Raw genomic sequence first — 61,543 nt, 5'->3', positions numbered from 1 at the left:
CCTTCCTTCCTTCCTTCCTTCCTTCCTTCCTTCCTTCCTTCCTTCCTTCCTTCCTTCCTCCCTTCCCTCCTTATTTCCAGAAAAGGAAGTACACTTTTTTTTTCTTGGACCATAACTATGATTTCATCAATAGAGAGCTTCTGACTGAGAAAAGTCCCTGGAGCAGGGCAGATGGGCACCTGCTATACCACTTAAAATCTGTGAGAATTCCCTTAGGCATTGAGAAATGACTCAGCTGGGGTCATTTGGCCAAGATGTCAGAGGCAGCATTCGAACCCAGATCTTCTTGACTCCAAGGCTAGTTTTCAATTTCCTATAGCATGCTACCCCTCAAGGAAGAGTATTTGCAAAATACTTTGTCAGTCCCAATTTTTGTTTCAGAGAATATGGTTTCCCCTGCATCTTTCTCAAGCCACACAGACCATTAAGATAAACATTTTTATAAGAGCAAAAGCTCACAGGGAACATCAAGGGCAGCCTTGAGGGGTAAACAAGTCATGCAAGGGCAGTGAGCAGTCGTGGCAGGAAGGAAGGGTAGAGGGCATGGGGTGTTGGGAATTTTGCATAGTAGGTGTTTTCCAGGGGGGTCCTCCCCCACCATGTGCCCCCCACCAGTGGCTCCCAGGTGTCCTGTAAAGAGGCCCCAGCTAGGCAACCTGTGGAGCTGTATTTTTAATGTGGGGTGGGGAAGAGTATTCATTAGGCAATTCAAGGGCTTTGAGGGAGTGAGTCCTCAGGGACCTCCCCTGTCATCAGAATGTGGAGAGCCAGCTGTTCATGCTCCCAAGAGCTATCAGAGCAGCAGGTGTTCTGGGAAAAGGAGCAGGTGGGGGCCTGAGAAGGAGAGCTGGTCTGCTTCAAGCCATTGACGTTCTTCCTCAGAGGAAAATCAAGGACAGCAACAGAAAACTTATTGTTCACCTATTGGAGAGGTAGGGAGGAGGACAGGGAGAATTGTGAGGTTGGGGGTCACTTCCCAGAGGCCAAGAACCAGCTGCCAAGTTGGGGATGTTGACTCTAGAGAACCTACAGAGGGCCATCCACCTCCAGTAAACCTGCCCAGGCCTGAGGCCTCTGACAGCTGACTTCTGCTCATACATAGCAAATGCAGTTGTAAAGAGTGAAGTCTGTTCTGGGACCAGCCTCAGAACCTGCTCTTCTTGAAATTCCAGGGAGGTCCCTTTTACAGATCCATTAAGAAGAACTGATTTTATTCTGCATTCCCCCTCCCCTCAAATTCACTCATTCCTTCAATACATAAAAGTCCTAAGTCTGGGGAAGAGGTGGGGACCCCAGTCAGAAAACTCCCAGCAGTCCCTGGAGGGAACTGGGGGGGGGGGAATAGTGAGGGTGGAACAGCCCAACATTTCCCTGGGCAACTTTTGTTTAGCATTTTTTTCATCACAGAGCAAACCTCTCTTTATGAGCAGTGAGTGGCACAGAGCCACAGGACCTGGCCCATCAGGCTTGGAGAGGTTTCCAGAGGAAAGGATAGGAAGTCAAGGCAGTTGCTCAATTTTGAGAATCATTTCCTGGCTAAGCTCCTTTGCCTCAGGCCTCTGACAGCTGTGCTACAGGCTGGCCTGGGGATTCCTGATGAGGAGGAAAAGCAAATTACTTTGGAATTCAGTGCAAGAAACCCAGCTCTGCCGGTTCTCAGGCAAGCCAGCTCCAGGGGGCACTGTGGTGCAATGTAGTGAATTAATTATTTCTGCATTTTTTTTTTTTTAGCCAATGGCACCGGTTGAGTGGCTTTAGATCCATGTTGTTTTGTGATTTTTTAATGTAGTAGTTTCTAATAGTGGAGCATTGGAGCTTTTTCAACAATAGAGGACTGTGATATTCTCCTGTCTTGTTTTCTGATCCTGGACCTCAGTCTCAGGCTTGCCTCTCTTCAGTCCTCCCTTCTGTTTTTCAAATCTTCAATCCCTTTCTTGATCCACTGGCTCCTTCTCTAGCACCTACAAACATGTCCAATTGTCACCATCTTCAAAAAAACCCTGACTTGACCTTTCCACCCCTTCACACTCTTGCCTTATACCTGTCTTTCATGTTCACATTCCTACAGAAAGCTGTCTTCTCTCCACTTCCTTCCACTCTATCCACTTCCCAACTCCATTTTGGTCTAAATTCTAACTTCAGAATTGGATTGTAGCTTATTTCTCCACAAAGTGACCTATGAGCTCTTAATTGTTGAAATCCAATGGCCTTTTCTGACACAGAGTGAATCTGCACTAGATTGAATTCTCAGCCCTCTCATGGAGGCAAGATGTATCTTAAATACAGAAAGAGTGTGGGAGGACTTAGGGGTGGTCTAGGGGAGGATTTGGGGGAGGGTCTTGAGGAGGAGTCTTAGGAGGATCTTGATGGAACTGAAGTCAGACTCCAGGAATGGCATTAAGGGTGGGAAACAGCTGAAGGCTACCTGGAGATGAGAGACAATGGAGGGCTAGGCTAGTTTAAGGGAAACAGATTTGGGTGTAGATATTTTGATAGGATCAAGGGTGGGAAGTAGATGGACAATGGAGGGCTAGGCTAGGTTAAGAATAACAAATTTGGGGGTCTAGCTTTAATGAAAGGCTTATGGCCTCAGGCAAATGCCTCATCAAATGGGAAGATTCCATCAGAGTTCAAGGGGTTTCCCAGAGCCTGTACCCCATCATTCTGCAGGATGATCATTCATGTTATCCTCCTTTTATGGAGAGGAGGCACCCTAAAGATACTGGGAGAATGTGTCCTAAAGATGCTGGATTTTCTCCCTTTCCCTTCTTCCCTTTTCTTTCCTTTTTCCTCTCCCTTCTCCTGTCCCCCCTTCCCCTCCTGTCCCCAGTCTTCTCCTCTCCATCTCATCCACTGCCTCAATTATCCTTTATATACAAATGACCCAGAAATCTCCATATCCAACCCTTATCTCTCAGCTGAGTTTTAGTCCAGCCTCTTTGCCTGCTAAACATCATCTTGGAATCTCAAACTCATCTGGTCCAAAACCTAACTAATGATCTTTTCCCTGAAACCTACCCCTCTTCCTAACACTTCCCATTTCTTTCTGTTGAAGGTTCAAATCCTCCGTCATGTTTTCACTTCTCATAGTCAGTCAGCTGCCAAGTCTTTATTGATCCTGTCTCTGTAATAACTTCTTTCACCTTTGCCCTCTTTGATCTTGCTTGGACTATTGGAATGGTCTCTCTGCCTCTTGTCTTTCCCTTCTACAAATGGTTCTCTCTATATATAATTCTCAAAATAAAATATAAACTTTTTTTTTTTGAGCAATCAGGGTTAAGTAACTTGCTCAAGGTTACACAGCCAGGTGTTTCTGGGTGGGTGCTAAGTGTCTGAGCCCGGGATTCGATCTCCAGGTCTTCTCTACACTGGAGCCGGTGCTCTTACTCGCTGTGCTACCTGGCCACCCTAAAATATAAACTTTTTCCACGTGGTTTTTAAATCGCATTACAACCTGAAACTAGCCCATCTTTCAAGACTGATTACCCACAATGCCCCCCCCCCCACACTATGTGAGGCAGCTAGGGGTCATAATGTCATAGGCACTGGCTGGAAGTCAGGAGGACCTGAGTTCAAATGCAGCCTCCAACATTGACACTGGGCTAGTCACTGAATTTCTGTTTGCTTCAGTTTTTTCTTGTGTAAAATAGTGATAATAACTGCACTTACCTGGCAGGGTTTTTATGAGGATTAAATGAGATAATATCTGTAAAGCACTCAGTGCAGTATCTGGCACATAGTAGGAGCTTTACAAATACTTGTTTCTTCCTTTCTGGCCTGACTGATTGACTCACAGATAACATTCCACATCCCACCTTTGTACTTTTGTGCAGCAGTCCCCCATGCCTGGAACACCTGCCCTTCTTCACCCCCACCTCTTGGAATCCATGGCTCCCTTGTGGTTAAGTCCAGGGCGACTTCCTGCATGCAACCTGTGCTGATCCCCCCTATTATTTGTGCTTCCTCTGTGCACTTTGTGTATATTCTGTATTTACTAATCTGTGTATACCTTGTACCCCCTCAATAGGTGAGGAACTGTTTTATTCTGTTTATGTATCTCTAGGACTTGCCTAGCACAATGTTGGCGATGGTAGGGAAAGGGACTGGAACAATCATTTATACATAGCCTATTATGTTCTAGAGTTGAGCACCTTGCTGGGGGTCATGTAGCTAAGAAGTGTCTGAGGCCACATTTGAACTGCCTCAGTCTGACCGAGGTCTGGGAAAGACCTTAGCTTAAAAAGGCCAAGATCCCCTATCACATCCTGGGCCATCTCCAGTCATCCTGATCCATATCTGGCCACTGGACCCAGATGACTCTGGAGGAGAAAGTGAGGCTGGTGACTTTGCACAGCCCTCCCTCACTTAAATCCAATTCATTGGCATCACCTTCCTGATGTTCCGGCCCTCTTCAAGAATGAAAGACAAACAATATATGCCAGGCATTATGCTAAGCATTTTTATAAATATTGTCTCATTTAATTCTCACAAACAGCTTGGCAGGTAGATGCTATTATTATTCCCATTTTACAGTTGAGGATACTAAGTCAAAGTGGTTAAGTGACTTGCCCAGGGCCACATGGCTAGTCAATACCTAAGGCTGGATTTGTACTCAGATTTTCCTGACTCAGGATCCAGTGCTCTCTCCACTGTTCTACCTGGTTCCTAGGTATTGAATTGAATTGAGGTAAATGAAATGCCAAGTCCATAGAACAGCAAACAAGTCAGTTTTGCTGGAAGGTTGAATTCATGAAGGGGAGTAATGTGAAACGTCTTCAAAAGGACACTGGCGCTAGAATGTGAAGGACTTTAAGTGCCTAGGTGAGAAGTTCCTATTTTATTCCAGAGACAATAAAGTAGGGAGCCATTGATATTTCTGGATCAAGGGAGAGACATGGTCAAACTGTACTTTTCCTAAGTTGTTTTTCAGTTGTGTCTAACTTTCTGTGACCCCATTTGGAGTTTTCTTGGCAGAGATGCCAAACTTTTCTAGTTCATTTTACAGATGAGAACACTGAGGCAAACAGAGTTAAGTGATCTGCCCAGGGTCACAGAAATTATACTTTAGGAAGCTTATTTTGGTAACCTTATGGAAGATGGATGGGAGAGAGGGGAGAATGGAGCTGGGAGTGCTGAGAGAAAGAATGAAAGAAGACAACCCATGCCATAGCAGTGAAGGTAATCCAACCCTAAACTTGGGTGGTGTGTGAATGGAGAGAGAGGGGCAGGTGCAAGAGCTGTGAAGATTCCTAAAAGAGGGAGATGCTATTTAGTGCTAACATTCTAGATAGGAATTCCAAAGAAGACCACACACTTGGGATCTCACATGGCCCTTGGTAAAGTGGTTGCACCAGTCCTGAGTCCTGATTAGAAACATTTTTATTTCTTTCCTTTGAAAAAAGAAAAAAACATGGTTTGGGAAATTCCTAGTTTTGGTGAAACTTCAGAGAACCAGAGGGAAGATTATAATTTTCTTGATAAACCAACATTCCTGAGTTATTTTTTTTTTTACCATTAATCAGATGAAGCATCTTAGACTAGTTATTTAGCCTAAGCTCCCTCGCCTGTAAAATAGAGACATTACTACCATTGTCATATATAGTTATACAGTATTGTTACATATTATATAACCATATACTATAGATCCATTGTTATCATAATCAATAAATGAATGAAGGAGAAAGTATTTATCATGTGCAAAGCACTGGGCTAAGGTTGGCCAACTGAAAAGCAAGACAGCCCCTGCTCTCAAAGAGCTCACATTCTGAGGGAAATTAATATTATACTATTGTATTAATAACTAATCATTAATTTGTGATCCACCCTTTTCCCCTTATTTCTATTCTGGCCGGAAAGATCAGCCTCTGAAGGGCACAACTGAGTGATGAGATTACTCCTAACCCCTAGGGTACATGCTCCACCCAACTGAGAAACCTAATTTCTGTTTAGACTATAAACAGGATCCAGTCTAGGGGAGCCTTTGTTTAGGGGAGGGGCCCCCAGTCCTTGATTACTCCATTAGCATTTAGGAAAATCAAACTCTTTTTTAAAAAATTTATTTAAAAAAAATTTTTTTTGAAAACCCAACTCTTGAAGGAGAAAACTAGCCAGAGAGGTCTAGATGGAAATGATTTCTCCTTCGAAAATGCCTTGAGGTTGCTGAGTCTCCAGATCAAGCCTTGAAGACTTTTAGCCCACCTCCTCATTAAATGTCCACCAATCAGGTCTTGAGTTTCACTTGTCTGGGGAGAGTTCCTTTCAGAAGGGATTTAAGGTATGGTCTTTGGTTACAAGAGAAGCCACTGAGCATCAATTTATTGATTACAGGCAAGCCTAAGTAATAAATTATTAATTACCTGGAAACTGTCTCTTGGGAGTTTTCATTCTTCATATTCTAATAAGGGGAGACAATACTTATGGCTTACAAGTAAGCTGAAAGTAACTACAAGTTACAAGTAAGATAGAGAGACCCAGTGGTCCTTAGAAGACCATGGAAAATGATGGTGATGTAACTTTCTTAGTATTATTTCCACTGACAAAATCATATCCATCCTGATGTTCAAGCACTTGACAGTGCCAAGGACTTTCTTTTCATGGTCTTTAGTAGCTGTGGCTGCTAAGGAGGTGGGGACAGTGGTACCTGTAGCTGTTGGCAGGTCAGATCTCCACAATGGAGATTCCTTGAATGATGACTGTTAGGGAGACAGGATAGAAGTAGGTCTGGTTGTCTTGGTGGGGGATTAGGGCTGGGCAGAACAATGCTATTAGTGTCTAAGGGGAGATGGTGGTCAAGTTGATGGTGATAGTTTGACTTGCCCAGAAACATGCTACCTCCTGTCTCTTCCTCATTGCCCAGTTTTAGCAAGGCTGGCTTCCTACTCCATCAGTGGCAGTTAGTAGAAAGTAGTTGGGGTAGTTAATCCCTTCTTTTTAAAAATCATATAATAGTATTTTATTTTCCCCCCAATTATACAGAAAGATTTGATATAGGTTATATATGTGCAGTCATGAAAAAACATATTTCCATATTAGTCATAGTTATGAAAGAAGAAACAGACCAAAAGGAAAACACACATACACACAAAAATAAAGTGAAAAAAATATATACTTCTATTTGTATTCAGAATCTATCAGTTCTTTATCTGGATGTGGATGGCATTTTCTTTTTTCCTTTTTTTGTTTTTTTTTTAGTTTTTAATTTGTAATATTCTTTCTATTTATTTATATTCTCACTTAATAGCATTTTATTTTTTTTTTCCAGTTGGATATAAAGATAGTTTTCAATATTCACTTTTAAGATTTCGAGTTCCAATTCTTTTCTCTCTCCCTCTTCTCCCTGCTCCCCAAGTTGGCAAGCAATTTGATATAGGCTATACATGTACAATCATATTAAACATATTTCCACATTATTCATGTTGTGAAAGAAGAATCAGAACAAAAGGGAAAAACCATAAGAAAGAAACAAAACAAAACAGAAACTTTGCTTTGATCTGCATTCAGACTCCATAGTTCTTTCTCTGAATGTGGATAGCATTTTCTATCATGAGTCTTTTGGAATTGTCTTAGATAATTGTTTTGCTGAGAAGAGTTAAGTCTATTAAAGTTGATCATCACACAATGTTGCTGCTATTGTGTACAATGTTCTCCTGGTGCTCACTTCACTCAGCATCAGTTTGTATAAGTCTTTCCAGATTTTTCTAAAATCTGCCTGCTCCCCATTACTTATAGCATAATAGTATTCTGTCACATTCATATACCATAACTTGTTCAGTCATTCCCCAGTCGATACGCATCCCCTCAATTTCCAGTTCCTTGCCACCATGAAAAGAGTTGCTATAAACTGGCTACTTCTCCACCAGGGTTGGTCCCCTAGATGATGACTATTAAAATCTCAACAAAAAAAATTTGTTTGTGGAATCAGAGGAATGCTTATTATGCTATCTTGTTGAGTAACTTTTCCCTCACTTGGAAGTATCTGCAATAAAGGCAAATGTTTTCTTTTTAAAAATCTTTGAAGAAATGAATGCCTGATTGAATTTTTGATGCCCAGATCTCTTCACCCTTCAATGGCCAGAGTTCCATGGTAGGTTTTGTTTTGGGACTGGCGCCACATGTACTGGTTTCCTATGCTACTGACCTGTAAAGATCAATTTTTACCCTTGGAATAAGTGGCACAAAACACTTTCTCAAACAATAAGGAAAGAGTGGATCCTCTGGGAGGCAGCTTCTGGGGAGGCTGCCTGGCCTAGATCTAGGCTAGGGAGGGATGAATCCACTTGGTATGTCCCCTTCTTGGGGGAAGAAGGGCATATATCAACTCATAGCTTCCTAACTTAACTAATTAGTCTTGTTAAGGAAGTGCTCAGCTGTTTGAACAATGGCACAGACTTCAAGTGGGTCAGGACACACACATACTGTTGAGCTACCAATTAGTAAAAGCACTTCGTTATCAATATTCCTGTTAGTAGGACTCAGGGCTGGAGAATTCCTTGCTCTAGAGTTTTGGCTAAACCTAGATGGAAAATGATTAAGGAGAAGAAACCCTGATAGGCAATCTGCCCACCCCCAGGGAATGCCTTTCTCTGAACTGGGAACTTGGGAGAGGGGCCAACTAGGGATCTCTTTCTCCTATTGGAACACTATTGAAATACTAGCCTCCATAAGGGCGGCCAGGTGGCTTAGCAAGTAAGAGCACCGGCTCCAGTGTCAGGATGACCTGGATCAAATCCGGGCTCAGATACTCAGCACCATACCCAGAAATATCTGGCCGTGTAACCTTGAGCAAGTTATTTAACCCTGATTGCTTTAAAAAAAATTGAAATACTAGCCTCCTGCCCCTCATTTTACAGATGAGGAAAGTGAGGTACTTGATGATAGTTAGTCTTTTCTAGTTCTCTAACTATGGAAAGTCTTATTCTCTTAAATAGATTATGAGCACCTGTAGGGCCAGGGTCATATTTTGTCCTTTCTTGCTTTCTGTAACCTTCAACAGGATGCTGTACCCACAAATCCACTCAACCAACCTTTTCAAAGTTCCTCTTAGTTATTGAATTAGGAGCTATTAGCAGATTGCTATAAGGATAAAACCAGGGGGTACAAATATTAAAGGGTTGAATATTTAAGAGTGCCTCTGTTGTGGTCAACTCTGTATCAGGGTCTGGTTCTCAGCCTTGTGGGATCTGAACAGTTTTCTCTTTTACTCACCTTTCACCCCAAGGGTAAACAGGCCTTAGGGAACTGGTTCACACTAAAGACAATTCTCAGAGACTGATTTGCAGGCCAGAAAGTCAGTTTATGTTTGGGTTTATCAATCTGTTGTCCTCTAACTCCAATCAGCATCCCTGTCCAAAACATATCTCCCTGATCGTGATGTCCCTATATGTCTTGCTACTCTTATCCTATTGGCTCCCTCAGGGGAGGTACTCTCTGGATTTTTTTTTTTTTGCATTTGTATCTCAAGCACTTAGCACAGTTCCCATACATAGTAATTACTTAGCAAATGCTTTTTCACCCATTTATTGCAAATTATTGCAGTGACCTTTGAGGGCAGAGACCTAGTCTTAAGCCTGTCTATATCACCAGCTCTTGGCACAGTGTTCTGTGCAAAGAAGGTATTTAATAACACTTAATTTCTCTCATTTATTAAATGAACTGGTTGGACTAGATTCAGGATTCTTGACCAGGGGGTCCATAGACCACAAAGTGTCTATGGATAGATTTAGGGGGTCTGTGAACTAGACTTGGGGGAAAAAAATAACATCTTTCTTTTATAAGCTCTACCTGGAAAGTTAGCATTTCCCTTAGCTATGAATGTAGGCCACAAACCACAGTATTATCAGTATCTATGACTTTGTCATCAATACAAATTACAGATATTTCCATAACACATTACAACTGTTGCAGAGATCTGAAAATTTCATTTATGTTCATCATTACTTTGAAATTACTGTAGTTATTAGACTTGTTATACATATTATTATATCATGAATATTTTTAATTTGAAAACTATATTTCAATAGAATTGATTTTCTTCATAAGCTTATGCATTTCATTTTATGCATTGAAAAACATTATTCTGAGAAGGAACCCACAGGTTTCACCAGACATTGAAAGGAGTCCATGACACAAAAGAGATTGTTTGCCCTGGACTAGATAATCCCTAAGGTTCCTTTTTTTAAATCTCTAACTTAAAAAAAATTTTGTTGGTGGTGATTATTACTTGGGGCACTAGAAGATGAAGATGAGGAGGATGATACCTTTCCAGCAGATAACGGTACTGAATATTCGTTACTGGAAACGTCTACCGGCCTAGCATCAAGGTGTCTGGGGAACTGAATTAATAGTTGGTGACCAAGGAAGCAGAGGTCTGGGAAAATAGTGCATTGCTTCAGATATTTCATTCAAACTCTGATCATACCTTCCTAGTAACCACTCACTTATGTCCTCCTGGACAGTGCTAGAGGCATGGACTATTATCTACTTCCTATATTAGTGATTACAGGGCAAGGGAGCCATAATGGTGGAGTATGGATCTCCATTTCTAGAGGTAGAGTGGCTGTAATGGAAGGAACATTTAATCTGGTTTCAGAAGACTTGGGTTGGAAAGCTGGTTTTGTCATTTAAAAAAAAATGTGATTAAGTTTTTTCCTTTTCATTTGATAAATTCCTGTGGCAGGGGCCGCCTCTGCATTTTGGTATTTTCCCCCACAGAACCTAGCATTGGGTTCTGTATTCCAATTACATGTAGTTGAAAAACAATAAACTGAGTCCTAGAGAAATGTTCAAGGTCACACATGTAGCAACAGGCCTATTCTGATTTAATTTACACCTGAAAAAGCTTCACTCATCTTTATACCTCATTGTTACAGTTTAGGTCCCTTTTACTTTGCTGAAGTCAAAAATAGACAAATTTCTTTTTCTTCTCTCTTCTTTTTTCCTATTTTAGCTAATGCCTTTAATAAAATTCTCAGTCATTTCCTTTGATTTCCAGCATTGATACCACCTTATAACAAAGGAAAAACAATTAGCAAAAGTGATCAATAAACAACCATATCTGAAAGAATATGCAAAGCTACATCCATAATCCCCTTCTCTACCAAGAGGCAGAAAGTGTACTTCATCCTCTCACTTTTGGACCCAAGATTTTTCACTTTAATTAATCTGAGCTTGGTCACCTTTTACTATTGTTTTCATTTATATTATTGTAGTCATGTGTATATTAAGTCTCTTGGTTCTGCTTTCTTCGTGCTACATTTAAATCTTTCCATGTATCTCTGAATTCCTTATATTCATTGTTTCTTATTGGTGCAATAATATTCTATTACATTCCTTTTCTGTAGTCCAGAGCTATGATTTCATAGGTAGAGGGAAGCACCCAGTGAGGAAATCCTTTCTACCAATTCAGATCTCGCTAGGACACTGAGAAGTGATATATCTAGGGTCATGCAGCCAGCATGAGGCAGACTTTCTGACTGAAACCAGCTTTCTCTCCACCATATACTCTGCTCCCTCTGAATTGTACTTTATTCAGTCACTCCTTGCATAACTGAAGCACCTACTTTGTTGCCTTTTTTTTTTTGCTACCCCAAAGAATGCTGCTTGAATTGTATTGTTATGGCACTTGACCTCCCTGGAAGTGGTTTCCCTTTTTGTTTTAAGTAATAAATTTATTTTCATTTGACCTTCTTGTTCCAGATGCTCCCAAGAGCCCCAGCATTCATGTGCAATTTTCTTGGTTGCTTGGAAAGACCTCTAAGGTTATTTGAAAAGATGAGTATTCTTAATGTGGGGAGAATGAATGAAACCTGCTATTAAGGATAAGTTTTAAAACCCTGCTTTCATGTTCTTGGCAGAGGTGGGAATTATGCTATCCTTCCGTGATTGAATTTCTTCTTGGGTTTCAAAGTACTTTGTAGCAGGACAACTGACCTGAGATGAGACATGCTGCTGGGCCCCGTGGGGAATGAATATTTATGGAGGTGTCTCCCCTGGAACTTTCAGAAGACCTTTAGGCCAGGACAGTTTGAGCTATGGTTCTTAAAATACTGCTTGGGGACTATTCATTCTCTGTAAAGGTCCCCCAGGTAGTCTGTGGTTTGGCCTCATAGTACGAATAAATGAAAAAGGATTTAGGAAGGGCTTATTATGTGTTAAGCACTGTGCTAAGCACATGGGATACAGACAGAAAAAGTGAGGTAGTCTCTGCTTCTCTAGGAGGTCACTGTCCAAGGGGGTGAGAGGGCGATAACACATGAAAAAGAGATTAGCCGCAACGCCTATGGCAAAGCTGGGTAGGCCTAAGAGTACCACTAGAGGGTGAACGGCAAGGCCAGGGATCCTGAGGCTGGATTTGGATTTAGGTTTTACTGACTCCAGGCCCAGCAGTCTATCCACTGGGCTGTCTAACTGCCCCAATTTCACAGAAAAGTGTGAGAGCTGGTATTTGAATCTAGGACTCCTGACTGAAGTCCAGAGCTCCAAAAAGAGGTTAGGAGAGAGTAATGCAAGGAAGGGGAAGCAGAAATCGGGGCATTAAAGACAAAGGGTACTTGTGAACCCTGGAGGAAAGTTTGAAAGCCACACAGAGCTATTGAACTGATGTCTGGAACAGCTTAGAAGGGAGTGTAGGGGTTGGGGAGGCAGAGCTAGGCCAGACTCCAACCACCCACTGATGCGCTCTGCCTTTGGATGAAAAGCAAAGAATCCCAGAGCTATAAGGGGATTGAGGCATCAGAGAGGCAGAGCCAAGGGCTGTTTGGAAGATACCCCTGAAGCTGCTCTTCTCATCCTTGCTCAAAAGATTCACAGGAATGGTTAACACTAAAAACAGACTCCTTGACTAAATACTGCGTGTGTGTGTGTGTGTGTGTGTGTGTATGTATAAATCTCTGGTTTTGGGGGAAGTCAGGCTGGGATTGGGAGGCTGAAAGGAAGACTCCTTGATTTTTTTTGGATGGGAGAAGGCAGGGCAATTGGGGTTAAGTGACTTGCCCAAGGTCACACAGCTAGTAAGTGTCAAGTATCTGAGGTAGGATTTAAACTCAGGTCCTCCTGACTCCAGGGCTGGTTCTGTATTCACTGTGCCACCTAGTTGCCTCTGATTTTTTTTTGGGGGGGGTGGTTCCTTTGTGTTGTGGAACACTGCATTTATTGTCATCTCCTTGTGGAATCTGGTGGGGAAGGGATGGCTTATTCTGGTGAGGTGGGACTTCATTCCCACCTTGCTGATGGGATCATTTAATTGTGCTCCAGTTCTCTAGACAGGTGACAATGCACGTGTTTTTTAGCCTTCAGAGATCAGGGGCTGTCTACTACCCATGCTGGTCCTTTGGGGAAACTGAGTCCTGGATTTTGAGGGGGAGCAAAGGGGTTTATAGGGAAGGGAGTCAGCAAGTACTCAAAGCTGGACCAGATGTTCACCTCTGGAGTTGTCTTCTCTGTTCTTCCATAGAAATAGAGCTGATTTATTCTGGGCCATTAAATGAATCACCTACTAGTCGGACAAGCTGGTCCCAAAGCTGTGTCCCTGATACACTTGTGCAGAGCACATCTCACTTTCAAGTTCTTATTGATGTAAATAAACAGAGATGATCATGAAGTAGGGTAGATAGAGATAATTAAGACCCTAGTCATTATTTTCATTTTATCCTTATTCTCTTTTCTGGTTCAGGAGGAACCTTTTAAAATGAAGTTATTTAATTAGTCCCACATTTGCCCAGGAAAAATATGTTCCAGAGATATAGAAACTTGGAGGGGAAAGGGCAGTTCAGAGAGAAGAGGCAACTTAGATGCTTTAACATTACTTTCAGAAAATGCTGTCTGTAGCATAGATGGCTTTGTTGTGGTGGTTCAGTCATTTTCAGTTGTGTTCATTGTTGACTCCATTTGGGGTTTTCTTGGCAAACCTACTGGAGTAATTTGTCATTTCCTTCTCCAGTTCATTTTACAGATGAGGTACTGAGGCAAACAGGGGTAAGTAACTTGCCCAAGGTCACACAGCTAGTAAGTGTCTGAGGTCAGATTTCAATTGGGGTCCTCCTGAATCCAGTCAGGCGCTCTATCCACTGTGCCACCTAGCTGCCCTATGGATAAGCTAGCCATTTAAATAAGATGGTAGCATGGGCAAACTGGTTAACTTTCTAACTCCTTCAGAGTCAGATTTTCAGGGTGATTTTAGATTGTTATAAATTCCAGGAATGTCAAATAAAACTCCATTCAAAAAGAAGAAGCACAAAACCATATTCTAAGCCAAAATTAAAATCATTTTTCAATCATTCGGTTTGGTATTACCTTTGCCACCTATAGGCTCTGTCTGCAGGGACAATTGGCTGCTGATTGATTGTAGATATTTGGTGATTCCATGTTTTTGGATGGGGAAGCATGAAGGGGGGCCTTCTTCCTAAATAGACTTGCAGGATATAGAATTTACAAATGACTTTGAAAGCCTTGGCAGGCCCAGACAGGAGAAAAGTAAAGACGGGGGGTTATTAGGAGGACAAAGACATAGTGCCAGTCACTATGTCTTGACACAATCAATCAAAGAGTATTTATTAAGCCCCTACTATGTGCTAAGTGTTGGGGATACAAGGAAAGGCAAAAGACTTCCCTTTGTCTCATGGACCCCACATCTAACGTGGGAGACAATAACATGCAAATAAATTGTCAACAGGAGAGATGGGAAATAATCAGCAGCGGAAAAGGCACTAGGATTAAGGGGATCAGGAAAGACTTCCTGTAGAAGGTAGGATTTCAGTGAGGACTTGAAAGAAACCCGGGAAGCCAGGGCAGAGATGAGGAGGGAGAGCATTGCAGGCACGGGATGACTGAAGACTGACACTGTGCCAACTTTGGCTTATTTTTACTTACACCCTGCATCTTCTTCCTCTGGCCCACACCTGGATCTCAGATTCCCATTCCCATATGCCCATCTCTGGGTGAACAATAATAACATCTAGCCTTTATAGAATGCTTTAAAGTTTGCAAAGCACTTTACATTTGATCCTCACATTTTACAGATGAGGAAATTGAGTCTGAAAAGTTGAATGACTTGCCTAGGATCCCACAGCTGTTAAGTGTCTAAGGCAAGACTTCAACTCTCGGTCTTCTTGACTCTAAATCTCACACTCCAATCACTTTACAACTCTGGCCCTGCCCTTGTGTCTGGGTGATGGTCTAAGCATGCCTCACCCTGTGGATCAGCTTGGATTCCCCCAGTTCTGGCTTTCACTGACAAATGGAGGAAGAGAACACTTATTAAGCACCTACTATGTGTAAAGCACAGGTTAAGCACTGTGGGTACAAATACAAAAGTCAGACAGTTTACTCTCAAGGAGTTCACACTCTAATGAGGGAGAGAACACATAAGGAAGATTTCAGCTGCAAGTCAGATGGAAGGATCCCATGGGCCTTACAGTACAGTGACAAAACAGAAGGTAATACCTCTTTTTAAATGTCATTTATTAATTTCTTTTTTTGGGGGGGGGGAGTGGGGAAGACAGGGTAACTGGAGCTAAGTGACTTGCCCAAGGTCACAGGGCTAGTAGGCGTTAAGTGTCTGAGGCAGATTTGAACTCAGGTACTCCTGACTCCAGGGCAGTTGCTCTATTCACTGCGCCACCTAGCAGCCCCCATTTATCAATTTCTGATGTTGGACCTCTTAGCACTGGGCTGTAACTGTTGGCACATAGTAAGTGCTATATAAATATTCTTTTATTTTTATTGCCTGAGTATCTGGGTTTCTTGTTTCCCTATGATCTTCTAGCAGGGTACTGCTCTTTGGGAATTATTTGTGACTATGATTTGCTTTCCAGGTGGGTGATGCTGGATAGAAGGGAGCCAGAATGTTTTGGGGCCCCAGGTGCTATGAGATAACAATTTATGAGGTTTCCACAGGAGATCTGAGAACCCAGAGGGAAGGGCCACACCTTCTTTGTCTGCTGGAGGGCTGCTCCACTCCCTGTTGGCAAAGGGCGAGGAACAAAGGGAAAAAAGAAGCATAGTGTGGCTCTGGCCATTGTGAAACTGTGGGTAATAGAATGAGGAAAAAAATCCCTGGATGATTCAGATGGATGGGGTAACTCCAGTAGCATTCATATCCTCTTGGTCACACAAAACCTTTTGGTTTTAAAGGTTTACTTAAGAAATGGAACCTTTTCAAAAGAGATTCCCTACTGTGTGGGAATTGGGACCAGGAATCTTACATTTGTATTGATATATGTCCTCTTATCAACACTAGAAGGTATATATGTAAATTTTATATTTACAAAAAAAAAAAAAAAGGAAAAAAGCAGTTTACATATCACCAACCCTGGGAGGTAAGGTAGTATAGTTATTATTATTCCCACTTTATAGATGAAGAAAACTGCATGAATAAAAAAGCATTTAATAAGTTTTTTCTATGTGTCAAACTAAGCTATGCTAAGCTGTTGTGTTTGTCCTTTGTTTTCCAAGAGAACCCATGGATTCAGGGAAATGACATGACTCGCAGTTGACTTTGAATTGAGTGAGGGAGGGCTGTGCACTGGACTTACAAATAGAAAAGTGATATGCTTTATCATCTCAAAGAGTTTACATTCTAATTGGGGAGACTTTACACACACACACACAATCCCCAATTAGATTAGAGATTATATATGTATGTGTATGTATGTACATATATACTCTATCTAATTATTATTATTATTTTTGGCTTTTTGGAGGGGAGAAAGCAGGGCAATTGGGATTAAGTGACTTGCCCAAGGTCACACAGCTAGTTTTGTGTTAAGTGTCTGAGGATGAATTTGAACTCAAGTCTCCTGACTCCAGGGCTGCTGCTCTATTCACTGTGCCACCTAGCCACCCCAATATAATCTCTCTAATTAGAATGTAATATATGTTATGTATATATAAACATAATGGGTATATGTGAGAGTTCAACTGTAAGGCAAAACCTGGTGATCCTCTCTCTTATCAGAAAGATTACATAATGGAAATGCAAATTTAAAGATCTTCCCTGCCCCTAGGCCCTTAGATAGGCTTAAGAGACTCTGAGAACCTTCCTTGATTTGAAAATATACTCTGCCCCCTAATAGGCTGAATGTGGTCACATGGAGCCTGTGGCAGGAGGCTTGGTTTTCAGGAATGCCCACACCTTGATGCTGTGTGATTGGGCAGTGGGTCAAGAGAGTGGTTACATTCTCTGACCCAGGAGAAGGCTATATAATCCTTGATGTGAGGCTTTGCTTTGGGGCTCACTTTGAGAAGTGTTGTGTGACTTGACCAGATGAGACTCTGGGCAGCTGTTGAGAGCCCCCTGGCTTTGAAAACCCAGATGTTGATGCTTCCCTCTCTGGCAGCTGTGATTTGGTATGGATGTAATGGTTGGACAGTTTGGAAGCCTGTCTGCTTGATCTGTTTCTCTGTCTTGCAACTTCTGTCTGTATACTCTGAAGTTTGGGGTGCTGACCTTTTTCCCCTGAACTAGGTAAACGATATATGTTTGGTTGATTAAAGTAAGCTTGTTAACCCATTTTGAGTTGCTTTCCTTTAGAAAAGCAGATCCAAGAATTTGTGTTGGCAGCCACCCTGAGGATGCTGGGGTGCTTCTTGCAACAGATTATAACTGGTGGCCCTCAGCTCCTTGGAGTAGTGTGAGTAGCCATATTAGCCTCAAGCTAATGGACTGAGAGGACCAAAGCCCATGCTTGCTGGGAAGGGACAAGTGATCCTGAGGACTGGAGTAGAGTGGACAATCTGGGCTCTTTAGGAAGAGAGGGAATGAGGATTGACAGCAAGCTGTGGTGGGGGGGATAAAGGGGAAAACAGCATATTGGCAGGGGAAAGGATGATTCTGGTAGGATCTGGGAAGGTGACAGGCTGGGCAGGGAGCAAGGGCCATACTCCAACCCTTTATAACTCTCTAAGACCCTAGACCATAAGCCTAATACCACCCATATTTCCAGTCTCTGATTAGGAAACTAGGACACAGGGCCTGTGCTCTAGGATCTGGACCATAGGCAGCTTGTTGAAAGTTGCCCTGCCACCACTACCCCATTCCACCTCTTCTTCCAGGCATTGTGATCAAACCACTTATTTCCATTGCTACAGTGAAGGACGAGACATGTTAGTGCCTTATGGCTTCACTTGGAATCTTTGTGATGTGGAGTCATAGGCTGACTAAGAAGTTCCCACCTTTCTCATACCCATCCCTATCAGCCGTATCTATCTCTCTCATGTCCCTGTCCCACCCTACCTTGCCCTTCCATTGTACCCTCTGGAATTCACATTCTATTGATAACAAATTGTCTTTATATTAGATCTCTTTCTTTCACATTCCTTCCCTGTAATCATGGAAACTCGGCTCTGTATTCTTGGTCCCTGTCTACATTACCAGTTGTACTTTCTGTCTTGGTGTCTGACACAGTGGGCCAGGAGTGGGAGGAAGCATGCTTCTGGTTCCTCATTTCACTTATGCGCCTCTCTTCCTTTCAAGTTTCACTCCACCCTACCTGATCTTGGAGACTTATCTTTTCTCCCTCCTTTTTCAAAGAGTTCAGTACCTGGCTTATAGTTTTCCTTTCCATTCCAACTGCTGCACTTACAGCTGGGGATTCAATTTATCCCCTCAAATTGCTTCCCAGTTCATCATCATTCATAAGTATTCCATATTTACAATCCATAGTGACAAAATTAATTTATCATAATGTTCTGTGCTTACATTTCATTACTTACCTTGACTATTCTTTATCTTCATTGTAACCTCTATGTGATTTCTCAGCCCATTGCCTTTGTTCTGGCCTCACTTTCTTCCCATTAAAATCTTGACCCTTTAGTTAACTAATACAATTTAGCACTGTCTTCTGCCCTTGAGTTCTTTGTCTCCCTATCCTATCATTGCTCAGCCTTTTTTAAATCCCCGCCCTGAATTACCCTCACCATTAACCTTCCTTGTTCCAACTTTCAGGCTGCAAAAAGTCACACAACTGTATGAGTCTTCATAGCTGTGCTTCTGACTTTCTGGTTCCAGAGTGAGAAGGCCACCATGCCTCAGCCACTACTTCACCCTGGAACTTCCCTTAGCACTTATGGCCTCCTCACCCCAGGACATCAATCAAACCCTGTGGTTTCTCACCCCACAACACCCTACTGCTACCTAGATCCCCTTCTGCCTTTTCCCCATTGCTAAGTTCTTCTTGGGGCCTCCATTTTGGGGAGGAGCTCAGGTCAGTCAACCTTTATTCTCCTCCTGGCTCTGCTCCTGACTTTATGGACTTCAATGTTATGGCCCTATTCTTTACCTGTCCCCCTCCCTGCTTTTTAGTCCGTTTTAGTGTATGATCTTCCCTGCTTATGATCTCTGTAAGCTTCTCAAGGGCAAGGACTCTCTCACTCTCTCTCTCTTTTTGCTTGTATATGTACCTCCAGCACTTAGCGAAATGCCTGGCACAAACTAAGCGCCAAATGTTTGATTGTTGCCTTGCCTTGTCCATGAACTGGTTCCACTACAGATTTATGTTATCCGATCTCTTCTGGGTCCTCATTGCTTAAATTAGTGTTATTTCTCTGAGTTTTCAGGATCCTCCCCCCCCCAAATAAATAGGAGAATGATTGGGTTCTTGCTTATTTTAATTCTCATTTTTTATGTCAAATGCCACTCCAATTAATTAGTTCCATGGTAGAATACTGTGCAGGAGCATTGGGCACCTAGGGGCAGCTGTGGTTCTATCTAGTTCTATCCAGGAACAGTGGATAGAGTTCCAGGCCTGAAGAAAGGAAGACTCATCTTCCTTAGTTCAAATCTGGCCTCAGACATTTACTAGCTATGTGACCCTGGGCAAGTCACATAACCCTATCTACCTTAGTAACCTCATCTGTAAAGTGAGCTAGAGAAGGAAATGTCAAACCACTCAAGTATCTCTGCCAAGAAAACCCTAAATGGGGTCACAAAGAGTCATACATGACTAAAATGACTAACCAAACAACAACAAAAATCAATGTCCACACAAAGGAGAGAAAAGGAGAGGGCCCATGCGTAAAACTTATATATACAAATGAAATTTATTAAACTATATTCTTTATGACCAATTAAAACCTCAGAAGGGCTAGAGATGGGGTGTGTCATAAATATTGAAGTCTATACCCAGAGTAACTTGGGGGGGGAGGGTCTAGAAGGTCTTTATCAATTCAAAAATGGCTTCCCAGTTTTCTCCCTTTTGTTGTTGTTTGGTACTTGAAGAGGACCACGTGACATCATCATGTTGGGACTGAGGTACAGGGTGTTCAACTGCGACTGGAGCTTGTAAGGCTCTGTCAAAGGTTGGGCACAAGCAGTCCGTTTGAACATTTGGATTAGAGATGTCTCTAGATTTGCACATCTCACATTTCCTTTGTACTATTCTGCTTCTTTGCTCATGGAACACAGTAACTTCTTTGATGTGGTCACAGCATACTGGGCAGACCTGTGCCAGCATCTCCCATGTCTAACAATTAATATTAAAATTCTTTAAAGGGACTTTGAGAGTGCCTTGTATAGCTTCTTCTGATGTCCATGTGAGCACTTGCCTTCTGTGAGTTCTCTATGAAAAAATCTTTTAGGTAAATATATGTTTGGCATTTAAACTATGTGGCCCGCCCATCAGAGTTTCACTTTCTTCAGCAGAATCCTTTTTGTACAAGAAAGATCCAACTTGGAATTGTGAACTGATCCAACCATTTTAGAAAGCAATTTGAAACTATGTCCAAAGGGCTATAAAACTGCATACCCTTTGATCCAGCAATACTACGTCTGTATCCCAAAAGATATTAAAAAAAAAAAAGGAAAAAAGACCCATTTGTAAAAAAAAAAAAAATACTGCAGTTCCTTTTGTGGTAGTTAAGTATCAGAAATTGAGGGGATGCCTATCAATTGCGGAATGGTTGAACAATTTGTGGTATATGATTGTAGTAGAATATTATTGCTCTTTAAGAAATGACAAGCAGGATGATTTCAACAAAACCTGGAAAGACATATATGAACTGATACAAAGTGAAGTGAGCAGAACCAGGAGAACATTGTACATAGTAACAACAATATTGTATGATGAAGAATTGTGAATGACTTGGCTATTCTCAGCAATTCGATGATTCAAAACAAACCCAAAGGATCCATTATGAAAAATGCTATCTGCCTCCAGAGAAAGAACTGATGTTGTCTGAATACATACTGAAGCACATTATGTCTCTCTATCTCCTTCCTTCCTTCTTTTTTCTTTCCTTCCTTTCTCTTTCTTTTCCTTTCTTCCTCCCTCCCTCCCTTCCTTCCTTCCTTCCTTCCTTCCTTCCTTCCTTCCTTCCTTCCTTCCTTCCTTCCTTCCTTCCTTCCTTCCTTCCTTCCTTTTTCATTTTCTTGCAGAAAATCACTAATATGGAAAGTTTCTACATGATTCCACGTGTACAACCTATATCATATTGATTACTATCTCAGAGAATGGGGAGGAAAGGGAGAGAGGGATAGAATTTTAAAACTTAAAAAAACAACAACCAACCCCAAAGGCTAAAAATTGTTTTTACATGTAATTGAGGGAAATAAAATATCATTAAAAACCTCAAAAAAGAAAAAAAAGACATAATCTAAGGCTTCATTTCTAAAGAGAAAAAAAGAAAAGAAAAGAAAGATCCCACCTGAGATATGTGTTAACATTATTTCATCAGTTTTCCTTTCTTCTCAGGGGCTCTATGGCAGTGATTGGTGAGGGAAGAAAGGTGTTATCTGTTATCACCAGTGCCACATTTGCATTTAGGGATCTTTCAGTATTGTTATTAGTTGACTATGTGAAGTAGGGAGAAAAGGAATTCGAAAGAGAGTCTGACTCATCCCCATAATAGTCTTTGGGCCTGTTTTCATAGAGATAGGAGTCTGCTTTTCATGCATGGCCTTGGTTGGACTATGGAAAAATTCCCAGAGTGCAGAAGCACATCCCTCATATGGGTAGCCATTGGCTTACAACCTCATGGTAAACAAAGCACAAAGATACCATAGTTGGTTCATGACCTGAATTACTGATTTAACTCAACTTACTAGAGCCAGTCTCCAAACTCATAAATTATGCTATTAGTAACATTCTAGTAACATTCATTAACATTAACACAGGACCTTTTATTCAGTACTTGATGTATTGTCTTACAGATATGAGATGTGCCAGCAGCCCATTGCCAGGGGCTAGAAAAGGCCCTAATATACTTCCTCACCCCTGTTCTTTTGCTGTCTCATTACCCACAGCATCTGTTCTTTTTTTTTCTCAGGCTCATTATACCACCTACCTCCTGACCCCTTAGCAGAGGACCTGTCCTCATAAGTGCACTAAAAATATTAAGGCCATTTATCTGTCATTAGTACCCTCTTCTCCCCAGTTCCATATTTCAGATCACGTCAAGATTATCTCCAGTCCTCTCCTCTTTTGCTCCAGTCTCAGAGGATAAAATGAAGTCTCCCTGGCCAATGCCAACCCCTTACTTTTGGGTTTTGTTCTCATTCTCCTCCCAAAATCTCTGGTAGTTTATTTCTTCTATCTTTCTCCTCCCAAAATTCCAAATTTTTTCTTTTCTCTTTTTTAAAATAAATTTTTATTGATATTTTCTATTTATACATTTCCTAAATTTCTCCCTGTATCCTTCTTTTTTTTCCTTATCCCCACCCTGAGAACTATCCTACATACCAAAGAATATTTTTAAAGGAAAAAAAAAGAAAAAGAGGAAGAATCAAGCAGTTGGTCAAAAATATTTATTAAGTGCCTTTTAAATGACAGACACCATGCTAAGTGCTGGGGATACAAAGAAGGGAAAAAAATAGTCCCTGCCCTCAAGATGCTCACAGTCTATTGGATAAGACGACATGCAAATAAATTTTATATATAATCAGGAGAGGGAAGGCCCCAGAAGAGAAAAAAAATCAGTAAAATCTATTATTACTTCAAAAAAGTCTGAAAATGTATACAGTATTTTATACCTGAAGACCTCCCACCTCTCTGAAGGATTAGTAGGGAGGGATCTTTTTATATCTTTTCTTTAGGGCCATGCTTGTTCTTTGTAATTTTACAATTTTCACTTTTTTTTTTGTCTAGGTATTTGGGATTAAGTGACTTGGCCAGGGTCACACAGCTAGTAAGTGTCAAATGTCTGAGGCTGGATTTGAACTCAGATCCTCCTGACTCCAGGGCCAATGTTCCATCTACTGTACCACCAAGCAGCAGCCCCTAACATTTGCTTTCAATTGCTTTATGTTTTTTTTCTCTTTTTCTTTTTGTAGTCATTGTGTATATTCTTTTTTTTTTTTTTGGCTCTGCTTCACTCTACATCAGTTCATATAAGACTTGCCCTGTTTCCCTATATTCGTTCTATTAGTTGCTTCTTACAGCACAGTAATATTCCATTGCATTCTTGTATCACAGTTTGTTTAGCTATTCCTTAATCAATGGACCTCTATTTTACTTGCAGTTCTTTGCCATCACAAAACTGCTGTTATAAATATTTTGGAGTGTATGGAGGACTTTCTTCTAATCAATTACCTCTTTGGGGTATTCTTTACTTAATTTCCAATTTTTTGTTATTCACTGGCCCCTTCCCTGATGCTTACAAATAAATCCAGATCTCCTCCATTCATTTTTAATTTAAACTTTTAAAAAATAAATACATTAATTTTTTTTTTTAGTTTACAATGTTCAGTTCCACAATTTTTTTAAATTCAATTTTTAATTTATTAATTTGTTTGTTTTCTTTTAGTTTACAGGATTCAATTCCACAATTCCTTGAATTTCACATTTTGTCCCCCTCCTTCCCCTCCCCCCCCATGGCGTCTTATAATCAAGTATAGGATCTGTAAATACTTTCACATTATACAATGGTCAGGTTATAAGGATGGATTGTACCAGCTGGAATGAAAAATGGTAAAGAGGACATAAAATCAAATAAGAGAACAAAAAAGATCACGTATTTTGCTTCCACCTGGATATAAATTTAGTTCTTTCTAGTTCTTTCTCTGGATGCACGTTTTTCTCTCCATCATGCGTCTTTTGGGATTGACTTATATCCCTGCATTGTTGAGAAGAGTCCAGTCTATCAAAGTTGGTCATCACACATACGTTGTGTCTGTAATTGTGTACAAATTCCTCCTGGTTCTACTCATCTCACTCAGCATCAGTTCTTTCAAGCCTCTCCAGGTAAATATGAAGACCGCCTGCTCCCCGTTTCTTATGGCGCAATAATATTCCATAACATGCATATACCACAACTTGTTCAGCCATTCCCCAATTGATGGACACCCCCTTAATTTCCAATTCTTTGCCACAACAAAAAGAGCTGCTATAAACATTTTTGTACATATGGGTCTTTCTCCCATTTCTATGATCTCTTTGGGATATAACCCTAGGAGTGGTATTGCTGGATCAAAGGGTATGAAAGTATTTATAGCCCTTTGGGCATAGTTCCAGATTGCTTTCCAGAAAGGCTGGATCAGTTCACAACTCCACCAACAATGCATTAGTGTTCCCGTTTGCCCACATCCTCTCCAGCATTTGTCATTTTCCTGTTTTCTCATCTTAGCCAATCTAACTGGTGAGATGTGGTACCTCAGAGTAGTTCCACAATTTTTTGAGTTCCAAATTTTCTCCCCCTCTCTCTCCTCCCCTCTCTTCCTCAAAGTGGCATGCAATCCTATATAGATTCTACATATACCTTCACATTCAACATATTTTCACATTAGTCATGTTGTAAAGAAGAATTATAACCAATGGAACGAACCACAAGAAAGAAAAAGCAAAAAAAGAAAAGAGAGAGCAAATAGTTTATTTCAATCTGCATTCAGGTTCTGTAATTCTCTGGATGGGGATAGCTTTTTCCAAGATGAGTCTTTTGGAGTTGTCTTAGAACCTTGTATTGCTGAGAGAAGCCAAGTCTATCAAAGTTAGTCATCACAGATACAATGTATCTGTAATTGTGTACAATGATCTCCTGGTTCTGCTTCCTTCACTCAGCATCAGTTCATATAAGTCTTTCCAGGTTATTCTGAAGTTCATCTGCTCATCATTTCTTATAGCACAATAGTATTCCATTACATTCATATACCACAACTTGTTCAGACATTCCCCGGTTGATGGGCATCTCCTTGATTTCCAGTTCTTTGCCACCACAAAAAGAGCTGCTATGAATATTTTTGTACATATGGGTCCTTTCCCCACTTGTATGATCTCTTTGGGACACAGCCCTAGAAGCGGTATTGCTGGGTCAAAGGGTATGCACATTTTTATAGTCCTTTAGGCATAGTTCCAAATTGCTCTCCAGAATGGTTGTATTAGTTCACAACTCCACTAACAATGTAGTAGTTTACTAATTTCCCCACATCTTCTCTAGCATTTACAATTTTTCTGTTTTGTCATGTTAGCCAATGTGACAGATGAGATGTGGTACCTAAGAGTTGTTTTGATTTGCATTTCTCTAATCAATAGTGACTTAGAACATTTTTTCATATGATTATAGATATCTTTAATTTTTTCCTATGAGAACTGCCTTTGACCATTTATCAATTGGTGAATAACTTGTATTCTTATAAATTTGACTCAGTTCTCTATATGTTTCAGAAATGAGGCCTTTATCAGAGAGATTGATTATAAAAATTCTTTCCCAACTTTCTGCTTCCCTTCTAATCTTGGTTGTATTAGCTTTGTTTGTATAAAAACTTTTCAATTTAATGTAATTAAAATTATCCATTTCACATTTTGTAATGCTCTCTATCTCTTGTTTGGTTATAAATTCTTCCCTTCCCCATAAATCTGACAGGTAAACTATTCCTTGCTCTCCCAGATTGCTTATAGTATCAGCCTTTATGTCTAAATTGTGAACCCATTTTGACTTTATTTTGATATATGGTATGAGATATCGGTCTATGCTCAGTTTCTGTCATACTATTTCCCAGTTTTCCCAGCAGTTTTTGTCAAATAGTGAGTTCTTATCCCAAAAGCTGGAGTCTTTGGGTTTATCAAACAATAGATTACTATAGTCATTGACTACTGTGTCTTGTATGTGTAACCTATTCCATTGATCCACCACTCTATTTCTTAGCCAGTACCAAGTGGTTTTGATGACTGCTGCTTTATAATACAGTTTAAAATCTGGCATGTCTAGGCCACCTTCCCTAGCATTTCTTTTTATTAATTCTCTCGATATTCTAGACCTTTTGTTCTTCCATATGAATTTTGTTAGTATTTTTTCTAGCTCTATAAAATAATTTTTTTGGTTGTTTGGTATGGCACAAAATAGGTAAGTTAATTTAGGTAAAATTGTCATTTTTATTATATTAGCTCGGTCTAACCATGAGCAACTGATGTTTTTCCAGTAATTTAGATCTGACTTTATTTGTGTGAAAAATGTTTTGTAATTGTGTTTATATATTCCCTGGGTTTGCTTTGGCAGGTAGACTCCCAAATATTTTATAATGTCTACAGTAACTTTAAATAGAATTTCTCTTTCTTTTTCTTGCTGTTGGGCTTAGTTAGAAAGATATAGGAATACCGAGGATTTATGTGGGTTTATTTTATATCTTGCAACTTTACTAAAGTTATTTATTATTTCAAGTAGTTTTTTACTTGCTTCTCTAGGATTCTCTAAGTATATCATAATAAATTTAAACTTTTCAATTTTCAGTTCTAAATTATCTCCCTCCTTCCATCCCTTCCCCACCCATTGAGAAGGCAAGAAATAGGATAGCCATTATACATAAGAAATCATTGAAAACATTTCCACATTAGATTACAAAAAAAGTAGAAAAATAAAGAAAAAATTTGTTTCAATCTGCACTCAGAATCCATCAGTTTGATTTCTTCCATCCTTAAAAAAGTCTTTACTTGGCCCTATGTATTGTTCCTTTAAGCTATCTTCAGGGTATTTTACCTTTCCTCTTCACAGCCAGACTTTTAGAAAAAGCTATCTACATTCTCACCTCTGCTTTTTTCATGTCCTATTCCCTTGTCAACCTCTTGCAATATGGTTCCTATCCTCCCCATTTGACTGAAATTGCTCTCTACAGTGACACCAATAATCTCTAAATCTGATGGCCCTTTCTCACTTCAGTATAGTTATCCTTTCTCAGCTTCTCTATAGTGTTTGAAACTAGATTATTCCCTTCTGGGAAATATCTTCTGAGTCTTCATTATACTTCTCTATGCTCCAGCTTAATTGATATATTTGCTTTTTCCTGTATTCCCACCCTCACGCTTTTGAACTGACTTCCCCATGTCTGAAAAACTCTTCCTCCTTCTTCTGTGTCTTGGAACTCCTAGCTTCTGTCAATGCTCAGTTCAGTTGCTGCATCTTTCAAGAGGTCTTTCCTGATTCCTCTGTTTGGCTTTTCTTCCTCTCCTTTTCTTCTCTCTCTATGAAGTTACTTGGTATGCATTATAAATATAGCTTTTATTTATTTATTTTTTAATCTATGGGCATGCATTCCTTCCCTCTCCCCAGTGGAATATAGAGTCTGTTTCACTTTTTTCTTTGTATCTCCAATGCTCAATCATTCTTGGCACATAGTGGACATTTAATAATTATTGGTTTAATACATTTTAACAAGGAGCAGCTAGGTGGCATTGAAGATAGAATGTTTGGCCTGGAGTCAGGAAGACTCATCTTCCTGGGTTCAAATCTGACCTTGGGCACTTACTAGTTATGTGATCCAGGGCAAGTCACTCAACCCTGTTTGCCTTAGTTTCTTCATCTGTAAAATGGGCTGGAGAAAGAAATGGCAAACCACTCTAGTATCTCTGCCAAAAAATCCAAATGGGGTCACGAAGAGTTGGATATGACTGAACAACTAAACATTATGACAAAGAGTAGCACATATTCTGAGACTACTTCCCCAATTCACATTTGAACTGGTGGACTTGGGTCTCCAAAGAATGATTGCTCTTACTCTCAGGGTCTTAGGGGTAACCTGGGAACCTCAGTTTCCAGTCCTGCCGCTCACAAACCCCAGTCAATATGCTTCTAATTGTTTTTTAACCAATAGCTTTGATTCACTTTCAGCCAAGATATTTATCAAGACTGTATAGTAAGAATAGTTGGTACTAGCGATGGTGGTACATACTTATAATCCCTGATACTAGAGGAGGCTGAGGATGGCGGTTCCCTTCAGTTCAGTGGTTCTGACCTATCGTAGTAGGGCTAAAAGACAATTCAGTGTCCTTACAAAGTCTGGCACTAATAGGGTGAGCTTCTGGGACTGGGAGTTGCCAGAATGCCTAATAAGAAATGAATTGGTCCAGAGCTTCCATGGGTGAAAAAGGAAGACATGGAATCAAAAACAAAACAAACAAAAAATAGTTGGTAGCATAAAACATTTCCCACATATCTGAGGCACATATTTCCCTCGCACAAATGAGGTCCCTAGAGAGAGTAGACCAACTTAGAGTACAGTGGTAGTGAAACACATCTGTAAGAGAACACATGTGGCCAAACTTCTGGCTACTAGAGGTCCTTTCTTGGATCCACAGCTGGTATCCTCTGGTACAAGGGGTCCTGTTCCTTGAAGTTGCTTCCTCTCTTGGGTGGTTTTCTTTCTGTATCTCTGTTGGTCTTCAGGGCGTCTCTTTGTCCTCTCTGGATTCATTATGTCCTACTGGGAGGCCCTCCCCACACCAGGTGATTCTCAGGGGCTTGTCTCAAACTTGAATCTTCCATATTGGAGCTTTGCCATCACTAGACCTTTTCTTTTTTTTTTTTTTAACAGAGGCCCAGTTGGATTCTTTCATCCAATCACAAGATTTCTTCTGTGACAGCCATTTTGCCTTCATCCAGTTATGAAAGCACTATAGTCCTTTCAAATTGGTTAAGAGCTTGTTTATACCTGCTTTATATTTTTGATTGAAAAATTATTCAATCCATGGTTCAGGGTTCTCTATGATTAATTAGGGTAGTGGTGGTGGTGGGCATGGTGGTAGAGGTGGTGGGCGTGGTGGGGTGTGTGTGTGTGTGTGTGTGTGTGTGTGTAATATAAACTTTCCCTTGCAAAAATAAAATCAAATTAACCAATGAATAATAATCAAAATTACATTTGTTCTGTGTCTTCCCTAACCCATAAAATTGATTTAAAGTGTTTATATGATACAATGGTGCCCATATAGCCCCTCCTCTGTCTTAATTATTATTTTTCTTTTGGGCCTAGGATGATGATGGCTTGGGGAGAGAGATTGACAAAGAGGTTCCTGATGATTCTGGTGCTTAGGTGAGACCAACTGTATCTCCTTTACTACCCAGAGTCATGGGGAACAATGCAGGAAGTGCAGGAAGCTGTGAGATAAGAGAGGGGATACTGGATCTATACAGTGTAGGACTGGTTATTTACTTATCTATCATTGCCTGAAATGATGACTTTTTTGACCTTGATGCAGGCGTTTGTTTTGATTGTTACTGACCTTTAATACAGATGACTGTTAGGGAAACTGAGCATGCTCATATAGGTCCCTACAAGTAGCCGCTGCCATTGAATTCTACCTGAGGTGAACTGGAAAGGCAGGGACAGCCCCTGCTGCTGACCTGAATGCATGGTGAACAAGAATGTTAGAGGCCTGCAGAGGTGACCATATCTTAGCGCTGGAGTGGAAGGAGGACTGAAATTGGAGGCTGACAGCTGTTGAAGATCCATCCCATTAGGTAATGAGCAAAGAAAGAAAGACTGGTTTCTCCCACTCCTCTTTCCTTGCTTTTCCGTATTGTAGCCATTGATCTAGAGCTGGGGTTCCAGATGCAAACACACAACTTTTCCATTATTCCTTTCCCAAGAGCAGGGGGTACATGTGGCTCTGGAATTTTCTTGACCATACGTGAAGGGAGAAGAGAGAGAAGTGTGAGGAGCTGTGGGAGATGGCTGAAGGTAGATAGTTCCTCATAGGAGTGCTTAACTTAATTCCTTTTATTTTTGATGATAAATAAACTATATACCCAACTGGGTCAGCCATGTGGCAGGAAGACCTGCCACCAAAGGGATACACCTCACCCCTATGTGGTTCCCCTTCTCCCTTCTCTAGGCTAGCATCCAGAACCATCTGTGATGCTTGACAGCTCACAAAACTTGGATGAGATGGGAGTCAACAATTCTATTTCTTGCAGTGAGATGGAGAAGCACTAAGCCTTGTCATCTGCCCTGCCACTGCTTTCTAAAGCTCCCCAAGTGTTATTTTCAGGCCCCCAGAACTCATCTAATCTACTGATGTAACCTAAAACTATTGGGCCTTTTCATTTTACCTTGCTTCTGATCCCTTAGAATTTCTGGACCTTGTACCTCAACTTTCTTTTATGTGTTGCCTCCCCCAATTAGACTATGATCTCCTTATCTCCTAAACTGTTTTACTTTCCTATTTGTAACCTTAGAACTTTAAGCACAGTGCTTGGCACATGGTAAGCAATCAATAAATGCTTTCTTTCACTGATTCATTCATTCATTCATTCAGTATCTTAGTCCTGCAAAATGTGAAAGGCAATTACACAGATACGAGTGGGTTCTCTAGAGCTGCCACAGGTCATAGATTTAATACTTTTTAATAATATAATAATTAACATTCTGAACAATGTTTCACTGAGCCTTCTAGATCAGAAGTGTCAAATACGTGACCTGGGGGCTGAACGCTGCCAGGAATACTGAGTAGGGCCAGAACCATATTTAAATGTAATTGGGAAATATTTAACAAAAACAAGTACAATAAAACATAGATAACATCATATTTTAAAACTAAGTTGATATATAGCACACAGAGACCCTTGTGTATGGCTTATTTGAGTCTGATACTGATAGTGGTGGTGAGGTGTTCAGGGAGTCTGAATTGTTTAGCTCAGGCTGCTGTGGCAGGAGATTTTTCCTAGTCCTTCCCATCCCTCCATTGCTAATGCCTTCTATTTCAGATTGCCATATACATTCTACATATATAGATATGTGTATATACATGTAAATCTATTTATATGTTGTCTTCCCTATTAGAATGTGAGTTCCTTGAGGTCAGAGAACCTATTTTTGCCGTTCTTTGTATCTCCAGTGCTTAACAAAGTGCTTGGTACATAGTAAGTCCTCAATAAATGCTTGTTGAGTGAATGAGAGACTGCAGAGTAGGTTAATCTGTGGGAGTAGTGTTGAAGGCATCTGCAGGTTGGGTGCCCTCTTGTGGCTATATGGGACACTGAAGCCTTTTAGAAGGTCTCTCCCACATGCCAGGGGAATGGATACTGTGCTGCTGGTTCAAGGAGTACAATGCCTAACATGTGACTCAGATTTTACTCTCTTGCTGGATAATTAATCTAATAACACACTGCCTTTTTGTAGTCATAGGGATGGAGGCACATATGCCAATTTGCACTGCTGATCTCTGGTGGACAGAGGAAATGAGAAGAGGCAGCATGATGTAGTAGAAATTGGTGAAACTGGAATGAGAATTAGTTCTAAACCATGAGTTCAAATCCTAGTTCTACCATTAACAAATCATTTAAGTTCTCTGGGCTTCAGTTTCTTTACCTGAAGAATGAAAGGATTTGACTAGACAGCTCTAGAATCCTTTTCAGTTCTAGATCCTCTGATCCCTACCACCACACCACACTGCCCCACCGCTTCTATTTTTTCTATCCATCAAAGTTGTTGCTGGCTGTAGCACAGGCAAGGCTGAGGCCACAATTCCCTTCCCTTCCCCCAACCCCAATAGCTACAGTCTCTTACCTTTGCAAGAGCTGCTATAGTTCTTGGGTTGTCTGGTTCCCAGGGGTCTTCTGACACCATTGCATTACAATACTCCTGGAGCAATACGGGGAAAAGCTTGCTTTTCTGTTTCTAGAACATAAAAATCAATGCTATAGGAAAAAGGCAGTGAGTGTAGAATGTGGCAAGAGACTGTATTTTTGAGCTTGGAAAGCCTAAGTGGGGAATTTGTATTTAGCAGTGAGAAGATGGTGGGGGAGAGAAGTGGTGCAGGAAGGGGAAAGGATATGTCAAGGGGCACATCTGGAAAATTCTCCAACTTGGAGGGGAGGAGTGAGGGAGAAGTGCCAAGAAAAGTTTCTAAGAGATGCCAGAACTTAGTTCTGTCAAGTTCCGGGCCAAGTTCTGGGCCGGAGAGTCCTGACTATCATCACTGCCAATGTGATTTCTGCACATGCATAGAGAGAAAGGAAAAAACAACCTGAAAACCCCCTCACCCATACCCCAAACCTTCCTCTGGCCTCTGCTGGAGATTGTGTTACATTCTATAGGGAACCAGGAGGTTTAAATGAGTGCTAGGCATTGTTAAGAAAAAATCAGTGGGGGCTATGGGTGAAGACAATGCCATCTATTGACGAAACAGGACATCATGAGTCAGTAAGTCCACAGGGAAAGAAACAGGAGGAAACAATAGGCATTTCAAAGGAGCACTGGAGGCTTAATTGAAAGATCAAGAAAAACATCACTGAAGGATTATATATCTGTGCAATAGAAGGTCTCCCCTCAGCATGTATAGCTTTTTTTTTTTTAGAAACATAGCCATGATAGCAATCTTAGAGAGATTTATTTTAAAAGGTCAATTGTTAAAAACAACCCTTTAAGCAAAAACCTGATGAACTTCAACCTTTCTGGTTTTCTTCCTTCCTTTCTTTTCTCTCATTTTCTTTCTTCCTTCTCCTTCCTTCTTTCCTTCCTTCCTTCCTTCCTTCCTTCCTTCCTTCCTTCCTTCCTCCCTCCCTCTCTCTCTCTCTCCCTCTCTCTCTCTCTCTCTTTCTTTCTTTTTAGAATTATTATGTTCCATTCTGGGCACCACAGTTGAGGAAGGATATTGATTAAAGGGCAGAGTGTGCAGAGGAGGATGACCAAGATGGCAAAGGGATGAGCTGAAGGAACTGGGGATATTTATCTTGGAGGAGAAAAGATTCAGAGAAGATACAATAACTCTACTCAAGTATTTGAAGGGCTGTGATGTGGCCAAGACATTATGTTTACTCTCTCTGTTTCTATGGGGCGGAACCAGGAATAATGGTTGGAAGCCACAAAGAAACAAATATAGTGGACCTCAGAAAAACAAAAACAAACCTCCCCAACAGGCAGGACTGTTTAGAAGTGGGGTGGACTGCCTTGGAAAGTGGTAGGTATCCCCACGTTGGAGGCTTCCAAGCAAAGGTTGTAATAGTAAACATATGAGATCTTGCTGGAATATTTCTTTTAATTCTTAGGGAATGAATACAACATTCTTATTTTATAATTTTGTATGTTGATTTTTAAAATAATTATGGGTAGAACAAACTTTTATATTTTATAATTAGAATTATACAATGTAAATTTTGCTTTAGAACTTTTCTGGGCAAAAGTTAACATAGTTATTATAAGCGCTTTATGAATAAATCTAAAAGAATGTTATGAGTAGTTATATGTTACATTAACCTGAGAGTTCAACTTTTTTTATTCAGAAAGAGATTCATGGAATAAAAAAGTTGGGAATCATTTGTTTGGAAGAAATTGTACTTGATTTCAAATCAAAGAATCTGGATTTAAATCTTATCTCTGCAGTATACTATCTGTGTAACATTGGGAAAGTCACTGACCTCTTTGGGCATTAGTTCCCTTGTCTGAACAATGAGGAGGTTGCACTAGATGACTTCCACTCTTGTGTCCTGCTCTGGGCATGACGATCTTCCATTTGCTCCCAGATGACCTTACTGTGAGGAAAGAAGAGGTCTGTGTATTCCTTTCCTTTCGCCCTATTTGGACCTATTTAGGTAAAAACTGAGGCAAAATGGGTAAGGGTGAGGTGATGGGGGATAAGGAGAAAGAAAGGAGAAAAAAGCACCATTTGTTGAGTCTGGGGAAGGCAGGCCCTATTTCTAGAGACTTTTTGAAGTACATATGGGGTTATTGAAGTTAAGGTTGCCTTTAAAAGCAAATTTTTGAAGTGGAGCTCCATTAAGGAAGAAACCAGCAATTACCTATTTACCGACCTAATCTCTCTGTCTCTGGTTAGAAGGTACATCATCCTTCATCTTGTAAACCAAAGGACAAGAGACACGCCCAAGACATCTACTCCTTTGAAATGAAGATTTGACTCAATTCTCTGTATGTCTTAGAAATGAGGCCTTTATCAGAGGCACTGGTTATAAAAATTCTTTCCCAATTTCCTACTTCCCTCTTAATCTTGGTTATATTGGCTTTGTTTGTACAGAAACTTTTCAATTTAATGTAATCAAAATTATCCATTTTGCATTTTATAATTCTTTCTAACTATTGTTTGGTCATAAAGTCTTCCCTTCTCCATAAATCTGACAGGTAGACTACTCCTTGCTTTCCCAGATTGCTTACAGTATCAACCTTTATACCTAGATCGTGCACTTGATTTTGGTATATGGTGTTAGATATTGGTCTATGTCCAGTTTCTGTCATACTATATTCCAGTTTTCACAGCAGTTTTTCTCAAATAGTGAGTTCTTATCCCCAAAACTGGGGTCTTTGGATTTATCAAATAGTAGATTATCATAGTCATGGACTGCTGAATCTTGTGTACCCAATCTATTCCATTGATTATTCCTCAGCCAGTACCAAGCAGTTTTGATGACTGCTTCTTTATAACATACATTAAAATCTGGTATGGCTAAGTTACCTTCCCTGGCATTTCTTTTCATTAATTTCCTCGATATTCTAGACTTTTTGTTCTTCCAAATTAGTTCTGTTACTATTTTTTCTAGCTCTATAAAGTAATTTTTTGGTAGATTGATTGGTATGGAACAACAAGCTATATTTAACATACTGTAGGCTTGTGTATGTGATTTGGGATTTTTGACAACTACTTGCTTTCTAAGTGCAAATAATTCAATTTTTTTCTTTTAGTTGAATGTGAACTATTATGTTCACACCTTGAAGAGAGTCCTTCCTTAGTACCTCAAAGTCAACTCAACTCTTCTCTTCCTGCAATCAGTCAATCATTTAATAGTTATTTCTCTGTTAAATCAAAGGCAGTGTGATATAGTAGATAGAGAATAGTCCTTTGAGTCAGAAAGACCTGGGCTAAATGATCCTGGGTGAGCTCCTTAACCTCTCAGTGCTCTGGGCAACTCAAAGACTATATATTGCAAAGAAAGTGTTGACCTATAATGATAAAAGTCTTCTCACTGCAAGTTCCTTATATTAACAAAAGCATAGATCCAGTCCTTAGCCCTAACTCTATCTATTAACTGGTACTTACTATGTACTTGGTTCTTTGTGAGATGCTGGGACTGAGGATACAAAAATGAATATAAAATGATACAAAAATCCCTGCCTTCTAAATGTGTACAGTTTAATTTAGGAAATAAGAAACCGAAACATGAAAAGAAAAGCAACGATTCACATATTGAAGCATGTGATTAGAGCCATGTCAGTGGTATAGATAGTACATGCCATTATCTTTATGCATATGACTATATATATGGGGTATCCAAGTCTTAGTAAAGTTTTAAGCTATTTAAGAAACTGGAGCTTAAAACAGTATTAAGACTTTTGGGATACCTTGTATAAGGTACACAGTCCTACTGGACATTTCCACCTGGATGTCTAGCAGGTATCTCAAACATACCATGTCATAAAACAAAAATCATATATCCTTCCATGCTCATCCCTCTGCCAATCTTCCTTCTTTCTATTGATGGAACCACCATTCTTCTAGTTACCCAGGTTCAAAACCTCTTTTTGAGTCACAGACCCTTTTGGAAATTTAAGGAAGCCTATGGTGCCCTTCTCAGAATCTTTTTAAAAAATGAAAAGAAATTCTAAATTTCAGTTAAAGGGTTAGTGAAAATAAATATGCAATTTTTTTCCCCAACCAAGTTCACCGATTTCTTGAAATATCTTCATGGACCTCTTGTGATTCTATGGACTCCAGGGGGAGAAACCTTGCTCTAAGATAAAATTCAATCTCATCAATCTGCCACTTAAAGCCTTCCACAGACTGGGTCCCATCTATTTTTCCATTGTTCTTTCAGATCACTCCCTTAGATGCATTTTCTGTTTTAGTCAAACTGGTCTGCTAGCTATTTCCTGTATGTGAAATAGGGGAGCAGACCTTCAATCAAGTCCCCCAGCTCAGAATATAATCATTTTGTTTCTGAGATGTGAAGCATGAGCACTTACTCTGGGTGAATCTAAAAGAGCAATCCTATTGACTGAAGAAAGATGGGCATGATCCTGGTGACCTCTTAAAGACAATCTGTGTTTGATGGAGTTTAAGATCAGAATGCTCTGTGGAGGAAAACCATGCAGAGGGTGGTGCAGAGGGAATTTCTTGCTCATCCCTCCCTCACCGTAAGTCATGGCATCTAGCAGTGACTTGCCCAGAAGGACACACCTCATTGAGCAGTTCACAAAAGTTTGAAGTATAATTGAGGGAGTAGAGACATATGCTCCAGGTAGAAGCAGATACAGAAAGGTAGTCCCTTATGGGAGGAAGTTGATTTTAAAGTAGCTTTTAAAGATTGTCATTTAAAAGCTGGGGGTGAGAGTTGTCTATTTTCTAGCAGCCAACAGGATTTTTCCTTCTGATTCACTCAAGGAGTGGTGCTTATGCCTCATTAAGAAATCAGGGCATATATGTATGCATCTTTATAATTGGTTTAACACCTCAAAAGTACCTTGTGATTGATTACATTCTGGGTTTTCTGGATTGGGGAGCTGGTGAAACATCAACTTGTCTCCGGTGACATTTCACCTTCCACCTTTGTACCTTTGTGCACATGTCCAAAATTTATCCCACCCTCACCTCTACTTCTTAAAATTCATTCCTTTCTTCGAAGGATAGCTCAAGGGTCACCTCTTGTCTAAGGGGAGGCCTTTCCTAATCCTCCAGATTGTGTTTTTCCGTCTTCATAATACAAAATCACTTTATATTACTAGGGATCTACATGGTATTCCCTTGTCTGTGCACACATATTTGTGTATTTCCCCTAGGAGACTGTAAGCCCTCTGAGGTCAGGGGATATTTTCATTTTTTTGTCTTTGTATCTATCCCTAGTACTTGACATTGTCATTTGGACATATTACTTACTAAATCTTTGTTAAATTGAATTGAATGAGGGCTTAGAGGAGGGGAAGAGATTATTGTGGCCTGGGCTGGTCAGGAAAGGCTAACCAAAGAGGTTAAATCTGAATTTGGTCATGAAAGGACACATAGGATTTCTATAGGTGAAGGGGGCAGGAAGAATAGTATGGGAAAAGAAAAGTGCAGAGGCCAAAAAAAAAAAAAACCACATGACAAGACTTACTCAAGGGACAGAGAATACACCCATTTATCTAGAAGGGAAGTTGATTAGTCATGTCTGACTTTTCATGACCTCATTTGAGGTTTTCTTGACAAAGAAACAGTAGTAGTTTGCCATTTCCTTCTCCAGACCATTTTACAGATGTGGAAATTGAGGTAAACAGGGTTAAGTGATTTGTTCAGGGTCACATAGCTCCAGAGCCACATACCGAGGCTGGATTTGAACTCAATTCCACATGTAGCACCCTATCCACTGTGCCCCCTAGCTTCTCCTGAAGGGAAGTAGTGGGGAATAAGGCTGAAAAATTAGGCTTATGTGGTGGCTACGTGGCGCTGTGAATAGAGCACCGGTTCTGGAGTCAGGAGGACCTGAGTTCAAATCCAGCCTCAGACACTTAACACTTATTAGCTGTGTGACCTTGGGCAAGTCACTTAACCTCAACTACCATACCTTCCACCCTCCAAAAAAAAAAAAAAAGAAAAATTAGGCTTAGACTTACGAGGAGCCAATTCTATCTCTGCCCAAAACACTTTTTTAGGAAGACCGATGGTTCACTTTTCTGCTCTGAGGCACTTTTGTGGGTAAGAGCTGGGGATGGAAGACAAACCGGCATTTTGGTCAAAGGATCCAGATAGTTTGGGAGGAAGCTTGAAGTGCTCCCAAAGGCAATTGCCCATGTGCCTGATATCTAGCAAGGCGACAAGGTAGGTGTGAGCCTCTACGTGCAGGTGAGATAAACTAGAAAGGGCATTGATATCCTTAAGACATGGTCTGGACTTTGGGTATGAAGATGAAAGAGATGTCATATCATGTTCAGGTACCTTTTCACCTATATATTTTTTTCTTGCATGAATAATATTTGAGGGACAGAGAATTGGCCTCAGGAAAATGTGGCTTCAGGTCCTGCCAAGGTCCTGGACTGTGTGGTCCTAGGGCAAGAACGTTTCCAGGCAAGTTTCTAAGATCATCAATTGCAGATCTGAATTGGTAGGGGGAAATTACTCACCTATACTAGCCTGGCCTGGAATCAGGAAGACTCATCTTCAAGTTAAAATTTGGCCTCAGACCCTTACTAGCTATGTGACCCTAGGCAAGCCACTTAACTGCTTGCCTCAGTTTCCTCATCTGTAAAATGAGATGGAGGAGGAAATGGCAAACCACTCCAATATCTTTGCCAAGAAAACCTCAAATGGGGTCACAAAGAGTCAAATGTGACTGAAATGACTGAACAACAAACAACACTAATAAAATCATGTGACCAGACCACGGAATGAGTTTTTGTACCTAAGTTGGTGGGCATCTTATTTTCTTACCAACTTTTTTCAGTTATCTGATGTTTAAGTCATTCTCTTCACTAACAGAAAGAAATCTGGGAATCAGAAAATCATGGTTTGATTTCTAGAAACTACTGTTAAACTCTTCAAGCCTCAGTTCCCTTTTCTATAAAATGGAGATAATACCTACCCTACTGAACTCACAGTTATTGTGAGCATCAAGTGAGAGAGAATTTTATTGTAAAATTGTGTATAAATGCCAATTGTTATTATTAACTACTATTTATTGGGTGACTATGATGAACCCTGTCTATAATTTATAATTGAACCATTGTTATACAAATATCAGCTATTTATCATTATTGTGACATTACTCTTTTAGAGCTTAGACTATTTGAATATTATGGGAGTCCACCTCAACCAAACCATTAACTTTTCAGTGGTAAGTCTATCACGTAGATAAACTACATGGGTCTGTAGTATATTCAACACTGATCACCTGTTCTGTTGTTGCTGTTAACTACCGCTACTGGGCTTGTAATGATAAAATATGAAATTTGGCCATTGAGGGAATCCTGCCCAAGTTTTCCCTCTCCCTTCTGCTGTTTGATTGGACTGCCTAGAGAGTTCAGTCAGTGGACTGGCTGGCCTTATCCTAATAAAGACATTCCACAGGCATGGTGTGAACTGTGTTAACAAATGGATAAAGGGTAACTGTCACTACAGCCTCCAGAAAGACTCTAAGAACTTAATCACTGTCCTTGAAACCTGATTGACCAAAAGCTAATTGCACCTCTAAAGATGGAGGGACTGAAGTCTGGAGGAGCTACCCAGGGGTTCCAGATGAGGACTGTTGGAGGGACCCCAGTCCAGATGTGAGAATCCTTACCTCATACCTCCATAGGAGTGTATCCTTTTAATGCCTCATGATTTTTCCTCATCACCTCAGTCGTATTTTTGTTGTATTACTTCTTATCCTTGCCATGCTGATAGCTTTTACCACACTGTGGGAATAGTATCAATAGGTGAATTGTTTATCTTTTTGAGTCCCTAATAAATACTTTTAGGATTTGAAGGTGAGTTTACACAGCTAAACATAAAAAAACCAAGAAAATAAATTGTCTTGTCTATGTCTACATCAGTTTTTATATACTACTTTGGTCTGTGACTAATTTGTACATTCATTCAGGAAATCATACAACAACAAATATTCATGAGTGACTACTCTGTACAAGAGGGCTGAAACACTAGTTCCTGCTCTCATAAGGTTTATAATATGGTTGGAAAAACTAGGATATACATGAAGACAAAAACATGTTCTTGCTCTCACAGAGTTTATATTATAATCTAATTGGAAAGAGATGACATATATACACAAATGGTTAAATACAAGAATTAAAGAATATTAAACACACCAGAAGACAATACGCGATAATTCAATTCAATGAACATTCAGTGCTACTTTATACAAGGCCCTGCAATACAAAGGCAAAACAAAAGATAAGCTCTTTTCTTAAGGAGTTTACATTCAACTAGGGGATATAACATAAACACATATACAATAAAATTTGAGCAAAGAGTAAAGAATGGTGACTAAGGTATTTGGGGAAGTTTTCCTGAAGGACTATTGGAGATGGGGAGCATCATAGTCTGCAGTTTGGGGGTGTAAATTTTGAGTATCTTACTGTGATCTTGAGAAAATTTAACAAATGGCTTCTTACTATTTCCAAATGTCTCATCCACTTCAAAGGTCAATGAACTATCACCATTGAGGGCATTCAAAGGAAATTACTAGAGACTCTGCAGGGAATGTCAAAAGAAAGAATTTTAGAAATGTTTTGAGCAGGGTAGTATTGTCAGAATAAGCATAAAGCCTTCCAGGCTATGAATTGCAGGGTATTGTGTTTGGTGTTGGTGTCGAGGATCAGAGTTGTGAGAGTTGGTTCAGATTTTTGAAAAAATTCAATCAGACTTTCTCTTTAGCCAAAGGGAGCTTTATTAATGCAAAAGCATGAGGGCCTGAGACTTAGCAAGGAGCTAAAAAAAGGCAATGATATAGGAAAAGGACCAGACTCATATAGCCAGAAAGTTACACAGCCTGTAGGATGATGATATAATTTTAGGGTTTCTAATGGGGGTTAGAGATTTAGGGACGAGGAAGATGGATGACACAGGATAAGGGAAATGGGAAATTTTATGACCCAGGATGGGGGTGGGGGGTGACAAGGAATTCCATGGTCCAGGACAAGGGGGACGTTTTATGGCATTTCAAGATAAGGGAAGAGATTTTAGGTCATTCTCAGGCTCAGGAGGGCCTCCCAAGGTACTGAGAAAGTAACCCTTAATATTATGTTAACCCTTAAGCACCTTTGTATCCACTTCATTTCCCCACTCAATCACTAGGCAGGAGAATTCCTTCCAGTAGCAGCTTCTTACTGTACAGAGGTGGAGTTCAATACAAGGGCCCAGAATTGGTTGAGGAGGGGTGCAGAATTTGGTGCCTGCTGAGTCCAGGGTGGAGGAGAGAGGAAGGACATCAAGGGTAGAGGTTGGTATACTAAAAGTTGAAAGAGGGATTTCTGCAGGTGAGAAGACACAAAACAAACCAGGAGATTAAACAAGCATAGACCAAGTATAAGAGCAAGTAACATAATTAATAATGGGTCAGAATGGGGGAAAGAAGGGAGAGGAACCACAAACCCCAGGAGGAGGTGGGGGGAGATATCAGGCTGGAGTGGATGTCTTGCATCCAAGAGGCTGCCTGTAATATCTTTTGTGTGTTCAAAGGATAAATTCCATTCAGGGTCTCTGGGGAATAGGGGAAGAGCTGTGGGGTATGTGGGCGATACCTAGTATCCTGGGAATGATGGTGACACACCCAGCAATCATGTACTCTGACTTGCCCTGCAGTGTGCCCTATTGAATTAAGGCATTAGACTTCCAGTCCCAAGGAAGCAGGCCTAACCCTAGGCACAGGGTGGGAATCAGGAATCGGTGGGCTACAAACAGAAGTGGTTCAAGGTGGGGCCCAGAACACAGCATAGCTAGAGAGCACGCTGGCAGGTCCCCACAGTGAGGGGCTTCAATGCAGTCTCCTGTGATAACTTTTCTTGCTGGTCACACCCTACATCTTACCTCACATCTCACATCTTGCCTCCTGCTTGCTTCATCTGCCTCAGCACTCCTGTCTGCCTCATTATTCACCCAAATGCTTTTGGGAGAGGGACAAGGGAGCCGTCCCTGCCTGAGTGGGGATGGGGAGGGGAGTAAAATGAGGCTGAAGCAGCATCCGGGGGATGATGAGGAAAGTGTGGAACAGGTATCCTTGTTGCATGATAATCTACATAATTGATAGTCTAGGAGACACAAATCTGACAGACAAGTTCAGTATGGAGGGCCCAGATAGAGAATAGAGGAAAACAAAGAAAGAAACCAAGAGCCCCAAGATGCTGTTATTTACTTTTGACATACAGAATTATCTGATCTTGTTATTTTCTCAAAAGTTTCCACTCTGATTCCAGTATCTTTAGAAAGATCAGATGTTATTGAGGATCCAATTCCATATATGTAAATATAAGTAACAACATTTTGCAGGTAGAAGCTTTCTACCCTTGAGTTCAATAATTATACAGATGAATTTACTTATAAGAGACTGACTTTTACTCTCCAGTTATCATTAAAAAAAACTTGGGAGGATTCATAAGTAATTAATTCTAAAAAGTGCATAACAATAAGTTGCTTATAATAAAACATGTTTGTACCACAGAACACACAGTATAAACAGGTATTATTTTCACAATAGTAGCAAACTTTGAAGACGTTGCTTTTTCCATTAATACAAAAGTATTCCATAGGTCACCTCCCTTTAAGAAATTTGCACTGAAATTCTTTTCCTCAAACAAAAGACATTTCTGACCTAGTTTCAGTAATTAATAGAATAACATCTAGGTCCCTCAATCAGTTGTACCAATACCCAATTATTCAAATATCATTTCGAAACATTTAAGGACCTTATTCCATACAGACATATCTAGTGACAGGCAGAGGACTAGGCCAAATACCCATTTACCAAGTTCTTTAATATATAAAAAGGAACATAATCTTAGGCTGAATAGCTCAGATTTTTTTTTTTTTTTTGGCTTTTAGAGGGGGGAAGGCAGGGCAATTGGGATTAAGTGACTTGCCCAAGGTCACACATCCAGTGAGTGTTAAGTGTCTGAGGCTGGATTTGAACTCAGGTCCTCCTGACTTCAGGACCAGTGCTTTATTCACTGCACCACCTAGCCACCCCGCTCAGATCTTAAATACACACTTTATTACAGTAGTTCAAATGTATCCCAGTCTTAGTCTATGGGATAATGATTCAACATTGTGTTTGTACCTTTGTTTCACAAACTTCTTTTCTCTTTGTCTACTTATTTCCATAGGGATTTACTAATTTACCCAGTTGTTTGAAGTGTGGAATGACTACACATTCAGACTGAAAATAGCAAAATTTCACACATGTGCATTATGTTCACATATCTTTTACTACCATTTGCCTTGATTACAGAAATTTGCCATAAAAAGGAAAGGCAAAGACATGATTAGATAAAACATCATTTTTCCAACCATGCACTATCAGTTCCACCTCATAGCCAGACTCAGGAATAGTTAGGTGAAAAACATTCCTTTTCAAAGGAACACAATGGGGAAACTGAGCCAGGATCCCATCCTAGGCTGAGGCTAGGATTGTCCTCTCAGCTTTTCCAGACACAGACCAAATATAAGAGCAAGTAAAGTTACACTTGTAACAGTCATATATTTTCTCTGAGTAACTGGTGGCATTTCTCTCAGAAGGTGGATTATTGACTATTGACGGATTTCAATGATCTATCAGATAACTCAAAATAAATCCATTATAGTCTGAAGAACTTTTACCTCAGATGGCAAGTTTTACTAATCAAGAATTTTCCCAGGACTTAGATTTCAAATTTAAACTTGTCCTCATGCAAAAGCCAATCATTAGAGACCATTTCTTATATTTCTCATATACTTGCAAATTCTCAGCATGCCAAGTTCCTTGTTTAGGAACTCCATAACCCAAACAAGCTCTTTGGAAAGCTTATAAAATTAGGGAGGATGGAGAGGGACCCCTGAGAAGGGGTTGCCTTTTCCACCCTATAGGATAGAGCTGCTGTGAGCTGTGCTTTTGACTAGCCCTGAGGACTGCTCTGAATGGGCAGAACCCTCCTTTCCATACAACGTGCACACACACACAGTAATCAATTACCAACTTTAGGTTTTAGCATTATAACAACCAGCAATCTTAAAATTTTCATGAGTGATAGCCCAAAGAAGGATGGATTGTCTTACCCAGTGCAGACAACTGCTGGCTTCTTACCTTATGGGAGGCCCTTCCAGGCTTTCAGTGGCTGGGGCTCAGGGCCATTACCAGTGGGGCCCTCATGGTAGCTCATACTCCTTCCCCCTCCTTCCTTTGCCAAGTCGGGGAAGGTAAATTTGCAGGTGGGGAGGAAGGGTGAAACTCTCTTTTCCTAATCTGATCTGGGATGAGAGGAGTTAAAAAAAAAACTCCAGGGCTGTTTACAGTTGTACTGAAATACTCTCTTGATTTAAGGGGAGGGAGTGGGAAAGGGACTAGCTGGGGTTATCAGGAGGTGTTTCAAAACTCCTCAATTGTAAACCTCCCAAAACCTTAGAATCGGCTAAGCGGGGTTTTTTTTTTTGTTTGTTTGTTTAGTTGTTCTAACTTTTCACTTCTATGCCCATCCCTTAAAAATTTAGCGTGGGATGTTAACCTTTCAGACCGACAGTCATGAGTCTAGTGCCCTTTCTTAGGATACCTGAAGTATGAACCAATGACTGTTTCTCTGAAAGCACCTATTTAAGGCTGATCTAAGGACACAACAAACCTAGAAGGGAAATTTAGAAAATTCACAGTAGGTTTGAATATAATTTTTATCAGTATCTAATTTTTGGAACAAATTAGCTTGCAAATGAAAATATAGTAGGCCTTTAGAATCACACAAAAAGATTTTGCAAAACAACTGAAGTATCACAAATCCCCAGAGTGCCATAAAATACCAAAAGGTATTTACCTTGAGGAGGAAGTTGAGTTTTTTTCCCCCTATGCAAGAACATACCCAATTAAACTAGCCTTATCACAATAACAAAGTTTACCAGGCCTTTAAGAACTTAGTAGGAATTCTACTACACTGAAAATGTTACACAGGGTTGAGCAAATTAAATCTGGATTCATAATCATTAGTGGTAACATTTTAATTGCTAAGCCTCAGGCCCCAGGGGCTTTTGCCCAGTAAAGCTCCCTTTGGCTAAAGAGAATGTTATTATATGTAATAACTTAACCAATACTCTTAGCACTTTAAAAGAAAAGAATAGAAAATGCATATAAAGTTTTAAGTTAACAACACAGGGTACAGAGACCTAGAAATTGGGACACCGGGATCCCCAGAGGAAAACCAGGCTCAGAAGCCCACAGGGCACAGAGACCTTGAAACCAGGGTGAAGGAACCCCCAAAGAAAACCAGGTACAGAGGCCCACAGGGCACAGAGATCGTGAAACTGGGGTGAAGGGACCCCCAAGGAAAACCAGGTGCAGAGGCCCACAGGGCACAGAGACCGTGAAACTGGGGTGAAGGGACCCCCAAGGAAAACCAGGTGCAGAGGCCCACCTCCCCCAACATCCCACAGGGGAGGAGAAGGAACAACACAGAGTAAACCAGGGTGCAGGGGGAACAACAAAGGGCAAAAAGTACCCTCAAGCAGAGAAAGGGGACTTTTCTATAAATTTTGGAGACCAAATTTCTAACTAAGCTTGTTTTGTTTAGAAATCCCCTCCACAAATCACTTTTCGAGAATATTTTGAGGTCAGGCTGTGTTACAATGGAACACTAGGCACTTTTCCGTAAGATCTCTTCTCGAATTTCCCTCCTAGCAACCTCTTACCTCTTGTCCCAGCATCCCAGGAGAGGGGAAGAAAACAAATGTGACCAACCCAGCGCAAGAGCGCCCCCTTATACGAGGGTCCACAGTGGGACTGACCACCCAGAAGTCAGTGGAGCTTCAGACGCCACTGACAGTGTCAGGGAACTCCAGGGGTCTTGATGCTAGGGAGACAGTAGGAGCAGAAAGGTCTGGGGAAGAGAACAAGGAAAAGGGTGCTTACCTGTTATCCCAGTGGCTAGGAGAAGATCATCAGAGTCCAATTAACACTCGGACTCCCGGATTTTGGCACCAAAATGTCAAGGTTCAGAGTTGGGAGAGCTGGTTCAGATTTTTGAAAAAATTCAATCATACCTTTAGCCAAATGGAGCTTTATTGAGGCAAAAGCATGCAGGCCTGAGACTCAGCAAGGAGCTAAACAAAGGCAATGATATAGGACAAGGATCAGACTTACATAGCTAGAAAGCTACACAGCCTGTAGGGTGATGATGTAATTTTAGGGTTTTTAATGGGGGTTGGAGATTTAGGGACAGGATGAGGTAGATGGATGACACAGGGGAAATTTTATGACTCAGGATGGGGGGTTGACAAGGAGTTCCATGGTCCAGGAGAAGGGGGAAGTTTTATGGCATTTCTAGATAAGGAAAGAGACTTTAGGATGCTCCCAGGCTCAGGAGGCCTCCCAAGGCACTGAGAGAAAGCAACCCTTAATATTATGTTAACCCTTAGGCACCTTTGTATCCACAGGCACTGTATAAATCTTGATTCTTGACCTTGAAGAGCTTATACTGTAGTAGAAGAGGTCACAGGTATCCAAATAATTAATATAATGAAGAATGTGCAAGGGACAAATAGGTAATATACAATTAGTGCTATGAATTTAGAGAAGATGGAGCCCCTGGTAGATTACAGCAATCCTGGAAGGCTCATGGAGGTGTTAGGGTTTAGGTTGGACCTTGAAGTGGTCCATAGGTGGCACTTGTATATGTGGGAAGGAAAGGTTAAGGTGAGTACTCCAAATATTGGAACAGTATGAATAATGGCATAGAGGATGCATAAGCATATTTGGGAGTCAGTGGGTACTAAAGTATATGCAATTCTAGGTTCTTCAGTGGAGAAGTGGGTTTGAACTAGGTGGTCTCTGAAGTCACTTCTAGAAGGCAGTTATGTTATATGAGGGGTAAGAGCACTGGACTTGGGGTTAGAAAGACCTGAGTTCAAATCCCATCCTAGACATCTAATTGCTTTTCAATCCTGGGCAAGTCACTTAACCTTTTTCATCATCAGCTTCCTCAGCTGTAATATGGGGATTATAATGGGTTTTAATCCCAGCTCCTTTGACCTCCAGAATATCATATTCCAAGCCCTTTGATCCCTCAATGTTGAAACTGCCAGGTCATGTGTTATCCTGATTGTGTTTCCACAATATTCAAATTGTTTCTTCCTGGCTGCTTGTAATATTTTCTCCTTGATCTGGGAATTCCATAACCTGGTTATAATAATCCTAGGAGTTTTCTTTTTGGAATCTTTTTCAGGAGGTGATTGGTGGATTCTTTCAACCTCTATTTTGCCCTATGGTTCTAAAACATCAGGGCAATTTTCCTTGAGAATTTCTTGAAGGATGATTTCTAGGTTGTTTTTTTGATCATGGCTTTCAGGTAGTCCAATAATTTTTAAATTATCTCTCCTGGATCTATTTTCCAGGTCAGTGGTTTTCCCAATGAGATATTTTACATTGCCTTCTATTTTTTCATTTCTTTGGATCTTTTTAATAGTATCTTGATTTCTCATAAAATCATTAGCTTCCATTTGCTCCAATATAATTCTGAAGAAATGATTCTCTTCCAGTGAGCTTTTGAGATTCTTTTTCCATCTGGCAAATTCTACTTTTTAAGGCATTCTTCTCCTTATTGGCTTTTTGAGCCTCTTTTGCCATTTGAGTTAGCCTGTTTTTTAAGGTGTTATTTTCTTCAGTCAGGTTGTTGACTCTCTTTTCATGATTTTCTTGCATCATTTTCATTTCTCTTTTCAATTTTTCCTCCACTTCTCTTATTTGGTTTTCAAAATCTTTCTTAAGCTCCTCTATGGCCTATAACCAATTCATATTTTTCTTGGAAGCTTTTGGTGCAGGAGTTCTGACTTCATTGTTTTCCTGACATTCCATGCTTTGATCCTTTTTTGTCCTTAAAAAAGGAATCTGAAGTCGGATTGCTGTGCTTGCTCTGCTTCCTTTGCTTGCTCATGTTGCCACTTGTTTACTTAACTTTTGAACTTTTTGCCACAGTACAACTCTACTTCTAGAGAGGAGAACTTTGTCCCAAATCACTGGGGTTTTCTCATCTGCTGGAGCTATTAGTTGGCTGCCCTCTCTGAAGCCTCCACATGCTCTGGTGCCTGGTCACACACCCCAGGACCTCCACCCAGGACAGGGATCCAGATCCAAGCAGGTTAAAGCAAGAGTGATTACCCCTCAGAATGGTTGCTTGGTGCCCCTTACAATCTGCAGGCCAGGAGCTCTGAAGCAGCCATGTGGCTATGGCCACCACTCCTCAACCGCTTCTCCCTCTGGGGAGCAGAGGCTGAACCACACTCCTGGCCTCCCTGTTCCCAAAGTCTACACTGACCATTCACTTTGTCTTTGGCATTTATGGGTTGATAGTTCTGGAAACCACCACAGCTGCCGGTGATCTACTCTCCCGACATCCCTAGCCATGGCTGATTGGCCACCCTGAGGTTAAAAACGTGGGCTCACATGGCCTGGGCCCAGCTCCCAATGCACTGCGATGGACCCTTCCTGCCAGCCTGCTGGTCTGTCTTCAGTGGGAGATTTGTTTCTCTCTGTCACTTTGTGGATTCTGTAGCCCTAAAGTTTGTTTAGAGTCACTTTTTATAGGCATTTGAAGTGGTTATGGGGGGAGCGCAGGGAATTTTCCTGCTTCTATGACACATCTTGCCTCCACCCCTAGAAAAATACTTTTTTCTACATCATTTATTGTTGAGAGTACTATGGTAAAGGTAGAGAGGTAGGAGGGTGAAAAAGGAAAGTTCCCTTTGTGAATAAAATGGTCCCTTCCTTTTTGAGAATTATGAATTGTGATAATAAACCTCAGAGGTAGAAATGTCAAGTTAACCTGGCTCTTGAGTATTTTTTAAAGCATGGTAGACATCAGCAAGAATTGCCCTCGGAATGCAGAGGTGTGCTGTGACTTGCTAAATGGGAGATTTCAAGAGGGAAACAATAATAGCTTGGAGTGAGGGGAAGAGGAAACCTTTGCTGGGCCTGCTAGGAAGGTGATGGTCTGGAGAGGAGATGGGGCTGTAAAGACCTAAGGAAGACTTGTATAGAATATGAGGTGAGGGAGGAGGAACTGGAGGCCAAATCAAGTACTGAGGAGTCACAGCAAGGATCACTCATGATTTAGTAGCCATCACTTAAAAGGAGTGGAGAGCCTGGAAGAAAATATTCCAGAAGGCAAAGTATTTAGGTTTACAACCAAGAATGATGTACTCAGTAAAACTGAGTATAATCCTACAGAAAAAAATAGACTTTTAATAAACTTGAGGTACTTCCAAGCATAACTGATGAAAAGATAAGAGCTGTAGAGAAACTTTTAAGTTGAAACACAGAAGTGAAGAGAAACAAAAAGATCAAATGAATCATAAAGTTGGTGATGTGGAACTGAAGCTCAGAAGAGAGATTGGGACTGGATATGTAGATATGGGAATCATCTGTTACAGATGATAGCTGAAGTCATGAGATGGGTTCATCAAGAGACCAGATTTGAACTCAGATCATCCTAAATCCAGACTTGGCACTCTATCCATTGCACTATCTAGCTGCCCCACCACCTCCAATGTATACATATACAAATATTTAAAACAACACATTTATGGCAACAAAGAACTAGAAACAGTGGATGCTCCATTGATCAGGGGATGGCTAAACAAAATATGGTATATGAATGCAATGTAATATTTAGAATTAAAAGATGTCTTGGATGATTCATCTAAAGTGCTAAAGAGTGAAATGAACACATCCAGAAGAATTATATATGTAATGGAGAAACTATGGCATAGTGGGGAGAGAGAGGGAGAAAGAGAGAGGGAAAGAGAGATAGAGACAGAAAGAGAGACAGAGAGAGAGAGAGAGAGAGAGAGACAGACAGACAGAGAGACAGAGAGAGAGAGAGAGAGCGCACTAGCGCAAGCATGAGAGCCAGATGTCATTGGTGTTATATAAACCTGGGTTTTTTTTGTTTTTTTGTTTTTGCTTTTTGGAGGGCAATTGGGGTTAAGTGATGGGGTTAAGTCACTTAAATTTCCCAAGGTCACATGGCTAGTTTTTGTGTTAAGTGTCTGAGGCCAGATTTGAACTCAGGTCCTCCTGACTTCAGGGCTGGTGCTCTATTCACTGCACCACTTAGCGGCCCTGGAAACCTGGGTTTAACACCCTCCTCTGATACATACTGATTGTGTGACTGGGCAGATCACTTTTGTTTGCCTCAGGCAACTCTTAAAAATCATTATTTTTACATTGTTGGTGGAGTTATTAACTGGTCCAACCATTCTGGAGAGCAATTTGGAACTATGCTCAAAGGGCTATAAAATTTGATTCAGCAATACCACTTCTAGGTCTGAATCCCAAAAAGATCATAAAAATGGGAAAAGGACCTACATGTACAAAGATATTTATAGCAATTCTTTTTGTGGTGGCCAAGAATTGAAAACTGAGGGGATGTCCATCAATTGGGGAGTAGTTGAACAAGTGCTATATGAATATAATGGAATACTATTGTTCCTTAAGAAATGATGAACAGGTGGACGTCAGAAAAACCTGTAAAGGCTTACATGAACTGATGATGAGTGAAGTGAGCAAAACCAAGAGAACATTGTACACAGTAACAGCAACAATGTGCAATGAATAAATCTGATAGACTTACCTCTTCTTAGCAATGCAAAGATATAAGACAATTCCAAAAGACTCATGATGGAAAATGCTGTCCACATCCAGAGAAAGAACTATGGAGTCTGAATGCAGATCAAAGCATACTATTTGCTCTCTCTCTTTTTTGTTTCTTCTTTCTTGGGGTTCCTTCTCCTAATTGGTTCTAATTCTTCTTTACAACATGCCTAATGTGAACATATGTTTAACATGAATGTGTATGTAGAGCCTATATCAGATTGCATGCTGCCTTGGGGCCGGGGGAGGGGGAGAAAAAAATCTGAAACTCAAAATGTTGAAAACTAAAAATAAGTAAATTAATTTTTAAAAAGCACCCATTATTTTTAGAGCAAAGAGCCTTGACTCTCGAAGATGGGGACTTAGCTTCAAAGCTCACTTCCTTGTGTAACTTTTGGCAAATCACTCAACCTCCCCAGGATTCATTTTCCATATCTGTAAAGCTAAAAGTTTGACTAGTATCATAGGGTTAGAATTAGAAGGGTCCTAGTCTGGCCTTCTCACTTTGTTGATGAAGAAAATGAGGCACAGAGAGATTAAAGTGACTTTCCCAGAGTCACGCAGCTAAGTGTCTGAGGCAGGCTTTGAACTTAAGTTGACGTGATAGTGTCTGAGGTCCCTTCCAGATCTACGTGGACCATTCTGTGATCCCATGTGTGATCTGAGTAGCTAGGTGGCACAGTGGATAGAGAGTAGTAGGCCTGGAATCAGGAAGACCCAAGTTCAAATCTAGCCTCAGACACTTACTCATTATGTGACCCTGGACAAGTCACTTACCATTGTTTGCCTCAGTTTCCTCATCTGTAAAATGAGAAAAGGTAATGACAAATCACTCCAGTATCTTTTCCAAGAAAACCCCAAACAGGATCAGAAAGAGTTGGACTTGACTAAACAACCACATGTATGATCTGCATCTGAAGACGGAATTTCCACATCAGGAAATAACAATGAAATCAGAGGGCTAGACACACACACATATGTATAAACATCTCTCTCTCTTTATATATAGATATATAAACAAATCAAATAAACATATGTTTCTTGAGCACTTACTTTGTGTCAGGCATTGTGTTAAGTGCACACAATGACAACAAATGTGTAAATAAAAAGATCTCTAAAAGGAAGCCAAACTCTGAACCATTGAAAAACCAGTAATGGTTTCTGAGAACAGATAATGAAACATACCTCCTTCTTCTTGTCAGGGAGGTGGGGGGACTATAAGGGCAGAATGTTGCATACATTTCTGGAAGATCTTACTGACTTGTTTTTGATTAACTATTTTTCTTTGTTATAAATGAAGTTCAGTACCAGAGAGGAGGAGGAAAATCCAGAAATGATTGTGATGCAGTAATATGTATTTATTTTCTTAAAGAGAAAGGAAAAGACAGGGAGAGGATTCAAGGTGTCAAATCTAAAGGTCAGAAATAGGCAGGGACAGAAGCCAAATAGACCATCCCAAGGCAGGAAAAGGAGAGGAGGAAAAAGATACTTCAATGGAGGGAATAGGGATAAAGTTACAGACCTAGGAGGGGAAAGAGAAAGAAATTCAGTATTCAACAGGATCCAGCTGGACAGTTGCCAGTTTGGGGAAAGACGCAGCTATGACATCAGTGACATTTTTGTCAGAAGTCAGAAAGGGCATACCTGGGGCCCAAGAAGGAAAAGGCTTTAATCCTCTGGAGGCTGGGAAGGAAGGTGGTGGAGATAAATATAACTAAAGTTATAAGTTTGTTATAACTTATAAAAGTTATGTTTGATATAACTTATAAAAGTTATAAATTATAAAGTCTGAAGTTTATGGAACACTTCCCTTCCATGATTTCATTTGAACTTTGTGACAGTCCTGTGAGATAGGTATTATTCCCGTTTTACAGATGGACAAACAAGCTCAGAGATGGACGTTAAGTGACTTGCCCATGGTCACACAGCTAGTTAGTATCAGGGGTGGGAGGATTTGAACCTGGTTCATTCTGATTCTACTCAGGCCTCATGTCAGCCTCCTTGCTGGTCCTCCTCTGACCTTGTATTTTGGTTCCTGTACTTGGACTATTATCTTCTTTGATTCTCTAAGCCCTGTTCTAGTAACAGAATCCTTACTTTGTTCTCTGTGCCTGGACCCCATATATTAGCTGTTCCTCTCCCCCAGCACCCTACTTCCTCCTGTATTTCTCCTCCGAGGTCCTGTCACAGGCATCATGGGTACCACTCACTGCCAGACTCCCTTTGCTGCCCTTCCATACTGCTTTCCTGGACCTCTGTCTAATGCTCTCTCTGGCCCTACTCTCATGTGGCATCCCTGCCTGTTTTCTGGGACGTCCCTCATGCTGGCCTAGCTCTTGAAGGTCCCTTCCAGTTTTATAACCTATGGCTCTGCGCACTGACATCCTGCCTGGGCCTCTGCTTATAATCCTCTGCCAAATTGTCTGCCACTCCACCCACGTGTCTAGACTTCCTCCCATTACCCAGGGCTGAGACCTTCCATGATTGCCTGCCCATCTTAGTGGGTCTGTCTAGTCTCAGGTCCTGGCTACCTCTTATCTGGACCCCTTCATAGCACTGTCAGAGCCTTCCTACTGAGAGAGCAAATGCTTTAATATTGAGAGAGCTAGCTTAAGAAGGTGAACGAGACTTGTCAGGGCCTTCTCCTGTAAATATTTTGTTCTTGGAAATTCTCTCACACTATAGCAAAGTTGAGTTGTGCATCTATATTGCATATACTGGATGGCAGTGGATGAGGAGTGGCAAGAGAAAGAGAAAGCTGGAGGAGCCAGAGAAAGTATGGCAAAGGCTAGGGACCAGGAACTGTGTCTTGATGGAAGGAATCTTCCCTCCTTTCCTCCCTCCTTGAACATCTCTGTGGTAGCCACAGAGGGAAATGTATCCCTATACAAGTGTAACAGGACTTTGGCATCTGTCCAGATCTCCTAGGGTAGAGGTGAGAGATGGCAGGAGTTTGCTTCTGGGGGACAACATCCTGCCTTCTCCTACTATGTTGTTGCAAGCATGTTGGCTTTGTAGCTGGAACAAACTGAATCTTTAAGATTACCAGACCAGGATGATTTCACTCTTTCTCATGTCCAAGGGGTGAAGGTTTTATTCACCAGAAATCTAGGAAGCATGCACAGGGTTGAGTGTGGGAAGGACTACCTTCTCCTTCTCCTTTTAAAGCTCCATGGCCCTGGAAATTGGGCTTGTGATTTTGGTCTGTCTCCTTTGTACTTTTCAGTCCTAGAAGCAGGTGGTGGAATCTCTGAACCTAGAAATTTCAAGCCATGGAGACCTTGGAGGAAGGATTTCAGGGTCTATCTTGCTACTATCCTAGTGGAGAAGCCTTGAAAAGTCAAAGTACCAGGACACAAGCCCAGGGGGCCTTAGAACTTGGGGCTCTGCTATATAGGAACTGAGTTAAGGTGTAAACTTAATCCCCCTTCCCTCCCCAGAGACTGAGGTGGTATGAAGGTGATTGTGCCCCCCAAGTGTTGGGGGGGTGATTGTATGTTTGTTCTTGCTATACCTTTGGAGTAAATATTCCTACATAAATGGTAATTTGACTATTAAGTGGTCAGATGGAACTGGGGTGCTTGGGGACCCCTAAAATTGACGTAATACAAAGAGGCTTGAGGCAATGGCAAGGAGACTAGCTACCGCCAACACTCTTAAGGGTATGGGAGAACTTTGGAGTAAGAGTGAAATGTAACAAACCTGACCTTCAGGCATCTGGGGGCCAGGTAAGCACTGTTTATATATGTATATATATATATATATATGTATATATATATACACATCACACACATACACATATATACTTAAATATACACAATATACACATACATATAAATATATACATACCTATACATATACATAAACATACATACAAGCTTCTATGTTGAAGTAGATGATGGGCAACTAGGAGGCACAGTAGATAGAGTACTGGACATGGAGTCAGGAAGAACTGAGTTCAAATCCAGACTCAGAAACTTAGTAGCTGTGAGATCCTAGCCAAGTCTCTGAATCTCTGTTTCCTCCCATGTAAAATGGGGATAATAATAGCACCTGCCTTTTGGGAGTTATTGTGAAGATAAATGAGAGATTTGTAAAGTGCTTTGCAAACCTTTAAGCACTATCTAATCATTATCATTGGGGCAGTTGAATTGCACAATGGAGAGAGTGCTGGATATGGAGTCAGGAAGACCTGAGTTCAAATTTGGCCCCAGACCCTTCCTAGCTGTGTGACCCTGGACCAGTCACTTAACCCTGTTTGCCTCAGTTTCTTCATTTGTAAAATGAGATGGAGAAGGCAATGGTGAACCACTCCACTGTCTTTGCCAAGAAAAGCCCACATGAGGTCCTGAATCGTTGGATGTGACTGAATAACAACAATCATTATCATCATTATCGGTAGAAGGCATTCCAGACTGATTTTCACACATTCTGAACGAAAGGGAAGAAATTAAGTTTCTCTGAGAAGAAATGAGACACCATTGTTTACTTGTCTACTTTCTGAGCCCAGATGAGGGGGAGACAACCTCAGAGGTAACAAATGTTCCTAATACATGAACTGAGACAGCTCAGGAGCTGAGCCCAGAGGGGCAAGAAGAAATCATCCCGGCTGCTCAGGAGCAGTCTTTGGCAAAGGTACGGCGTTGCTGCTGCTGGCCTTTCTTCTCAAGGAGTACAAGGGATAGCTCACAGCTGCAGAAGCTACGTTTGCATTCTTAATTTCCTTCCTCTCTCCTCCCCCATAAGCTAACCCAATCTTGGCCGTGGGAGGGTAGATTTTGACCTGCCAGCCCTGTGAGTCCCTGTTGACTTATTTCCCAGTGCCTGGTGGAGAGAGGGAGTTTAGGCCCACCAGGCCAGAGAGCACAGACCATGCTTTGTACCCAGAGGCTTATGATTCCTGTAAGCACTCCACCCGTAGGGCCTCCAACACAGGCCCCCATTGTAGTGACATGATCTCCAGGGAAGTAGGGGGAGGGGAAAGGGAAAGCCAAGGAGAGTGAGGGGCATGGAGGGAGTCCTGTGGACAAGCTAAATACCAGCTTTTCTTTAGGGAGGTCTGTGGGGAAAGAGTTCTTCCGAAATGGAGATGACAGTGAAGAAATGTCAGGGGAATGGAAAAATTGGATCCTCATTCAAACAGAAAGTTCCCCAAAAGCTTCCAGTGGAGAGGAAAGAATTGTCTAGAAGAGACAGCCAGTCAAGGAAAGGAAATGTCACTGAGAGTCTGTGGGTCCACAACACTTCCAACCAGTACCCTGAATGACCTAACTCTGCTCTGAAGACTATTGTGCTCTTCAGGGTAAATCCTAAAGACCACGGTGGCCTGGAAGCCTTGCTCCCCATCTCCTGCCCTCATGCTGACTCAGAATGGGGAAAAGTAGAATGCAAAGCCCCTTTCACAAACTGCATACTCAGCTCATGCTTTTCCAGACAGCTCAGACAAAAACCATAAGCAGAGTTCCCCACTCGAACCTTCGCTTCAGAGATATATTGAGCATGTAGAGATTTTATACTGAATAATAGGGATAGGAAACAGACCTGTGATTTCATTAATTCTTACAATGATTCTGGGAGGTAGGTATTTTTTATCCCTGTTTTACTGAGGCAGACAGAGGTTAAGTGACTTGCTCAGGGTCATAGAGCCAGTAAGTATCTGAGCATGGATTTGAATTCAAGACTTCTTGACTCTAGATCCTCTACTCTATCTACTGCATTACCTGTTTGCTTACACACACACATATATATTCCTGCCTATGTACGTGGTGTCTTTTCCAGCTAACGCCATTAAAAGACAGAGACTTTCTTTTATTTTTCTTTGTATCCCCTACAACTAGCACAGAAACTGGTATACAGTAAGTGCTTAATAAACTGTTGTTGATTTACTGACCTAATATATTTCCACTGTGCCCTTTGGAACTTTTGCTCTTTCCTAAACTCCATCTTTTAATTCTTTACAAAAGCACAAACCAATGACTCTTTCCCATCTATCTATAAATGAATCCTAAAAACAAAACTCAAACCAACAGACAATCCCAACCAATCAAATCAGCAGCAATAGACCCCCCTATTTTCCTTGACATTGTAGTCTCAGACAGCTACCTCCCCATTTCTTCCTTCCCCTTCAGCTCAAAATGTCATGAGAAAGTAGTTCCCGTCTTATGTCTCTACTTCACCTTTTCCTTAACCTCCTGTACACTGGCTTCCCATTTAAAGGAAATTACTGAAACTTCTCTTTCTGAGGTTACCAGTGAGCTCCTAATGATCGGTCAGTGATTTTGATTTCTTCAGTTCTCACCTGCCTTGATGTCTTTGTAACTTTTGACTCTGAGTTACCCTCTCCTAGTAGGTACCCTTCTTTCTGGGCTTCTGAGATCTCACACACTTCAGGTTGTCCTGTCTTTGAAACTGTTATTTCTTGGGGGTGGCTGGGTGACTCAGTGCATAGAACAAAAGCCCTAGAGTTTGTAGGACCTTAGTTCAAATCCAACCTCAGACACTTGACATTTCCTAGCTGTGACCCTGAGTAAAGTCACTTAACAGAAAGAAAGAAGTTGTTATTTCTTTGTCTCTTTCACTGGCTCCTATTCTTCCTCCTCAGGACCCCTGTGGGTGATCCTTTAGAGGTTTGCTCTTGGCCATCTTCTTTTTTGTCTTTATACTCTTTAGACAACGTCACCCACTCCCATGACTCTGACTTCTGACTCTATGATGATGAATCCCCCAAATACAACTTCAGTCTTGAGCTCGTTATTTCTTTTCTCTGCTCTAGATCCACGTCTCCAGCCTACAAGGTAACTACCTGAAAGCTGCAGGGATGCACTGAACTTCTCAAATGAACTCATTTATCTTTCCCCTGAACCTTTTCCAGTATAGAACACTTGGCAAATCACTTAAGACCCTCTTGGCCTCAGTTTCCTCATTTGAAAAGTGGAGATAATAACAACGCCGACCCTAGACCATTGTGGTGAGACTCAAATGAGATAACATGGGCAAAGAGCTTTTCAAGTCTTAATGCTCTCTATAAATGCTAGTTATTATTTTATTTGCCTCTTGCAAGCAGCCTCAGAATAGGAAAGAGTTTGGTATCTTCTTTAGGAATATTGGCATTGGTTTCTGCTTTACCACCCCACAGGTGGGCTGCCCTGTCTCCCCCACAGTGCTAAGGAAATGGCCTCTAACACCAAACTTTGCCTGGGAGAAGAGGAAGAGAAGAGAGGTTTTATAGGAAAAGATAGGAAAGGATTCAAGAGAAGAAGGGGGAAAAGTGGGTCAATAATGAAAAACTCAAAGCAGGGGGAAAACCAAGGACAGCAGAAAACTGAGCTGAGGCTATTAATGTGATCACACAAAAAAGGAATGGAGTGATATTTTAGTTTCATGGGTAATGAAAATCGGATTGAAATACTATACTTGGGAACATGTCTTATATGTGGTATCCTTCAATTATGGCCCTTATGTTTGCTTCAAGACCAGCAAAGAGCTTTCTGCTGCTGATATTTTGGCCTAAATTCTAAATTAAGCCTCATTGGTAGCACTCATGTGGGGCCTCCACTCTATAAAAGCTGTGGAGTTTGGATAGAAATCACAGTAACTCTTTATAGCTGGAGAGCTGGTCTCTATCCTTTTCCTTGCCTCAGTGATTTATCCTAGGGAGATACTAAACCAAAAGGAATGTACCCTTTGATCTAAGTTTCCCCACTTCTTTTCTTTCTCAAGGTTATCAAGCAGATAAATGCTCAGTTCTCTTTCCATACTAGAATTAGGATATGGGCCCCTTGAGATCAGGGACTATCTTATTTTTAAAAAATTTGTTTCCCCAGCATTTTGCATATAGTAAACCTTTAATAAATGCTTCCTTCCTTCCTTCCTTCCTTCCTTCCTTCCTTCCTTCCTTCCTTCCTTCCTTCCTTCCTTCCTTCTTTCCTTCCTTCCTTCCTTCTTTCCTTCCTTCCTTCCTTCCTTCCTTCCTTCCTTCCTTCCTTCCTTCCTTCCTTCCTTCCTTCCTTCCTTCCTTCCTTTCTCTATCCATCCATCCATCCGTCCGTCCGTCCGTCCGTCCGTCCGTCCATCCATCCATCCATCCATCCATCCATCCATCCATCCATTCATTCATGCTACTGTTGTCTCAAAGAGTCCAAGACCTTTCATTTCAAAAATCCCTTGAAGGGCAGGGGGTGGGGAAGACAAGGTGTCTTTTTCAAAAGCAATATGTACTGAGGAAATGAGAATTTATAAGGCTGAATAGGGACTATAAAATGAAGTACAGAAAAAAGTTGACCTGAATCCAGGGTTTGAAGGAGGTATATAAACAGAAATGGTTAAGACCTTTTGGAAGTAAAATGGGATGAAATTCTTTAGATATTCCTTCTCCTTAGGAAACTTTGTTCAAATTACAAAGATGATTATGGTTGGTGTAGAAAAAACCTTCTAGGACCCAGATCCCAGCCTTATATGTTATCCATACTTCTAACTCAGTGCTAATAGGAGTCATGGTAATGGGGTTGGGGGTGGGATAGAATGCCACAAAAACATTCAATGGCTCTCTGTTGCCTCCACAAGAAAATTCAAAGTCTGGCTATCATGATCCTCTAAAATTTGGCCCTACATGACCTTTTCAAATCTCCATTATACTACTTTAAAGTCCCATATATTAAATTCAAATTTGGTGTTTATTAATGTTTATCCCTTCTGGGGTTATTCTCCCAACTTGAATTCTCATTGGCAAGTTGTGTAATCCCAGAAGGTAGTTACTACCTCCATATCTGATCCCTCCCCTCAAAAAGGTAGGGGCCTCTACCCTGAGGCTAGCTCAATTATTGGTGAGTCTATGTCTGGAGTCAGCATATCATCAGAGATTCCAGGCACTAGGTTCACTTCTTTCCTGGTTGACTCTGCTCTGGCCTCTATATTGACTGCCTTGTAGGGGGTGGGTTTGGGGGGAATGAAATTGCTCTATACTTTCTTTTCTTTTTTTAAATTTATTTTTAGTTTTCAAAATTTACTTTTATAAAATTTTGAGTTCTAATTTTTTCCCTCTCCTTCACCTTTCCCCTCTTCAAGATGGCATTCAATCTGATTATAGGCTATACATGTATAATCATATTAAACATTTTCCCATATTTTATCTATGCTTTCTACCTTCCCTTTTATATGTTATTTTCCCTTATTAGAATATAAGCTCCTTGAGAGTAGGAAACATTTTCTTTTCTTGTTTCAGTAGCCTTATCACTTAGCACAGTACCTAGCACCTTGTCACGTTATAATGGCTTAATAAATATTTTCTCTCTTTCCCTTTTACTTCCTCTCCCTCTTTTTCTTTTCTGTTCCTTCTTTCCACCTCTTACCCTGTGAGATATTACTCATAACACTCTAGCTCATAAGTCCCCACCAATGTGCTTCTCATTAACAATCAGCCAGTAGGCTCAATTAACTTTTTATCAAAGGCATTTACTAAGATGAAATACAGAAATAAGAATAGTTCTTAGAAAATATTACACTCAAATATCTGGGGTTCACTCTCCAACTAATACACACAAATTCTTGTGAAGACGGGGTTCAAGATTATAGTACAATGGTTGTGTCGCATATATTAACGAACATATGAACTGAAGGGGTGACTCACAACTCCTGGTACTGGAAATCATTTCTTTGTAGAGACCTTACAAGGCTCCCTTTTTGCTTCCTGCTGGGAAGGCCATTTAGCTAGGCTCCCAGGAAATCCAATTTTCTTGTGTTCATAGCTGGTACTGTCCTCTGCTTAAAGGGGTTACATCATGCTGGAGAATTGTGTTCAATTCTGGGCACTATGTTTTAGGAAGGACATTGACAAGCTGAACACACATCCAGGAGAAGGTGACTAGAACAGTGAAGGACCTCAAGATCTTTGCCCATAGAAAGATCAATTGAAGGAACTACGAATGTTTAGCCTGGAGAAGAAAAGAGTGGGCATTTGATAATGAATTTAAGACTGTTTTATGGAAGAGGGATTAGAGTTGTTATACTTGGTCCAGAGAGAAAAACAGGGATTAATGGGTGAAAGCTGTAGGGAGTCAAATTTCAGTTTGATGTAAGGAAAAAACTTACACTGTGAGACATCCAGATGGAAATTGCCAATAATCAGTTGGAATGTGGAAGAGAGTTTAGGAATGACATAAAAAGCTGGGTGTCATCTTAGTAGAAGTGATAGTTGGAATTCTGGGAATTGGTGAGATTGCCAAACAAGAGGATACATACATATTATATACACATACATACATGCATGTGTGTCTGTACATGTATATGTAGACACATAGAAACACACAGAGTATACTGTGCCCCTCCCCCATCTGCCTTCTTCTTCCCATCCTTATTCTCAAGTCTGGTTGAAAAGCAGTAAGAGCTTCTTGCCTGGACAACCAATAATGAGAAAAGCATTGGCCTTTGGGAGTTCTAGTTCATGCCTTCTCCCTTTGTTTCTTGTGCTCTGAGTTCCTGAGTCTCTTACCCAGTGACCACTCCTACTGGATGTGTGGATTGAACATTATTTTGGAATTGTTTTGTATTATTTGCACTCCTTTGCTGGCTTGTAAATTTGGAGTGGTATTGGGAAATTCAAATTCAAATCAACAAATTCAAACTGTGTTTACCCTGGAGCATCTGAGTCTGAAAAAGCTCATGTCCTCTTTGGGAATTCTTGGGATCCTGGAGACATTGTGGGGATTCAGGCAGATGTTTTATTATGCTTTGTCTTGTTCCTACTGTGATAGTTTATTGTTTTTATTGTATCTATTCCACAAGTAAAGTATCTGACTGTATCTATCAGTCCCTGTGGAGAACTGAGTCTATTATGTCAAGGTGATTGGACACCTCATAGAATGGTGCTCGAGCTTCTTCTGCTTGGAGGAATTCACATTAATCTACACTTCCTTCATAGTGACTCAGTTCTGCCTGACAGACAGGTGTAGCAATGGGGAAAAAGAGGGAGTGAGTGACTGAGGTCTGAAGATGTGCCAATGGTTCAGTGGAAAGTAGAAAAGATTTAGTCAGAGGACCTGGGTTTGAATTTCCATCTCTGCCACTCACTCTCTGTGTGACCTTAGACAAATCACTTTACTTTTCTGGGTTTTATTATCTTCGC

The 61,543-nt window shown here is 40.8% G+C and overlaps 1 long non-coding RNA gene across 1 annotated transcript; it reads right to left on the bottom strand.

Moving 5' to 3' along the window:
- Positions 1–24,712: 24,712 nt before the first annotated feature.
- LOC138151767 (uncharacterized) lies at positions 24,713–39,484 on the bottom strand. Its single transcript, XR_011165911.1, has 4 exons — positions 39,388–39,484; positions 33,547–33,660; positions 31,697–31,807; positions 24,713–29,808 (listed from the first exon to the last, which is right to left on the bottom strand). It is a non-coding gene; the product is annotated as an uncharacterized lncRNA (long non-coding RNA).
- Between the last annotated feature and the right edge of the window lie 22,059 nt (positions 39,485–61,543).

This window comes from Petaurus breviceps, unplaced genomic scaffold (assembly GCF_028583685.1).
Source record: "Petaurus breviceps papuanus isolate PSGF00001 unplaced genomic scaffold, PetGlider_PUasm1.0 90919, whole genome shotgun sequence".
Classification (NCBI taxonomy): Eukaryota; Metazoa; Chordata; class Mammalia; order Diprotodontia; family Petauridae; genus Petaurus; species Petaurus breviceps.
The sequence above is the reverse complement of the archived record's forward strand: the minus strand, read 5'-3'. Positions and strand labels throughout refer to the sequence as shown.